Source organism: Lepisma saccharinum, unplaced genomic scaffold, assembly GCF_977018435.1.
Source record: "Lepisma saccharinum unplaced genomic scaffold, izLepSacc3.1 HAP1_SCAFFOLD_891, whole genome shotgun sequence".
Lineage (NCBI taxonomy): Eukaryota > Metazoa > Arthropoda > Insecta > Zygentoma > Lepismatidae > Lepisma > Lepisma saccharinum.
This window is the reverse complement of record NW_028143547.1, coordinates 1-72,039: the sequence shown is the minus strand read 5'-3', so window position 1 is coordinate 72,039 and position 72,039 is coordinate 1. Positions and strand designations below refer to the sequence as shown.

At 38.5% G+C, this 72,039-nt stretch overlaps 1 long non-coding RNA gene across 1 annotated transcript; it reads left to right on the top strand.

Moving 5' to 3' along the window:
- Nucleotides 1–49,068: 49,068 nt before the first annotated feature.
- On the top strand, nt 49,069–60,915 carry LOC145983416 (uncharacterized). The gene is made up of 3 exons (XR_014441249.1): nt 49,069–49,323; nt 54,158–54,250; nt 60,757–60,915. It is a non-coding gene; the product is annotated as an uncharacterized LOC145983416 (long non-coding RNA).
- Nucleotides 60,916–72,039: the final 11,124 nt, after the last annotated feature.

The window sequence follows — 72,039 nt, the reverse complement described above, 5'->3', positions numbered from 1 at the left end:
CGTTTGCAATATGCAAGAGTGATGCAGAATGTATGATTTATTTATATGTTCAGGAAATACCTTCCGATATAATTTCTGTGAGAATATCGCTTCGAAGTGTCTACATTTTCAACGCAGCACGCATTTTTTCCTTACAAAGGAAGTTCATAATTCTTTGCAATTGTAAAATCAGAAGAAAATGTTATTTTAAATTAGGCATAATGCAGATATTACAGTTTTGTGATTATTACTAGAGCATTAAATACCTTGATATAGATTATATTCTGGCATTAAATCGATATTGCACAAAATGCTCTACTATCGTTCCTGTGAGATGAGATTATTTTCGTATTTCACTGGTGCTATTGAAAAGTACGTACTCACATCGGAATTTGTATTACAAATCAGTCATTCATTATAGTTTCACTTTGCCTTGTACATGTTTGGAACGAGTCGTTTCTGGCCTGTTTTGATTTTTCTCCTTTATATATATATATATATATATATATATATATATATATATATATATATATATATATATATATATAGCTCGCAAGTGTTAAATGCATTAAGTAGGTTAAGCTAAGTTAGGTTGGATTGGAATAAATTTAATGTGAGATCCCCGAATTTTGTGCAAGTTCTGGACAACGTTCTGTTATCTTCTTTCACAGAATCAGGTCAGAAAACCGGTTTCGTAAGTTGTATAAAACTCTTCGGTTTTCTCGTACTTTCATAATTTTGAACGCCTTGTAATAGTAGTGCAGCATTTCCAATAAATTCAAGCTTCATGTATTTAAAGTGTAAAGTCCTAACAGTCTACCAAACAATAGTTTGCGTGTTTACTGAGAATGTACAAATTTGTATAGATTAGGAAAGTTTACTAGTTTGCATATTTTACAAGTGCAAAGCCAATCATTTATTTGTGGGTAAGATTGATTGATTTTCAGAGAAATCATAATCTGTCCGGATAATGTTACGAATATTTGATTCAATAACCTACTGAAGTCCAAATCATATTTAACATGCACTGTAAAGATAGATCTGAATCTGAGCTGATTTAGTGAATCAAACCTTTAATAATTCTGTTATAACAGGACCACTACGTTAACAATGATGGTGTAGTTTAGATTAATTATATTCACATCCACTTACACAACATCTCTAAGTTGTTTTCATTTTATTATTAACTCAACTTGTCTCAGGTTGTATCAATGTAATGAATTTTTTTTTTTCATCTTTGTTAAGTTCATAGTCTCATACAACCATATTAACAATATTTTTATTTGCTCATTTTGCAGATGAACATTTGAGAATCCATTTGATATGTCTTCTAAGAATACCTTGAAATTTGTAAAAAGGACAACAGATTTCACAAACAATGGCAACCCAATACCGTGGAAGTTTGTGGATATGCTTCTATGGAATGAAAATCGTCTTTGTGGATTGTTTGACCTATACGCAATTTGGAGAATGGTGATGGTTTCCAAGATATCAAGAGTCCGAAATATACTCAAGAAATTATGTTGCAAGACTTCTTAATATCAGGTTGCAAGTAGTCAGCAATTGGGAACGGTATATTAGAGAAACTGAAATAATGGGAATGGTATAACGTGCTTGTCTTGTCTGTCAAGTTATAGCACACATTCCTTGAAATTTTTGCTAGTTCCAATTTTTAAGGGTATTTGCCCATCATTGCTTTCTGAATGGGATGATGATTACAAGACAGCAAGAAGCATACGTATCTATTAAAGAACGACATAATGTTTTGCAGGATGAGCAAAAAGGAGAATGAAGTTACATTGAAACAAAAATGTTAATGTGAATTTATACGTATATCCCGAATATATAGTTTTTGTAGTCCTTTCATGCAATGATTTTTGAATGATTTGAATTTTATTCTAACGGTAATTATTACCATATTGTATCTTAGAAAACTTCTCTTACAATTCTTATCTGAGTAATGCTGAACTCTAAGATATCAACAGTGTTTGGAAAGTTACTTTTCAAAAGTAATTCAAAGTTAATCACTTGAGAAATTAATTCAGTTATAATTACTGTTGCTTTAAAAAGTATCTAATTTAGTTACTATTATAATACAATAATTGTAATTATTACTTTATTCTAGATTAGTTGTATATTTTAAGACATGGTTCAGAACGTGAAATGCAAGCGCACTATTAATTTCATCACAGATGATCACCAACAACTTGGCATTAAGTTTCATATATAATTATAACTGCTGATCTCCGTGTTGGAGTGGTTAGAACAGCGAGTTACGACGCTAGGAGTCTCTGGTTTGAATCCCGGCATGGATATTCTTTGTATGTGATCCTTCATAAGTTTCATCATATTATCACTCGTTCTCATCTTTGCGATTAGACAAAAATGGCAGAAAAGCGCAGTAAAATAAACTAAATCAATCAACCATATAATTATAACTAAGTTAATATATTTTATATGTAAATGCAGAGGAAATAAAATCCACATATTTTACTTAAAGATGAAAAAATAATATTTTGTTGTATTTTTGTTGAGCAAACAATATATTATTCAGAATTACTGTTGAACTGTGCTATACCAAGGGGGATTGTTGGAGATTATATAGTCTTTTGTCGAAATTATTCTAATTAAAATACGCTTGGAAGAGATACATTCTGGTCCTTGGCAATAATTAAGATTGTGATCATTGTCTCAGGATTTCAATCCATTGTTTCAGGCGAGGATATGATTCAACAAATTGTAAAAATGGAACAAAGGAAAATTCCTTTCTATGCGAAAAAAGTAGTAATTGTACACTTCTGTTCAGATCAATTGGTACATACTTCAACTGTTCGACCCTATAAAGAGTGACACTTTATGTGAACAGGAGTGTACAACTAACTTTCAATTTAGTTACTATTTAGGTGGAAAAATAACTGAATTTCAGGTACTAATTTCATAAAGTAAGTAGTTTACAGTTACTGTTATACGAAAATGTTACTGTTACTTCTAAAGACAGCTGCAGAACAAACCAGTATAATTCGTGAAGAACTGTGAAACAGGACTTTGGACATTGTGCGGAGACAACCTGTGTAAAATTGTACTTAAGTATTATGAAACGAACAAATAATCACTCTGCTTCTCGTTTACCTTTATTCCCGGTTTTCAAATAAAAGCCTCCCCGATGGCGTAGTGGCAACGTCGTCGCCTTGTACTCAAGAGGTTCGATACATGGTGGAGGTGCATTACACAGTGGTTCGGATCCCACTTTAAACTGTAGGTCCAGTCCTGATTAGCCTATATGTGCATAAAAAGGACTTAAAACATCAATTCAAGGTTTTCAAATAAATAATTTTCTTATAGTATAGTAATTTGAGCTTTAATTTCCATTGTAACACTGTTAAGCCTTGTTTCCATGTTAATATAACATTAAAATGCTGACCAAGGAAAACTTTTATAGTATAAAAAAATATGCATAAAAACGTAACGTTACCGCCCTCAATTGTGAATATTCGTCTGAAGAAGACCCTGTTAGAGGATGGAAACGTTACGTTTTTATGTATATATTTTTTTATACTATAAAAGTATAAAAAGTCATGATTTTAATGTTTTTTGAATTTTCATCTTCAGTTTTCTTACAATATTGCGAATAAGTACTTTTGCAGGTTTTAATATATTATAAAATATTATAAACTAAAAGATTGTTTGGTCTTATCGTCATCCTTAGAAAATGGAACACTTTTTTGTATCAATTGGAATTCTTCAAGGAAAATACATTAAGAAACTGAAATTTACGGCCTTATGGAAAAATTAACATTACTACTTTTAAGCATTTTTCAACAATATTTATAATTGAAAAAATTGAAAATGTGCTTTACATTTAATTTTATTTTACTAATACAGGGTGCAGAAAATGACGTTTCAACAATGAAAGCATGGTGCGTTGCGTTGCGTTCTACCCAAGAATATTTTGAACGGTCACTCCATACACAAGAAAGGAACTTCGCTGGAGGAAACGAACGAAAACAAGTCTCTGCGCAAGTAGTGACGCGAGACGGCTCTACCAATGAACACGTGAGAGGGAACGGGATTGCGTGGAACGGGTGAAAGCGGCTGTAGTTACTTTACTAGCTTTCGCAGCATCGTGCACTGCTTCGCTCTGCCCACTCGACCCCCCCCCCCTTCTGCCGCTATGTGCAGCCTTGCTGCAGCAGAGATAGTCGGGACAGAGTATAAAGTCTCCAATCAATGGAAGAAAGTACTGTAATACAAAATGAAGTGTACAGTCAACGCAGGCACGTATCCAGAAATTCCTTTCGAGGTAGGCTGAACAATATATTTTTAAGGGGTATAGATATAAACTCACAAGTGTATGTTTAAGGCCAGCGGTGCCCTTTGGTGGCAAAACGGGGGGGGGGGGGGGAGGGCAAGGAAAGTTTACTTTCTCTCGGCAGACAAGGCCTAGCATTAAGAGGCCATAGTGTGGAGGCAAATAAATGGGAAGCAACTGTCCCCTAAATAGTAGCCACCGTTTAAGGCTGCCATTTTTATCACAACGTGTTTGTCCGTTTCTTCTCATCAGGCATCAAAACATCTTTGTTGTCTGAGTGTTTTCACGAAGCTGTTACACAATGGATGGACAATCCACTCGACAATGCGAGATTCAAACCGTGGGCTGCGAACTGGACGCAGACAGTTTTCGAATATTTCTCCCTGATTCGAGCCTGAACACCACTATTGTGTCTTGTCTTCCCATGTTTGCAGCTCTTATACAAGCTGAAACCCACCAAATTGTGCATATTCAGGCCTAAGCACTCGTAAGTGTTCGAAATTGTCCGTCACAGCTTCCGCAGTCTTGTCATATATCGGCACGAAACAAAGGAAGTCTTCTCGAATACAGCTGGATCGAGAAACAATTAATGCACAGTGAAAACCCTTCCGTTCCCAACACATCTTATCTTCCAATATGATAAAATGCTCACTCATTTATCTCCAGTGGCGTGCCCAAGGGATTGAGTGTTGGTGGGGGTCATAACCCTCCTTTGGCCAAGTATTTCTAAAAAAATGAAGGTATAAAGCAGAGAAAGATGGTAAAATGAGGACTGACTAACGAAAAGAGTATACGTACTCCCCCTCCGTTCGAAAATCCTGGGTATGCCAGTATAGCAACGGCACGATATACCAGAGACCCTAGTTCGGGTCCTGGCAGAGCCTGAAAATTCCGCTAAAATATCTACATATGCAACATCTTCCTGCTTTCTCTTCTTGACATTAATAAAATTTTCGGCTGTCCCTTTGTAGTAGTTAAGTGTTTGAGTGTGTGTCAAACCCAGTTGGCTTAAATAAAAGTCCTTTTTATCCCATGAAAGTCTTGGACTGCATACACGAAATTTGGCCCGGGCACAAATAAAATTACAGTTGATCTGTGCAACTTATTTATGTCTTAATAAACCGTTCCAATATCCGGTACTCGTGAAATGTTCACTTTAGAGACCTTCGATCTCTTAGGCTCATGCCCCGAACTAGCACTACACTGAGGCTCCTAGTCGGCAATATCTTCAACTTTGGACAATATCTTCAAATTTTTTGGGTCAGGACGGGATCGGGACGGGAATTTTTTTTTAAATCCCGACATTCGGGACGGGAAATGTTCGAAATTTCCCGAAGCTCTGGAAATCTCGAATTCTACACGTCATTTTCACTTTAAGTGATTGTTTTTTCATTTCTAGAACTAACAATTTCCGATGAGTTTCAGAAACTTACAATGTAGAAAACGTCGAGAATTAACGACTCTTTAAAATAACGATTCGGTATTTACCGACTGCTCGGGATCCCGAAAAGTCAGGAAGTCATTTCCCGAAGTCGGGATCGGAACGGGAATTTTTTTTTCCGATCCCGGTCCCGATTTTTCTGGATCCCCCACACCTCTAGGGGTAAAGAATCAGCTGGGTTTTCTCCGCCGATGACGTCACACCCACGCCAGTCGCGAAAAGAGGCGTGTCTCACCCCAGCCTTTCCTTCTAGTAGTCTTGTGAGTCTCCCCCCAGAAATAAAATTCTGGCTACATGCATCATATGTGTATGTGCCATACCCTCCTTTCGCTCCTTTTTTGCAAAGGGGAACGTTAGATACATTAAGAAAATAGGAACACCACTAATTACACTACTGAATACTAAAAACAAGTCATAGCACTCTCTCATCGCCGTATCTTCCTCTTTGCAGTGTAACGAGACTCTGCCGCCTGGACCTGCAGGCAAGCTAATCTTCTGTAGGACTTGTGTCGTCCATTTGTGTTTGTGATTGTCTCTTCATCTATCTTATCGTATCACCTTTCATCCTCAGCTTGAGTAGATAAAAAATGTGCATCCCACGACAACTTTGATTTCTTGACCAAACGACCACAAAAAGTTGAAAAACTCACTTTCTCTCCCCGTTCCGCGCCTCATTTATTGCGCTAACGATGTTTCACGGGCGCAAAAAGGCAGTGATGAGTGAAAGATGAGCTCTCATCCTCTCATCCTTCTCATCCCTCTTATTCCTCTCATTCTTCTCTCATCTTCTCATCCTTCTCTCATTTTTTTTATCCTCCTCTTATTCTCTTATTTTTCTCTCATCCTCTTATTTTTTTATTTTCTCATCTTCTTATTTTTGAAAGATGAGTGTACCTTATTGTAATTTTCCAAGTCTGGGGCCAAAATGTTTATATATCGTGATCTTCGTAAACCTCTCCTCTTATTCTCTTATTCTCTTATTCTCTTATTTTCTTATTTTTGAAGGATGAGCGCATCTTATTGTAATTTTCCAAGTCCGGGACCAAATGTTTATATATCGTGATCTTCGTAAACCTCTTCTCTTATTTTCTCATCTTCTTATTCTCTTATTCTCTTATTCTCTTATCCTCTCATCTTTTGAAAGATGAGTGCACCTTATTGTAATTTTCCAAGTCCGGGACCAAATGTTTATATATCGTGACCTACGTAAACCTCTCCTCTCATCTTCTTATTTTTTGAAGGATGAGTGCACCTTATCGTAATTTTCCAAGTCTGGGACCAAATGTTTATATATATCGTGACCTTCGTAAACCTCTCTCTCGGGGAGGGAACGATGTACCACACACACACACACACACACACACACGCGCGCGCGCGCGCGTATGTATTGTGACGCAAACAAACAAACAAAATAATAATTGTTGTTTTTTAGGATACCTGGCCCCTATAACCTCGCCAGGGTGCGTGGTGCCCAGCCAAAAAGTAAAGGTTTTCTAATGGCTGCGGTTATAGATTACCGCACCTCTGTAGGGTTTCACGTGTTTTTTTTTTTCCCCCAAACTTCCATGAAACCCTACAGAGGACCTCCGTAATGCATGCAACGTGTACTAACGACTCTAGTGTTATTTGATGTTGTGATATTTTGGATATAGAGTTTTATTGTGAGATATAGATAAAAATAATTATGTTTATTATAATATTTTCTTGATGAAGATGGAGAATATGTGTGTGTTACAAATAAAGTTGCATGCTTTTTTTTTAGTGTGTGTGTATGTGTTTTTGATGTTTCGACAGCATCTGAAACGATAAAAAAAAGAAATTTTATTGTTAATTTTCACGTGTAAAAAACAACAACAAATTTTGTGCAAATTCTGATTGTCTCGTGCTATAGTGCAAAAAAAGATATTGTAACTGATAACTAATGAAATTGACATTTGTAACTGATCTGAACTAGTGAAATTCGTATTGTGCTATTGTAACTGATTGTGCTAGTACAAAAAATTTCTTATTTGTGCAAGAAAAGATGTTAAAAACTTGTTAAAACTGCTCTGTGACCCTCTCGTTCTTCACGTCGTAGGCGAAGGACTTCTCTGCAATCAGGATGACACTGCATAGGGTATCCTCGGGCAAGGCATCGTGGAACTCGCAGACGACCTTGATGTTGGTTCGATCGTTGACCACAACCTTCTTTCTCTTAGATGTGTTGATGACGGTCATGGGTCTCCGTGCTTTGAACTCGCTGGGCGTGTTGTACATGTCCACGCTTCCCTCGGTCACGCGTTTGTAAGCCGAAAACGCTTCGTAAAGTTTGAGGTAATCGTTTTTGGTCACGTCGAGGTTGTAATTCTCGCGCGGGAACACTTCGTTCCTGCCGTTCTTCAGATAAACGTTCTTGATCTTGCAGTCGTCGAACTTGCTGGAATCTTTTTCCTGATTCTTGTCCCTCCCGGTCTGAAAGAGCACTACGACGAAATCTGGCATGTCGAACTGTATGTTGTTGAACTGCGTCGTCACGTCGAATTCCATGTGACTTCCCGATGCCACCTTCTGTACGCACTGGTAACCGTGAAAGTGAATCGGTACCTGTGGACTTTTCAAGATCTCCGCTTTGTACTTGAGGGCGTAATTTGTTTCGTATTCCACCACCGGCATTCTCAATTCCATGCTCCGGATGACGCACTTGGCTGCTTCGGGTAAAGTGTTGGCTATCGGCGTGGTGCCGTCCGGACCCAAAGTAGCGTATCGCATGAGTGCGTCGTTGTCGTTGGCCGCTCTTCGAAACGTGACTCTCAGTCCTCCCTTCCACATGATCTCCTTGTAGTCCGAGAAGAAACCAGGCAGCAGACGCATGGGAAAGAGCACCGTGTGACTCCTCCTCGATATTTTGGTCCCCGCTTCGAATCCCCCGGCCTGGTAGTACGCTGCGTCCGTTTTGGATAATTTCAAAGTTCCCACTGCCGTCGACGTGATGCCTGGATAATCTATTCTGTCGATGACGGTGTTATGTTTCCTCACCTCCACCTGCGAGAACAGGTGAGGCACGAAGTTGTCCACGAGTATCAAGTTTGCTGCTGCGGGAAACGCGTCTCCGCTTTCTTTCTTCACCACGTCGAATTGAAGGTAGAGGTCCGCTCTGTGAGGATGAATGAACCCGTCGCCTACGTCCACGTCGTATTCGATCTCCCTGTTCGCTTCGTTCAGATTGGCGAACGTGCGACGGTTGGGAGGGAAAGATTGCAATTCGTAACTTTCGATTTGCTCCATTTTACATGTATGGTTATTTATTATACGTTGATCTCCACGATGGCCGTCGTAGTGGCACCTGCGAAATCCACCACGTCTCCTTTCTCGTTCGTCACCACCAACTCTATGTCGTCTATGCGGTTGCGACATACTGGAAAATAGATCGGCGAAGAGGGCGTGTAGATGATCGGTTCCATGAACTCGGAACTTGGTTTGAAAGTGGCTATGATTCCCGTCTGCTTGTGACTTCCTAATAATCCGTCCGAAGATTTCGTGATCATACCTTCCGCCACGTTGCAGTGTACGTTCAGAGTCTCTATGGCCAAGAATTTAGGAATGTTGGTTGCTACGTGCTTGATGCCAGCTTCGAGTTTGGTGTCGTTCTCGAAACCTAAAAGTTCTCCCATGGTGCCCAGGTCCACGGTCTCCGTCGCGGATAGGATTTCCACTCTGTGAGTGACCGAATTTTGAGAAAGGTATGTGCCTTTGGGTAACTGAGCTTGCAAAGTGGAAAGATTGTATTGGCCTGGCGTGACGACGATGTGTTCGCTTCCGACGCTAATTTTGTTGTTGTGCTGCGTGACGTTAGGTATGAGGTACATGCTGTAGAATGCACGCAGAGCCACGGATTTAGGATAGACGATGTCGTCGTGCAGCGTGAGTTTCAAGATTGAAGATTCGCTCGTGAGATGGAACACGCCCATCCTAGTGATGCTGTTTCAGGTTCCACAGTGCTTTCTGGAAATCCTCGATCGTAGGGTTATTTATTTTAGAGAGAAACGCGAGCACGGAGAGGCAGAGATGACCGCAGTTCACGTCTCCGAAATCTTGAATGCGTTCGTCGTTGTAGTATATAGAGGTTTTGTTTGTTTTCAGATAATGAATTAAATTTGTAGGTGGAACACCTCCGAAAGAATCGAAAACGAATGCTTTATCATCATTTTTGTGGTAACATATCCAATGCGTGCCTGGATTTTCTTGACCGTCCAAGTTGACTACTCCGCATTCTCTTCTTTTCACGCTTGAAGGTAACGAGTCGGACATGAAAACTCCTCTGAAGTGTTTGATTTGTAACGGTCCGATCAGAGATTCAATGTCTCGGTTGGTGAGTGCCGTTGTTTCTTTTTTTTAAACTTTCTCATCACGCCCTTCCCCCCTTTCTTCTCCATGGCCAGGTTGTGACGTTTCTGTTCTTCCAATTCCGCTTTGTTCTTCTTCGAGTCGATGACGGTTTTCGCGATGGCGGCACTTCCGCCAGCCAAACTTCCAACGGCCCCCAATGCTGCTAGGATGGCCGGGATGCTGAATATGAAACCTCCGATCTTTTGCTGTTTCCGCGAACGCTGCAACCGTCTCAATTGAGGTGTGCTGAGCAGCAATTTCATTCCATGTCCTTTTGACAAGCAAGAACGTTTCTTCTCGCGTTGTTTCTTGGTGAGTAACCCATCGAGGGCACCTAGATTTTTCAGATTGGAGTATGGTATCTGGTACACGACACCCTTGGGCTTCATGTTGATGCTCTATGGGTTATTTTTGCGGTATGTTATTTATATATATTCTGATATTTTTTCTTGTGTAGTTTTTTACGGTATGTTATTTATATATAAATATTCTGAGATTTTTTTTTCACGGCCCCGCAGTCGCTACACAAATTCTATTACGTGCTTTGTTTTCTTGCCAAAAAGTTCCTTTGTCCCCTTGTACACGATTCGAGTTTTGTTCTCGATTAAAATAGATAGCTTCTCGTCCGATAACATGTTAGCGTATCGATCTGGTAAAAATAGACTGTATTGTGCGTTGAGCAACAGGCGTACCTTGGGACCATACTGGGTAGAAACGATTGAACCGGAAGTTATCGTGTAAGATTTGTCGACTTCCAATTCCCGAATTTTTACATACTCGACTGACAAATTTAGCATTTGTTTTAATGCTTGGAGCTCACTCATTTTTTCAGTTGTCATATCGAAGAAGAGAAATTTTCAGTGTGTGTGTTAGAGAAATTTAATTTTTTTTCACGATGTGTGTTATTTATATATACCGAAGATTATTTTTTTTCACGATGTGTGTTATTTATATATTTTTTTTCATGATTTGTATCGAAGATTTTTTTAACAGAGGAAGAAAGTTCGTGCTTCGGAGAACGCGATGATTTGCGTGATGATTTCTTCAGTTTCCTGTTTGGACTTACGCCAATCATCAGTATATCGTCTTCTTCCCTGCCTCGCCTCGTGCAGTTCGTCCAACCTTTCGTTCAATTTCTCCCCCGCGGCCGACAGAAGAGTGTCGAGATCACCGCACCTCATTCCACTGATCTCCCGAAGACGGTCCTTGAGAACTATTTCGCATCCCATGTGAAATGCCGGCGTCGTTTTAGCTACGATCACAAGTTTATTAACATCTCCGTTAACTACCTTTTTGAATATTTTAGATAGTAGTTCGTGCGGCAAATCAGTTATGCAAGCCATGTTTTTTTTTTTTACTGGATGTTATTTATGTACCCCACCCCAATTTTTGTTTTGTGTTCATGGCGATGGTGGTACCCAGTGCGGCGACCCGTTCACCCAACGATGCGTCTCTGCTCACGAATCTTTCGAAAGCTGCGTGCTCTAACTTTCTGTCTGCTTCGTGACGTGCATCCAGATCCGTCTGCGTAGTGTTGTAAGCGATGTCGTGATCTTTGCATGCCGCGTCCAACGGATTCACACCCTTGTCTCCTCTCTCCAATCTTTTCTCGAGTTTGGTACCCGGTCCGCAGTACTGGTAGCCAGGTAGATGCATCTCGAAAGGTAACTTGTTGATGATGTCGTTCACAAGGCCCTTTCCTTCGGCCACGTTCCAAAATTTAGGAGGCAGCGTGTTGATGATTTTGATGAGGTAACCTATGCCCTTGTCGTTGTTCACGATGAAGTTGGAAAGTTTCGTGCTGATCATGTCCACGATGCCAACCTTCCCGTTGTAGAAATTACGGTTGCCTGCATTCTCTTCGCCGGCTATCACCAACAATCGGTCCACGAGCTTCCTCACGTCGTCCACCCAAACGAATTCTTTGGGTAACGTGTTGTAGCGTTTGACGCCGCTGCCTGTTTTGACCTGGTTCCAAATCGGTTTGATGAGATTCTTGTACTTCTCGCCGCTGCTCGATTTCACCCTATTCTGCGAGGCGTCGTTGTTCTGGTACAAGGCATCCGTCATGATCAGAATTTCCTTGTAACTTTGGTAATCTTCGTCGGTGTAATCTTTCGGCTGCTTTTTGGCGACGAGTTCCCACAGTCCCACCGTACCCGGATACCTGTTCCAACTATCCTTGTCGCCTAAATTGACTTTAATGTCGTTGCCTTCGAAGGTCACCTTCGATTTCCCAATCTTCCACACCACACCGCCGCCTTCGCTGGTTTCCATGCTGGGATACAATCCGAACACTTCATCCTTGTCGAATTTCCCCGTACTCAGGTAGTCTCGTGCCAAAGGTCCCAACTCGATTTTATCCGAAGACGTGCTGCCTATGGCTCGACGTCGTGCCGGTGCATCCTTCAGTTCGAACGGCGTCGAAGGAATGCTCGAAATAGGCGTGGGTACGGCGTAACTTTTAGCTGCGAGCGGCACTAGTTCGTTGATCAAATTTTTATTTTGTTCCGTGACACTTTTAATTTCTTTACCTAGACCGCTGATGGCATCGATCACAGGTTGATCCTGACGTTTTTTCTCTTCGTAGAATCCGCGATTCTCGGATTTCCAACCTTTGAAGCGTTTCGCGAGGTAATCGCGAAGCTTGAGATTTTCGTCTTCGATTTTTCGTTTCGTCATGACGTTATTTATACACGTTGTTTCTCACAACGTTGCAACGTTTAGAAAGTTGTTGATTTTGTTTCTGTATTTTCCGTTGTTGGGCTTCCTCGTCATGTCGATCGTAGCGAATCCGAAATCGTCACCGTTCCAGCAAGAAGAGCAGCGTTCCGAAAATTGATTGTAGTTCATGTCTCCGCCTACGTAGTCATCGTACGCGTGCTTGAGGTTGGTGTGATCTTGACGAAACAAACATATGAAATTAGCGTTGTCGCGTAGTAACTGTTTTGGAATTTTGGAAAACGTTTGAGCTAGGTAAAAGCAATCCATTTCTTTGTGACGACCTTGCGTGAAAAAGTTGCGAATTTCATTTTGATTTTCCAGGATGGCGTCGTCGAACACAACAACTGAATTTTCACGACAATCGTCGAGTGGTTTTATTTCCGAGGCGAACATTGCAATGTCCAGACCATCGTACAGTTTCATCAGTTGCTGGTATTTGGATTGCTCTAAACTTTTGGAGAACACGTACAGGTGCCTGTTCTTCCAATCTAACCAATTCGGTGCGAGGAGAAAATTGTCCACGAGCAGTGTCGTTTTTCCACACCCCGAAGGTCCTACGATCAGACAGCGGATGCTGTCGGGGAGCAACTTGCCGTTCTTTTTCTTCGTTCCACTTTCCGAATTAGGTAAACGTTTCACAACATTCCACGTACTCATAGAATCACTTCGTTTGAATCGATCCAACTTGTTTCCGGAAGTCCCAGCCATTTCACCAAAAGTTTGTTGCCTCTCTTGCGCAAAACTTTTTCGATAAGGTACGTGTCGGGGTATTTAGTTTTAGAGAGTTCCTCCTCGTAGAAGCGCCCCAATAAAATTTCACCGCCACTGTCTTTTATTATATACGTGTGACGGTTCCCGGGTAGAACTCGAACCACGGTAAAAAGTTCAGTGCTCCAGTTTCGTGTGAAACCCCTGTCGAACGTTCGCTTCAATTTACTGACCCTCACCTGTTCTCCAATTTTGTATTTAGCTTTTTTTGTCGTGGGCGTGTACTTTGGACAGTAAACGCTAGAAATTAAACGTTGCTCGTCAGACTTGGTAACGTCAGCTGGCTTCATGCCTATCGTTCCGTGCTGTGTGTGATTATAGTCGTTAACAAGTTCCGGAAGAATGGTGACCCACTTGTAGCTTCCCTGAAGCGTGAAGCGTGACCACATGCGCGATTTCAGAGTGCGATTGAATCTTTCCACGATGCTGGCCTTGACGTCACTGAAGGTCGAGTAATGTTGAACGCTGTGTTTCCGAATAAACTTTTGGAATATGGCATTGTAAAATTCCTTCCCTTTGTCCGTGTGCAGAAACCGAGGTCGTCTGCCGCCGCTTTCGCGAAAAATTGTCTTGAATGCTTCCGTAACGCACGTTCCTGTTTTCGCCTTCAAAGGTAGAGCCCATGCGAATTTCGAAAATGTGTCTATGACGGTGAGGAGGTACTTGTTGCCCTTGTTCAATTTATGTACGTTTTTTAACTTGCCGCTACTCATTTCGACGAGGTCGCTTTCCCAGAGGTCGTCGATTCCCTTGGTTACCACAGCCAAACGTTTGTAGTTGCGGCGTGCAGGTTTATGCAATTCTTCGACGATGGCTTGCCTTGACATTTTTTTAGAGATTACGTTTCAAGAGAAGCACAAGCGTGATGGGATTCAAAGAGGGTGGCACTTCGCTCGTGTTTTGAATGATCAGCTTATCGCCGGCACTCACGTCGAAAACGGTAAGATCTTCGTCTTCCTGTATTTCATATATGTTGCGCGTTTCGTTCCAACGCGCCAGAGGAATGTTTCCTGCTTTCTGGACACCACGATTCGATATCAAAGTCATGGTGGGAACGCTAGCTTTTCTGCCGTGAGACCAGTACGAAAATTCGTTTACCTGAATCGTGCCATCGAGGAGAAACTTGTAGTACGGATGATAAGGATGCAGCATGTACAGTTTGTTACCTTCGACGAAGGTGGAGATTCTCTGTTGATTGGGTACGCTGTTGATTTCGATGGCTTGCAGAGAATGCAGTTTAGCGAATTTAGTATCGACGCTAACGAGGTTGCTGTGAAGCTGACCCAGTGTGTTTTGTACGGGCACCAAATGCTCGACTATGGTATCTGTTACGGTAGAAAATGACGGTTTGATTTTCACTTCCACGTTCAACTGCTTGTAGCTTTCGTTGAGTTCTTGCAACTTGGCACCGAAAGAGGCCAGCGTCGATTCCTGCGTTGATTCCAGCACTCCAACTTGATCTCTGATGTTGACCACAATGTTCTGAAGGTTCTCGATTTGATTCAATTTCGAGCTCTTCTCGGTAAGATCATTCACGATGATTCGCATGTCTGTAAACTGCGTGTGAAGGTCGGCGACGCTCTGCGAAGTGGGCAGCGTCGACACCAGCGAAGCAAGTTCGTCTCGAATCTGTTCCACGTTCGCCGTTTCCGTTTCCAGTCGTTTCAGCATACGTGATATGTTCTTTTTCAAAGCGTGTAATTCTTTGGAGGTGGGGAGATTGGCCACCCTACTCTCGAGATCGCTCAACGAACTTTTGATGTCACTCGAATCGGATAGTGCCGTCACCGCCGTTTTCAATTTTTCCAAATCTTCGCTCGAAGGCACGCTCGTTCGTAACGATTCCAAGTCACCCTGTATGTTGTCCAGTACGTGATGAAAATGAGTAAGATTGGATTCGACGTTCAAATTTTCCAAATATTGGATCTTCTGCTGAACCGTGCTTAACGTGTCCTGAATACTCGTCAACACACTTGCTTCAGCGTGAATATTTTTAATTTCTTCGTTGATCAACTCCAGAGACGCCTGAAGCGTAGCGATGGTGGTTTGAATGTGTTCAAAATCTTGATAAGCCTCCAGTTGAATTTTTATGTTCGCGACGCTTTTACCGATGACCTGCAGTTCGTCCGACGATGGTAGGTTCGTCATTGTATCTTCCAAAGTCTGCAACTTGGATTTGATTTCTTCCAACGTGCCGGTGAATTCTTCTTGTAATTTGGAAACAACAACCTGCAAGCGTTCTACATCAATATCATTCACGACGGTTTGAAGTTCAGAGAAATTCTTTTCTATTGCGGAAGTTCGCTCTTCGATTTCGAGTTTCAATTTTTCCAAATCTTCATTTTTCGATTGAAATTGCTGTAATTTGGCCAAATCATTTTGAAGCGAATCCATGCTCAACTGTATATTTTGAACGCTGTCGTAAGAAGGCACGTCGACATAATTTTTTATCAGCGTCTTCAGTTCGGAATCGATTTTCAGAATGGGATCGAGACATTGCGTTTGCAGCGTAGCGATCTCAGACTCTAAACTTTTGTTTAAGGTCTCCTGCAAAGTGATCAAATCGGTCCTCAACTTCTTAACACGAACGTCCAACATGAGAATCTCTTCTGCATGGTCTACACGCTTGGTGTTGCCGAAAATGTCGTTAGGCATTTTTGGTTAACGGTTATTTATAATAGGATAGACGATTCGTAATTCTACGAAGAGAGGAATAAGTTTGTCGTAATCTCCGAGGAGTTCCACGTACAGGTAATCTCCTGCAGACACATCGTACGTAATGTTAGAAAGCATCTTGTCGTGCTTGATTCGAAAAATGTTCTTGCCGGTAGAAATTTTGATTTCGCCTGTGTTCTCCGGATTCACGGTGATTTGAAGTTTCCCGTCGATCGGAATTTCATAGAAATGTAAATTGTTATTAAAAACATAAAACATCTTGCCCACATCGTCATTTATTTTTGTCCATATACTATTAAGATGTACAATTAGTAGACCATTGAGTTTAGATAACACGGAAGGTAAGAGGTTATTGGAATTTGGTGATGCAGTGTCCATGTTGTTTTGTTTGCGGAAACCAAAGAGATTCATTGTCCTTGTTAGTTATTTAACACGTTGTGCCTTTGCCATTCTTCAAAACAGACGGAGGAAAAGAGGGGCCCTCGGGCGATGAAAAATAAGAGTTGAATTTAATGAGCCTCGGTTTGGAGCGGGCTTAACAACATAATAACAGCTTGCAAGTTTTCATCGCCCGAGGGCCCCTCTTTTCCTCCGTCTGTTTTTTTGAAGAATAGCAAAGACACCGCGGACTTTATGGCTATGGGGTTACAGTTAACACACGTCACATTTATCGCTTTTATTGTAGTGGCCCCACTCTCTCGTGTGGATTTTACAATCGAGAACACGTAACTTGTTGTCTGTTGCATCCAATGCTACTTTGGTTACGCGCGTCGTGTACAAATCATGCAATTTACTTGTAATGCGATGATCGGCGCTGAGTTGCCTTTTACTATGAAAAAGGCATTCCTTGTAGTCTTGCATGCTAAATTTGCTGGTACTTATTTTTCCCACACCCTTCGCTTTCTTGATCTCTTTTTTCTTCTGCAATCTTTACACAGTACATTTTGGCACGAAGCCCCGCAAATTCGCTGATGTACTTCCCGCCAACTTCATCTTTGTATTTTCCAATCGTCATTTTGTTTTCTGCCGAATGCAAGTGATGGCCTGATGGTAAGTTGCTAAAATCAAACAGATGCTTCATCTTAGTCAGATCATGTTCGAGGCTTGGTGTTTGGATTAGAAAAATGAAGCTATCCGTATCAATGTAACATATTTGGATGTTATCTCCATAAAAGGGTTGAAACTGATCGTAGTACGATTGGTACATGTGCAATTTTGATAGTTCAAGGACGGTGGCACCTATGGCAATCGGCTTGTTGAGCATCACTTGCTTCTTGTTCTTCTCGACGAATACTAGATTCTCGTCGAAAATGGTGAAGTTTTTGAAGTAGGGGGACGCGACGATCTTCTCAAATTTCTTTTCGCCCGTGACCAACGTTGCGTCGATGTAATTACGTACGTTCTCCATCGTCTTGCCGTAGATGGCGTTATTGAACAGTTTGTACAGATCCTTGTCTGCAGGCGATGTCGATTGCGCTCTGCGGCGCGTGTTCTCGGTTATGTAGGGTTCCAGCCACTTGCTCTGTCGGAACTTCAATCCTCTATGAACTTTCTTCAACTGCAAGCCGTGACTTATGTAAAATTGGAGGAGTCGGTAGTGCAGAATGTAATTCCGCTTGTTCTCCATGCTTAGTATGAGTTTTGGCTCCGATGATTCTCCAGGTAGCTTCTTTCTGGTGGGGGCCAGGGCCAATCCGTGATGTTTCTCGTGAAGCGTTTCGGGATAATCGAGATCCACTTCTAAGAAACAGCCCCATTCATTATCTTCGCTCCAGTTGAGAAAATCTTCGCAGGAGAGTTCCTCTTCGGTCATCCACGCGTAGTCGCTGATGGGAAGACACTGGGACATGGAGTGGCCGTACAGGTTGTTGACATCCCAGTAGACAATATAGGTGTTGGGCTTCGATGCATCGTAACCAGGCGTATGAGGATTGTTTGCCTGAGCATGGCGTCGGGGACATTGGACGATGCCACCGCGTATCGCACTCTCCATGAAAGCATACTGTTCCTTCTCTGCGATGAGGCCCAGTTCCACGTTGGTGTATTTCATCATCGATTCCCAAGTCAATCCCGGCGTGGTGAAGAAATACGCAGGATCCAACTTGTATATCGCGATGCATCTCTTACGAAACAATTCGAAAATATCCATCAGAAGTGTCACGTCCAATTTCAGATAAAGATCGTGATAATCGCGAAAAGTTTGGCAATTGAATGCCGTCCACACACTACGAGCGTGTTCGTAGTCCTCTTCGGAACAGACGTCCTCCGTGAGATGAGAATAAAATGCCTCCCGGGGTGGAAGTTCCGTCTCGTCAAATTTCTCGAAATTGTTGACGTACTCGTAGGGGTAGACGCCCTTGCGACGCAACAGATTCAAATTCTCATCTCTCCCCGAAAAACACATTTGCTTGGTGGCCACAAGATCTTCGTCGCCAAGTTGAGATGCAAGGCTTGCGAGGCTGGAGGACAGGAAATTGTAAGAGTCCAGGATTCGCACTTCCACACTTCCTCCTTCTTGGAGAGGGATCCAAATTCTTACCGCAATATACTTCTCACTCGTTCTCGGAATGATGCTGATTCGAGAAGTTATGTTGTACAACTCTTTGACGAACAGATGCGTGTCGTATTTTTCCGTGTAGTGCAGAAACACGACAACGAAATGCGACTCCTTAATCTTGAGATTGCACGAATTACAGATGGTGTTTAGGAATAATCCATTCTGATGGTTATGGTGGACGACCTTGTGATTTTCGGCGGTAAAAAGCTGGTTACACTCCTCGCATCTTGTCGCCGCGTCATGTCTCTGTTGTTGTTCCGTCGTGAGAGCAGGTGGAGAAACGTAAGAGCCTTTCAGGCTGGGTGCAAGTTCTCTCGCGCATTCCGCTATCTTCTTAACAAAATGTTTTGCCGCATCGGGTCCGCAATACAAGATGACATCATTTAATTTTTCTCCGTAGATGGAGAAACTGCAAGGCTCGTGGTGAAAAATTTGGATCGTGCTTGAGGTAGAGGGATCAGGGTCGCAAGACGTCATGGGAACTTGGAAGCTTTCAAAGTCGGCATAAAGGACGACGGGATGGTGGAGAAGAGCCTGGTGTTTCTGAAATTTCATCTTGGTTCCGGGTTCCGGCATGACATCTTCGGGTTCTGCATTCACAGAGCCAAAACACTTGTGCTGTTCTCTCATCTTCTTACCCCCGCGAAAAATTCTCAAACACCGATCGCAAATTTCGATCTTATCGTGATTCTTGCTGATCTGTCTTCCTACTAATCCTGAGAAATTCCGTATCAAACTGTAACGGCCATCTACAAGCAAGAGTCGAATTACATTATTCTGCCTTCTCGCAGGTCTAAACACACGAATATTGCCGGAATCGTCAACCCCAAAAACAGAAATATCGATATCTTCTCCTTTTTCCTCTCTATAGTTTTTTAAAATTTGATTGATCTTATTCAGGGGCACAGGATAGGAAATTCCTCTCATCATATTCTCGTATCTTCCCTCGTATCCTCTGTAATTGGACAGGCGTTCGGGGTGAACATTATTAGCTGGGTGTAATGCGGCGATGACAGACCATAGGAAACTCTTCTGATCATTACTTTGTATGTTCAACACTGCATTTTGTTTTTTTTGTTTTTTTGTTTTTTTTTAGCGCTGCGTAATGGTTTGAAATTGCAGACTCGAAGTTCTAACATGTGGCTGCGACCGCAAAGACTCCATCCACTTCCTCTACCTTCAAACTCTTCTTGTTTTTGTGTCAAGTGCTCAAATAGCCGTGTCACTATCTCGTCAAGATCCTCGTTATTGTCATCGTGTAAGCTTTCACACCCTACGTAAAAGCTGAAAGTGCTTGACTCGGACGAGACAACTTTCTCATACAGCAGGGTCAAGACGAGATGAATTTTAATTGCAACATTGACGAGGCAATCACGTAATTTATCGACTACCAGAGATTTCACATTGTTGAGGAAGATGCTCGAGTCACACTTTTCATCGCTTCCAGATTTATACGTTATGATGCGTGCACTTTTATTCAAAGCACCCTCCTCATGCGCATCAATGCGAGATTTCTTTGCCGGGGGGGCGTCATCATGTTCCGGTAGACGACATTTTTTCAAATGCCTAGCAATATTAGGTTTCGAAATCAACTTTCCACAGTTGCGACATGCCACTTTCCCGCAAAAACCGGAGGGACCTGGTTGCGGTTCCATTTTTTCTCTCTGTTATTTATATATATATATACAGAGAAATTTTTTTGGGGGGTTGTGGTGGTGGTAGTGGAAAGCGCACTGAAACAGAAGGAAAAAAAATTGAAAAAATGCTAGACATTTTTTCCTTCCACATATATATATTAGACGCGAACAGTATGTATGTATGTATGTGTGTGTGCACTGTTGTAGGAGGTTAAAAATATACGACATGTAAGTGTGTGTCAATTTTTTATGACTCCTCTGAATATGTGTGTGTCAGACGTAAAACAAAAAATATTAATATATCATGAAAAAATAAAAAACTTACCTTTCAAGAGAGATAGAGAGAAACTTCAAAATAAAAACTTGTAGCTCACTAAAACTTCCACGATGATATATATATATACTGCCAGACAAACAATTAAGAATACTGAACTGCCACGATTGACGTTCACCTTTCAAGAGAGATAGAGAGACTTCAAAATAAAACTTGTAGCTCACTAAAACTTCCACGATGATATATATGTATACTGCCAGATAAACAAATTAAAAAATACTGAACTGCCACGATTGACGTTCACTATGATAATAATGTACAAAGAAGAAACTAGTACGTTATATAGGAACTCCTCTCCTTTTTTCTCCTTCTCTCCTTCCTACTCCACGCGACTCTCTTTGGTGAAAACACAATAAGCAAATAAAACCCTTGTTGACTGATTCATTCATGCTATATTTTTTTCAACAAAAAAACTTTTGTGATACGTACAATATCCTGTGGGGGACAAATAACAATAAACGGGACGTTGACAGTTCTACCCATGCATGTATTGTCGATCATTTCCCCTCGGCCTCTATTCCACGCCCCGTCAGGGTGTGGTGTGTGAAACAGACGATCCCCAGCACAAACTCAAAAAGCGGAAGATGCTGCTGTGTTTGCTTCCGCCGCATCCGCTTCTGATTCTATTGTTATCGGGGATGTGATGGGTTTTTTATTCAGGACCGTGGGAAAGCTGAAAAAAATAGAATCTCTTCGGGCGGAAGAGGATGCAAGGTGAATGGGTTCGGGGAGGGGTTGCTGTGGATAGTTTGGTCTGTGATGAAAATGTTACATTGAGCGACGAAACACAATTTCTCCACAGGGACAGGAAAAATTCTACCGAGCGTCGCTATCCACGCGAACATTAGAAATTGCTTGAATGCCTTGGGGGGCTTGGCATAGGATTATCGATTTTCGTTTTTAGAGAATAATCTATGTAAGATTCTAGCATCGAGAATAAACAACATTGATTAAATTTTTGACAACATTCGCAGTACAAATCTAAACTCGTGATGATTTCGCCGCCACCACGCACCCCTGGCGAGGTTATAGGGGCCAGGTATCCTAAAAAACAACAATTATTATTTGTTTGCTTGCGTCACAATACGGAAAATAATAAGAGGCATACGCGCGCGCGCGCGCGCGCGCGTGTGTGTGTGTGTGTGTGTGTGTGTGGTACATCGTTCCCTCCCCGAGAGAGAGGTTTACGAAGGTCACGATATATATATAAACATTTGGTCCCGGACTTGGAAAATTACGATAAGGTGCACTCATCCTTCAAAAAATAAGAAGATGAGAGGAGAGGTTTACGTAGGTCACGATATATAAACATTTGGTCCCGGACTTGGAAAATTACAATAAGGTGCACTCATCTTTCAAAAGATGAGAGGATAAGAGAATAAGAGAATAAGAGAATAAGAGAATAAGAAGATGAGAAAATAAGAGAAGAGGTTTACGAAGATCACGATATATAAACATTTGGTCCCGGACTTGGAAAATTACAATAAGATGCGCTCATCCTTCAAAAATAAGAAAATAAGAGAATAAGAGAATAAGAGAATAAGAGGAGAGGTTTACGAAGATCACGATATATAAACATTTTGGCCCCAGACTTGGAAAATTACAATAAGGTACACTCATCTTTCAAAAATAATAAGATGAGAAAATAAAAAAATAAGAGGATGAGAGAAAAATAAGAGAATAAGAGGAGGATAAAAAAAAATGAGAGAAGGATGAGAAGATGAGAGAAGAATGAGAGGAATAAGAGGGATGAGAAGGATGAGAGGATGAGAGCTCATCTTTCACTCATCACTGCCTTTTTGCGCCCGTGAAACATCGTTAGCGCAATAAATGAGGCGCGGAACGGGGAGAGAAAGTGAGTTTTTCAACTTTTTGTGGTCGTTTGGTCAAGAAATCAAAGTTGTCGTGGGATGCACATTTTTTATCTACTAGCTTGCGATTAACCCAAAGTCTGCAAAAAATGCGAAGTAAAATACGTAAATCGAATCAGTCAATCTGATATCTTCCTCTTACGACTTTGCTATTGGACACATTTATTCGTTTATTTATTAGTTTGCTTCCAACAGAGAGAATCTCCAATTCCAGGAACGCTGACTTATATTATATGCAAATAATAAACATATAACAGTGTAGAGTACATATAAACACACACACACACACACAAACGCATTTATACACACAAGATAATAAGTGAAGTACTGCAGGAAAGGAACATATATCCATCCATATACACATACCGTGCGTTCATTTCGATCTTCAGCCGAGAGATCGGGAGAAGCGTGGCGGGCGGCGCTGACGGAGATGCCGACATTCGCGGCCTGTAATGCCCGCTTATTTTTATGGACATGTGCAGACATTTATATAAATATTGCAAAACGAGCACTAAACTGTGTTATAAGAGTACGGTTTTAATTTTAGTAGCTTAGTGGCTGTATGTGCTGATGATTTTGACACGCCCATCTCCTGGTAAACACGGCGTAGATGTTTGATTGGAGAACGTTCTAACGCTGTACCAATTTCATCGAGTTTTGCTTCGGTTAGAATCCGTCGTTTTTGCTTAGGTGTTTTAAAATTTAACGACCCAGTTTCTCGTAATTTAAGGACAAGATGTCTAACCGTATCTCTATGTGGAGGTGAAACGCTTGGGAATTGCTGTACAAATTGCCCACACACATCTCGACACGAGTCTGTTTTCACGTAAGTGTCATACATAAAAATTCCTTGTTCTAACGTGAACCTTGCGGGTGGCATTCCAATCGTCTCACTGACACAACACACATACACACTGCAATAACACAAACAAGTAACGGCAAGTAACCAAGAATAACACTCTTGCGCACAGTACGAAATTAACACGCTCTTGGTTTACATCTGCTCGCCACTATATTCACAGCTCTTGTCTTCCGAAGGAACAAAGAACTCGAGCTCGGAGATTTCGGATTGCAAGGAAGCTCACAAAAACCATCGACATTTAACGGTTTCGTCTGCAGCGTAATCTTGATACAGTGTTGCACATTTGAAACCTCCAAACGATCCCCATCGACACAAAACTCTTTCAAGGATATAACCTTAAGGAGGACGTTACTGGTCAAAACTCTGATTAAAATGTTTTATTATCTGTGGCTCTTAACATTGTTTCTAAAGCGTATTTATTTGTGTATATAAGGGCAGAACTTGGATGAATTACAGAATAACTTTTGCGTGTTATAACACAGGTTGGTGCTCGTTTTACAATATTTATATAAATGTCTGCATATGTCCATAAAAATAAGCGGGCATTACAGGCCGCAAATGTCGGCATCTCCGCCAGCGCCGCCCGCCACGCTTCTCCCGATCTCTCGGCTGCAGATCGAAATGAACGCACGGTATATTCATTGTTCAGAACATAGCCTTCACATAGTATTGAACGAAAAAAATAAAAAAAATATTTAGCATATATATGACATACATAGTCACCATAATATATACAAGAGAAGAGTAAGGAAAATAGAAGGTAAACTAATTTCAGAGTAATGAAAAATAATGCACAGTAGAATGGATTCACATATATCACATATGTATATCTAGTCTGTTTCAAAAATTGGTTTTAATGTTTTTAGATACAAGGAAAGTGGCAGACTGAAATCCAGATTTTCATGCGTTGTAGAAATATTGTTATATGTAGAACAGAGTCTGAATAAAGGTGATGATTTGTATTTTTCTGTTCTCGGGATATCACAGAGTAAAAGGTGTCGCATCCGAAGATTAGATTTTCTAGCATTAAATTTAAACTGATGAAGAAAATTACTATTATCCAAAATTCCATTTACTGTTTTGTAAAGAAATATTTGTTGTGCTAATTCCCTCCTATTACTGAGGTTTACATAACAAAACTCTTTCAATAAATACTTACAAGATAATTTCATCTCGTAAGCAGATACTTGATTCTTCTTATAGTATAAGTACCGTAGAAATCTTATTTTAAAATTTGCTGTATTCTATTTGTATTCTATTGCCCGGGTATTTATTTATCCCAATCTTGTATTAGACAGGAAAATAATGAATTCTAAATATAGTGTAAAATGTAACTAATTTTAAATGTGATCGTGAATGTCACCAACTCCGAAAACTATGGATTCGACACTAATCTAGGTCATTTGTGGCATTTTATTTTTCACCTCCTCTCACCCCCCATTGCTATTGGTAATGAACTTGGAGTTGAACCGCATTGGGAATGTCACAAAAACTATGGATTCCATTCGCAACACAGCCTGAATGTTAGACAACTCGAGATACACTATCGTTGTGCGGATTGCATAGAGTCACGGATGTCTGTCTGTGCGTTTTTTTATATCGGTGGTTCTAGATTATTTTTACATGTCACCCCTTCCCACCGCACCCCTAGAGGTGCCAGGGGTGTCTTACCCCCACAGTATCTATTTCTAGATTGCAAGTGAAACGTGTACCAAGTTTGGTTGAAATTGCTCCAGGCGTTCGAGAGTTATTGCTGAATAAACAAACACACACATATACAAATATACACATATACATTGATTGATTGATTGATTTAGTTTATTTTACTTCGCGTTTTGTGCCTCTTGGCTAATTTGCGAAGATGGGGATGAGTGATGAAATGATGAAATTGATGAATGGACATTCACAAACAACCAAGCCCGACCGGGATTCGAACCCGGGACCCTTGGCGTCGCAGCGCGATGTGCTAACCACTCGGCCACAGGGTCGGGCATACACATATACATATATACACACATACATCCATTTTTATAAATATAGAGATAAACCCAGGAGACCATACAACCGACGCATATTCGAGTTTATTTCTTATCGTACTGTTATACAATAGCATAATGACATTTAAATTATTTAGGCTCTTTGAGCTTCTTATGAGAAATCCTAGCCGTCGATATGCATCTTTAACAATATTCGAGATATGTTACTCAAAGGATAAATTAAAATCATCAACAACACCAAGATCTTTGACAGAGTACACTTTTTCCAGATTTTCATTACTAATTCTGTATGAATACTCATATGGGTGTTTATTGATCGAAAATACTATAAAGCTATATTTTTCAATATTAAACCTTAGATCGTTATCCATACTCCAATCATAAAGTACATTTATATCATTCTGAAGATCTAACATATCTTGAGTGCAATTAATTTATCTATACAGATTAACATCGTCTGCGTACGTGAGAAGTTTTGAATGCTGAAGTTTATGTGGGAAATCATTTATAAATATAATAAACAGAAGTGAACCAAGGTTCGAACCTTGGGGGGACTCCAGAATTTACAATGTATTGATGTGAATCTCATTGTTTGTAAGTCACATATTGTTTCCTATTGTGAAGATACAAAATAATAAGTGATAACATGTCACTAGTAAAACCAAAATTTGCAAGTTCACATAGTAATACATCGTGATTTAATTTATCAAAGGCTTTGGAGAAATCCATGTAAATAGTGTGAACAATTGACCGAATATTAATTGCATTATTGAATGCAATTTACTAAATTTGTTACAGTGGATTTATGAGGAAAGAATCCATGTTGGTTACTATTTATGTAACTTTTTACATGATTAAAAATTCTAGTATATAGAATTTGTTCTAGTACTTTGACTGGAGCACTGAGGATTGCAACTGGTCTATAATATTCCATGTTACTACTATCTCCAGATTTCAAAATTGTGCACACGCGTGTTAATTTCCACATATTTGGAAAGGTCTGTAATTCCAATATTAAATTAAATATCACCAGTAAAGGTTTTTTCAAGACCTCAGCACATCCCTTTAAAACGTAAGGCGGTATGTCATCTGGACCTGCTGCTTTTTTGCATTATCTAACGAAAGGCGCGTCGTCGCCTTGTAATGAAGGGATCATGGGTTCGATACCCGGTGGAGGCACTTGGCACAGTGGTTCGGATCCCACTTTAAACTGTAGGTCCAGTCCCAATTAGCCTTACTGTGCATAAAGTGGACTTAAAACACCAAATCAATAACAATAACGAAAGGCTCCAAAGCATCTCGTAACACGAGAACTGCTAATCAGATAAATATTCTTCAGTTTTAGAAGAAATTTGAACTGTGTTAATCATACGGAATTTTTGGCAGTGATGTACGGGACATTGCCCAGGATTGCTCTATGTCAGCACAGCACATCTGTGATAATACGGTAAATATAAATTTAACCTCCAACTTGTTAAAATATCTACCTATGTTATCAGGCAATCTTTCATGTAAGCTAACCGAGTGTGGTTACTCTTTCTCAATGGAGTGCTCACTCCGAATACAATGGATTTTCTGATTTTTTCTCCCTTAAATTAAAATAATTCATATTATCAACAAAGTACGTTTGAATACAGAACTAACGTGTTCATTCGGGGAAAAAATATTAAAAGTGTTTAAAGAACTAAAGAAAGAACATGTTCAAAACATGGTATTGAATATTTCTTATTGCACGACGCTCTTCTCCACATTTAGGTTAATCGCAACGATGAATGATGATTAGATGTAATTGGTGAAGGGACACCCATGCGCAGACCGACACACGAACCCGGAACTTTCAGTGACGAAGTAGAGTCGATCTCTGACACCAAGGTGGCTTTAAATAATTGCTTAAAGATGTTTAACACAATTGTTAAGATAAGATACCTACGTTTAAATATTACGTCTTATGCACTTCCGTTTTAAATACGCTCAACGTTACAACGCAAATAGGGGAGAGTTGCCGAAATTGGACCATTTGGTACTAATTGTAGGTATGAGAAACACAAAGTATTAGCTTTCACTTCATATATGTATTTCAACAAAAAATGCAGGAACCAATATAATAGGGTACATAAACGAAAGTAGTGACATCGGTCCATTATAGGCAACTGGTTTCGTAACTTGGGCCACAGGTTGCTTAGGTTGGACCGCTCACAAAAGGCATGTACGTATGTATGTGTACGGTATCTAGACACCTGCAGCACTCACTGCAAACACCATTGTGGTATTTACTCCACGTTCGCTGCTTGTAACAGCACCTATCTGTGATTTTCCTTTCTTTGCTACAATTTTTTTGTAGACGTTTCTGGACTGTGGTGAAACCTGACTCATCCATGTTGAATATTCGGTCAGCTGTAAAACCAAACAAACCATAACTTCTACTACACTCGTTCAAGCCATAGTTCCCATTATTGAATGCTGCTATAGCCTTTTGCAATTCCATCTCTGTCCACAGCCCATACTTTCCCCGGTCCAATTTGGGAAACACGTGGTGGTCCAACTTAGGCAATTATACCCCGTTAATAAAAATATGACGCTACACGAACATACGCAACTAAACCATAGTTTTACCACATGTAGTTAGTGGTTAATGAATGACACTTTTATAATATACTACAGGACATTTGATTACTTACCCCAAGTCTACACAAGAGCTTATGATCCGAAGCACAATAATTGCAACACGAACAATGGAAACACAATAACAGCACTCTTACTTCGTCGGTCGAACGTCTCTAGTTGACTGAACATTCAATCATTTGTACATGACACTGACGCCAACCAGTAGTGCCAACTCACTTGTTTCAAATACTCGTCTATAGGCAAAAACAAAGGTGGTCCAACTTAAGCAAAGGTCTAATTTCGGAAACTCTCCCCTACTTAAACAAAATTTCGGTCTCGTCTCGAATTTTTGGTAAATTAAAAATTTTGATTTTTGATAGTTTTACCTGAACCAAAGTTAGTTTACTATGGAACTTATCCAGACCTTCCTCCCCCATAACCAGTCATACCAAGCGGGCATCTACATGGATAGGTCATATCCTACCTGTGAGAACCTGTGAAACGTGGTTACATACATTCTGGATAAATTAAAAAAAAAAAAAAAATGTTTTTCGAGTTAGACCGAGACGACACCTAGACTTGCCTTCGAGACCGAGACTTGCTCCTCGAGACTCAGAACGAGACAGGCATTTACAACTCGAGACGAGACTGAAAACTTGCGTCGAGTTTTAAATACCTGTCTCATTAGATTAATGCGGAAAATGAGGATGAATGGAGATCACAAGATTTAACACACAAACCTAAGTTCTGGTTCCACTCGGAGTTCGTGAGTCGACCGCTCAACATGCTGAACTACCGAATGAACAATCATTATTTTACTTGTGTCTGAGTTTCTGTTTAATTTTACGACTATTTTATATCTCTTTAGGTTAATTGTGATGTGACGAGCCATGAACGTTCAAAAGGAAAGGGGCACGCCCCTCCTGGAAAATGAATGCCCACTTAAAAGATATGTATATCACATATAATTTCATTTCAGTCACAGTAATTTATGTTATTATATGGGCGTTGAAGGAACATGATAATTTCAGACTGAAACAGATTGTTTTTTGAGGGGACATCACTATTATGGGGAAAAGTATGCCCCCCAAGGAAAAATTACCTTGCTTGCACCTCCCTGGAAAAAATCTTGCGGGCGTCCATGATGAGTAGCTGAAATTGACGCTAGTCAAACGTAATGATGCATGCATACTTTCAGGATTAGAACCCATGGCTTCGTTGTACTTTACACTAATCACTCCGCCACAGAAACCAGTGATTCTAATATTCCTGTGAACTAGCAATGCAGTTAATAGAAGGTTACTGTGAAAGTGCGCAGGAAATCATTAAGGAGACTAAACGAGCTGCTTCTGCAACTGAACGGGTTCAGTGGAAGACCCGGAACATCGCTACTGCATGTTCCAGCCAAGCCTTAGTATAGGCGTTTTTGCGAATAGCATGTGATTAACATTTCACCCTCGTCTTCGTGATTAGTCAAAAGTGTCAGAAATGCGGTGTAAAATGAAAAGTACAAGTACGAGAGGAGACTCTGAAATGTCTCGTCTCGTTTGGTATGTGTACCATCCGTAATGAAGAATTTAGCAGACGACATCATCCTAAGGATTTCAGTTGCATCTGTCATTGCAGGATGGAAGGATCAACGGCCTTTCCTTTAACGAGGACTTTAGCATCTCGAATGTTTGCCGAAAACATGATAATCTGGCCAGAGGGAGGGTCAAAGAAGTCGCTTGACCTCCTCACCGATATTTTTGAAGAATTGCCTATTTATAATACTTACATTCATTTACCCCATTTCAGTTTTTCTGTCTTGCTTTCACGATTTTTCACCTTCGTTCATGTAGCCTATCATACAATCTCTTTATTTTTATCTACTCCAGTTCGTACTACCTTCCTTCTTCTGTGCCTCGTTCTCTCCTGTACGCTCTCTCTCTCTTTGGCTATATCTCTTTGTCTCTCCCTCCCTCCTTTCTTTTCTTTCTTACCCCCCCCCCCTCTCTCTCACACACACACATACCCATACCCTTTCTCTCACCCATGTCTCTCTCTCTCTCAAAACATTTATACTACGATGACCCGCAAACAAGATGTCACATCGATTTTCAATCATGGAAAAACGCTATTGGGAACATTGTGAGTGAGCACTCCGCTGAGAAAGCGTAAGCACACTCAGCTTACATGAAAGATTGCCAAAAAACATAAGTATATATTTTAACAATATAGAGAGACTACACTTCACAACACAACTTGGTAAAAGTTTCAATACCGTTAAGGAGATTTCACATCGAAGCAACGAGTGACAGCTGATATTTGTATTGTATTGTATTGATTTAGTTTATTTTACTTCGCGTTTTGTGCCTCTTGGCTAATTTGCGAAGATGGGGATGAGTGATGAAATGATGAAATTTATGAATGGACATTCACAAACAACCAAGCCCGACCGGGATTCGAACCCGGGACCCTTGGCGTCGCAGCGCGATGTGCTAACCACTCGGCCACAGGGTCGGGCAGCTGACATTTGATTAGGGTGACCATACGTCCCGTTTTGACCGGGACAGTCCCGTTTCGGAGGCGTGTCCCGGTCGTCCGGTCGATACTATTTAGAAACCACTACTTGCCCCGTTTTATAAAAGTTTAGGAGTTAGCTTGAAAACCAAGTCTAAATTTGAAAAAATAAATAAATAAATACAATTTTTAAACTAGCGTCATAGCAACATGAGTTTCAAGCAATTCAAAACAATTGTATTGTTTTGTATTGGTACGTTCCGTTATTTGTAGAACAATGAAGCAGCATGGTTAAGAAGCGTACATGTAGTTTCAATACGGACGTACAACAATAATTTAAATTCCTACATCTTGACACAAACTCAAAACACAAATCTCGTGTTGTGTCTCAGATATGTGGGGTAAGTATTTGGGGAAGTTTCATAAACGGCTGTTGAAGAATAAAGCTGTTCTCAAGAAGATTGGTCCTTCAGATAAATACGTCTGGCATTCCTCAACTTCAGCGTAGGACTATTATCGAAGGTTCAGGTTGATCAGAAGGGACCAGGAAGAATGTCATGCCAAGATCATAATTATTAATATCTATCGACAACGGGGGATCATATTTCATTTATCGTTTATTATGCATCATTTATGTGATGCATACTTTAAGGAATAATAAAAACACGTTAATAACAACAGTAATTTTGTAATTAGGCCTAACCTATTTTTTCAGGAGGAGGGTAAACTGACCTCCTTGGGATGTCCCGTTTTTGTGTCAAAATATTATGGTCACCCTACATTTGAGGGCATTTAAGGACTTCACCAATCGACTACATGCAGGGTGTGCCCAAGGAGGAGTTGGTGGGGATCATACCTCTCCCCCTTCGGTACAGCATTCCTAAAAAAGGAACGTCGATGGCAGGAAAAGCTGGCAAAATGAGAACTGATTAGTAAAAAAGTACGCGTAACTCCCTTTTGGAAATCCTGGACACGCCACTGACTACACGCTTATGCAACTTCCCGCTACGGTGTTTAACGTTGCTACTGATTAGTTCATACCCAAATGGCATGTGTCGCGTGCCGCTTGTCACTTCGGTGGGAAACCTCCCTTAGAAAATTTTCTACGAGTCCCATCCCTGAGGGACTGTAGATCAGAGTATTTTTTAAAAAATATGTAAGTGTGCCTGTAAAATTACAAAATTATTGCTTGCCATCACAATGAATCTGATTATTCGACTTCATTTGAGTGTTATTGGAACTTCTTTTGAATACTCAGAAATTAGAAAGGAGGGGGAGGATATTTCTAACAGGCCCGTAGTCAGAATTTTATTTCGGGGCGGGGGCCTCATCCCTTATCAGCACGGGCGTCGCCAGAAATATTTGTAGAAAGGGTCAGGCCATAGATAAAACTTGATTAGTACAAATAATAATGACAATAATAATTATTATTATTTTACAATAATAACTATTATAAGGTGTTAAAAAGATACCAATTTCAATCGAAATTTAGTGATATTACTTATAACATAAATTGAGAGACTTTGCTACTAGATCCAGCGTATCAGTGAATATTTAACACAATTGTTGTTAATTATTTTTCTTATATTTTGTACAGTTAGTGTACTGAAATTATAGTTATTGTGCTTTGCTATTAACTTCTACACAATCCTTCCAAAGAGGCTTTAACAGTTAGTGGTAAATTGTACTTATAAAGTTTATATTCTGTGACCTTTCACAAAGAAAACTATACGTTTTCGCAGCTGTGGATCCATTTATGCTTTGGATTAAATGGTAGAATATAAAAATATAACCTTGGTCCTACACTAAACTCTTTTCGATGTAATGCAGTTATTATTGTGGTTATAACTTTATTTCTGTTATTAACAATAAAAATAACATTTAAATTAGATATTTGTAAGATTTCGGGGGGGGGGGGTAGCCCCGTTAGCCCTCCCTCTGGCTACGTGCCTGATTTCTAATCACTGTCTACTCTACATTCTTCAGTTTCACTGGCTAGATTGGCAACCGCAGGACCAGGCACCTTGACCGGGGCCTCCGAGATACTTAAAGTACAGGGTGCGGCACTTAAAACCAGCCCGTCCCTTTATAAGATATCATTAGATGAACAATTTAAATGATTAAGTGAAATTAAAACAAAATCAAACAAAAGCAATACACCAAATGAAATTTAATGTTGTGTGTTAAGATTTCTCACCTTCACAATAGATGCTGAAAGTGTCCTCCACCCACTTCAGCACACGTCTGAGCACGTTTCAGGAGATTCATGTACACCTTTGTTAATTCTTGAGTGGTGATGCTGTTCATGATATTCTGGATGGAGGTCTTGAATTCTTCAATTGTGTGTGGATTTGTTTCGAATACTTTCCCCTTTAACATTCCCCACAAGTAAAAGTCACAAGTTGACAAGTCGGGTGACCGAGGAGGCCACAGGCCTCTGCTAATTGTCCTCTCTGGAGTAAACATTTCATGCATACGGGATAGTGAAGCATTTGATGTGTGGCTTGTTGATCCGTCCTGCTGAAAGTAACAGAACTGACGCTCCTCTTCTGTCAATTGTTCATAAAACTCTTCCAGAATTCCCAAATACACGTTACTGTCTACTGTGGTTTCAAAAAATATGGGCCCCATAACGCGTTGTGCGGAAATGGCACACCAAACACCAATCTTTTCGTCATGCAATGGCTGCTCGTGGATTACGTGTGGATTCTGTGACGACCAATAGCGATTGTTTTGGGAATTTACGTATCCCGACAGGTGAAACCACGCCTCGTCACTCATGATGAGCATCAATGGATCCAATGGATCCAAAACACCACTGACAACATTCGTCAATAGCCATGAACAAAAATCCACCCTCTTCCCCGGGTCAAGCTCCCTCAGTTGTTGCACTACACTTATCCGGTAAGGTTTTAACTTCAGCGCCCTTAACACACGTCTACAACTTCGCTCACTAGCTGGAACCTGTTGACTTAATTTCCTCGTTGATTTACGAGGACTGCTCGCCATTATGATCTGCACCTGCCTCCGTAATTCAGGTGTGCAGACAGATGGTCGTCTGTCCCTGGGAGCATTTGCAACAGATCCTGTACGCCTCCATTTCCCAATCAAATCCTGTATTGTGCGTTTTGCTGGGACAGGACGTCCTGGAAATTTCTCCTGAAACAACTTCCTTGTTTGCACAAAGGATCCGGTGCGCACAAAAGCTTCAACAATTGCAACACGCTCAGGAATCAAATACGGCATTATCACGGCTTCACCCAACAAGGCCTGATTCTCAACTGCTTTCACTCGACCACGGGTTCACAAGCCACCTGTTGGTGAGAAACAGAATTAGTAACTCATGCAACGCCATCTTCTGTTGACATGTTCATTTAGATGATTTACATGTTCATTAGCAAAGCAATTACATCGGGATTACAGCGGGCTGGTTTTACGTGCCGCACCCTGTATATTCCGACCTCACACCAGTTTCCGTGACGTCACAGGATTAGTCAAGTATTGTCCATTTACAACATTTAACAAAGTGCATTATAATTGTAAAATATTTATTTTTCTGACTGAATTGTCCTTTCGTATTCGTTCAGAACTTCTTTTCATCTGAAGAACATTTCAAATGTTATATGGCATTAGAAAATATGTACATAATATTGATAAGAGCAAAATCCAATATTTACCGTTCTGCATAATGTACCTTTATTATTCAAATTATTAAAAAGGGAAAAAAGGCGATAGAGATCAAATGTTATCCTACATTTGAAACTTACTCTAAAATTGTAAAGAATTATCATCTTAAGTAGTATATAATTGTTATTGAATTGCTGTGGAATATACACTTACGATTCAAGTTATGCATGCAAGATAATTTTATAAACGTTTACGTACATATGGTTGAGGAAAGAGCTTGTAAGATTGGAATTTCATTTTAATAAACTTTCGAACTTTCGAAACTCAATTCCCGTGTGTAATTTGAATTCATTTTTAGTTTTCTAGAAATCCAGTAAATATTCGGCTGCACAAGTTTGACTGGTTTGGATGTAGGTTACAATTTTTTTTTAAAATCATTTTTCGTATTAAATATTTTACATCAAGCAAAGAGAGAAAGTGTACACATATTAATGCAACAAACTCTCACGACTCTCCCGACTCTCGTCTCAGCTTGTAACCTAAATTAATGTTCCACTTTTATAAATTTTTGTAAAAGTAATCCTATGTTCAATTGCATTGATTCACTTCAGTTCACCATATTTTGAGAAATCTTACGTGCCAGTGTAATGCAAACTGTCTGTAATAAGTAAGCCGTGACAGAGCACGTTGAATAGTAGACTCAAGGATTTTTTCTACAGAATGCTTGACGATCAATTAGTTGGCTTATGAACAAGTCCACACATATATACAAACCAATAATAATAATAATCTCTTGATTTAGTAGGCGACGTGCGCGTGGAATACAAGGAAGAGGAGTTCTTTATAGGGGTGGTCAGGCCAACAATAAAATTTAAACAGTAATATTAATAACAATAATAATTATCATGCTTATGATTATTATTGCTATAAACTAATTGAAATAAACCAACTTTATTCCAAAAGTATTATCATTACTATTATTATTATTATATCCTCCTTGGGGAGAATTTTCTTCTCGATCCACTTGATAAATGAATTTCCAGCGCAACAGTAACTTGACTGAAATGCATATAGTAATTAAATGTTGTTATTAACTTCTATAATAATAATAACTCGTGACTCTACAGCCCTCGAAGGGCCTTGACCTATCTCCCGGCTGCCAGTCTCCATCCCACAATCCTACCTAGAGGTGTGGAGATCTTCAACCAGTAATGGGGTGACGTGGGGTCAGCACGTCGAACCCCCAGCCGTTATAGGAGATATCCGTGACCGGGTTACACTACTCACTCGTAGCTCCCGAATTTCCTCACGATGGTGGGTTGCTACCGGTCCTATGCACAGGCCGAGAACCCAGAGACTGGACCCAGGCGGACTCGAACCCATGCCGTCGGAGCCCAAAGCACAGCGCCTTAGACCGCACTGCCACGGACGAGGACAATTAACTTTTGTACAATTTGTTCAAGAAAAAGCTTTCAAAGCTAGTTAGAAATTTTAATCACAGCGTTTATCAGCGGAATATAATCGTGTCCCCGAAATAAAACACTGCTTCGATTTGTAATGTCATTTCCAGGGAAGACTTCAGGTTTGGTGCATTGACGCGTGACGCGCACAGCAAGGGGTTGCTCGTTACAAAGGAGAGAAAGTCCAGAAACGGAACTTTGGAGGATATTCACGTGTGGTATTCAACACGTCGTTGCAAAATTTATTTGTTGCCACATCTATTTGAAGACAGTGGCTGAGAAAGGGAACCAACTTGCCTCATTCAATGTAGCGTATATTTGGAAATGAAACAAGAATAACAAATTGGAACTGCGTTTATGGTATTATGTGCTCATTGAAATTAATTAGCCTAACCAAAATTTCTTTTGAATATTTAGAAAAGCGGACTAATTTAGAAGCTTTTATGATTTTTGTTTGTGCTGCTCTAAAGATTTCAAAGATATGGATAAGCATTTTAGGTTGTACATTGACTGTGATGTAGGGGGTGGGGGAAAAATAATGAAAGTTGAATGTCTTCTGGAGTTGCGGTCCCTTGCAAGGATAAAACGCAAAGTGGGATGAAACATTTCCTACTAGACTATTTTTTGTTGGCGTTACCGCACTTAGGCATACCTTTTGAATAAATGCAAAAGATAGTCGTTGGTGTAGTAAACTACGAAGCAGAGGGTTCTAGGTTCAAATTTTGGGTAAAGGTTGAATATGTCCTTTTCTTTGTCTCATCAGTGTTATCCTCATCATTACAATTAAACCATTCGTCAAATTGCAAATTGAAGTATTCGTCACATGTCATATTGGTGGCGTACATAAGTTGTTTGGCAGAAAACTTTAAAAAAAGAATTTCAAATTAAGGAAGGATGGGAATTCTAGGAACATGACTATAACACAGGCCCATAGCCAGGATTTTATTTCGGGGGGGGCTTATCTCTTATCAGCACAGGCGTCGCCAGAAATATTTGCAGAAAGGGGACAGGCCATTGATAAAACTTCATTGGTAGAAAGAATAATGACAACAATAATTATTACCAGTTTACTACGGTTATAATTATCATTTTACAATAACAAGTATTATAAGTTATTGAAAATCAATTAATTTTAATCCAAATTATTTGTTATTATTATTATTGTGTAAATGGAGAGAGACTGCTACTCGATCCACTGTGTATATCCAACACATTGTCCATTTTTTCTTACATTTTGTACAGTTAGTTTACTGAAATTCATAGTTATTGTATTTTGTTATTAACCGTTACACATTCCGTTAGAAAAAGGCTTTAAAAGTTTTTCCCAAATTTTACTCATAAAGTTTATATTGTATGGCTTGTCACAAAGAAAACTACAATTTTTGAGAGCTGGTGGATCAATTTATTCTTTGGATAAAATGATAGAATATAAAAATATAAACTGGTTCCTCTATTATACACTAAACTTTTTTCGATCTAATGTTTAATCCTGCTAAGTAAGAAAAATTAATTACCTCTATGCACTATTTAAATTAGATATTTGTAGGATTTCGGGTGGCTTCAGCCTCCTTAGCCCTCCCCCTGGCTACGTGCCTCATAACAAGAAGGCATAACCCTTCTCTTATTGTCATAATCCTTTATGATAATCCCAGTGACTTCGGAAATATTAAATTGTTAATTGTGGTGGGGTCACATTTGAAACATTAAGTTTATTTTACATCTCGGCACAGAGAATTGTCTTGACGCCTCTCGTTAAACTTACTGTAAAGTAGTAAGGTTAAACAAATTATTTAAACGTTAAAAAATAATTCCAATTACATTGAGTACTCAGGATGTGTACTCCTGGTGTTATATCTGTAATCTGTGTTTTGCATAAGAGCTTCCTAATAGCCGAAAAAAATAATGAAATAAGAAAAGGAAAAGTGTAATGCAGCCCGGCAGATAAGCGTCATGAATGAACACTAGAAATACCGACTCCAAATAACAAAATGTACTTCTCCAAGATAACACTGATAATGAAGGCACATTATATTTTCATGATAAAATAACTACAAAGATACAGTCATACCTTACTGAAGGTTCGAACAACAAAAAAGAAGAAATATTGTAAACAAAAACACACAGCTTTTTATGCCTTAATTTGTATGCACTTGCACAGTTGCATATGTCACACGTTCTTTCAGGCTATAAACAAGTATTTCCTTTCTTTAAGTGCAGTAAGAAATGTAGCAGCAAATCTAAACCTCAATATGAAATGTGAGCGGAAAAATCATATTTTTCTTTCGGCTCAAATTTTGTTAATTACTGACGTAAAGCAGTGAAATGGTACTTGAAAATATGAAATGACTATTCAAATAGATTATTCCTGAAATTTACATGTAACATACAGGTATTTATTTCGTACACTTTTTAATTATAAAAACATCACAGGGATCTCAAAACTGATAGGTTTATTCCAAGGCCGTCGACCGCTAGTATCTCCCGCAGGAACAACGTCGACGGACCTTGGGTTTTCGACCTATTTTGAAAGTATTTCATGAGTTGGTCACTCGAACCAGCGCCACTTGCAGTACAGCGCCTCTGTTGAATATTTAGAGAACTGCTACAGGGTGGTAATTTGTTGGGAAAAGGGTTCAGCAGGTAGACAAATTGCTCGGATAGCCTGGCAGGGGGTCCAGGACCACAAACGTTGTCATGCCGGCAAAATTCTTTCGCTATGACAAGGCCTGTGAGAGGATTTTCAGTGGGAAAGTTTGTACATGTGGCATCACGGTGCAGCCGAAACTCACCCAAAGAGGTGTATAGGGAAGGTTTTCACGACAGATCTGCACTCACCCTAGGGTAGGGAGGAGAAACTCATTCAAAAGGGTGAGGATTCCGAGTGTTCTGACCTTCGAAGCTTCCAAAGAGCGCTCACCCCAAACACACCTTTTTTTTTTGCAGTGTAGCCTAACCTATTCGAAATACCTGGATGCTAAGAACACTAACCTTAAATGATCTAACAGTAATTCAACCCTATGAAATGGGAAGTACGATCACAAGGAAAATGAGAATATTAATGCAAGCAACTTATGTACTTTAATTAAGAAATTTAAAGCAAAAAGCAGGAGAACACAATCTACCTCATATTCGATCAGGAGAATATTGTTAGAAGAATTTCGTATTCTAAAACCCTTATAATTATATCCCTTTTCTGTTGGCAAGCAAGCTATATATGGTAAAAATCAAGAGAAGTTGTTTTTCAGGATAAGGCGTAAGTTTTAATATGTGCATATCAGCGTGTATTTCATTCATCCCTAACAACAACAATTTACTTGTAACTGTACCTGGACATGTATTGAAATCGTACCATGCAAAATTCGTTGACATAAAAGTTGACTGATAATTATATTTTCCCCTTGTACTTGTGATATTTTAAACAGGTTGATATAAAATATCGTTCTCCTACTTTTACACAGAGCATAAATTTAAATAAAGCAAATAGGTTACATAAAATCACAATGACTGACTGAGCAAGTGTACGAAACGAATCGTTATTCTTTATATACTAGTAAATTTTCAATTTAGCAACTTTCTACAGATTTTCGTTCTACTTTCCCAATTACCTTAAATGCTGGTGACACAAGTACATATTTTTATATAGTTAGCTATCAGTAAGCATAAAGATTTCTTCCTGTCTTTGACAGAAATAATCGACAAAGGTAAAATATAACATCTATTACTGAGTACAAAGGTACAAAATTATCCACAATGTGTTTGTGAAATAGGTTATTAAAATTGAACAAAGTCGTAAAATTCCATCTACATATATTATATTTCTGATGTATATCATAATTCTAGTAAACCGGAACATAGCTTGAAGAAGTAAGTGAATATTCTCTACTATAGCTAGAAAGTAAATAAGATGTTTAAGACGTCACTTTTGAACTTTGAACTACACAATTTCAGACAACGTATGAGCAATAATACGGACATATGAATAACTAATATTTTTTTCATGTTAAATAAAGGAATATAATTAGTAGTTACAAGTTCGGCATCCGTGTAATTAATATTACCATACACAAATTCTTAAATGCGCTACTTCGCACTGGTTGAACATACTCTTTTTTACTAATATATATAATTAAATGTTGTGTTACATATAAACGCAAAAATTTACTTGTAACTGATCAGGCCATAACTATGTTTAATTTACGATAATAATTATTATTCTTACTCTGGAATAAATACATTTACAGGAACTCTTTTTCGAACAATCCGTTCATTCAAACGTATTTCCCCAAAACACATGACTAATCCTTTGACGTCATCAGTCCTTTTAACATCACAGGTTGCTTCCCGTATACAGAGTATACACGAAGCATACATATCTCGGAGGCCCCGCCTTGACTCGGCTCTGAGCAGTAGCGTAACTAACACGCTCTGCGCCCCCACCCCCGCAATTTTCAATTGTGCGCCCCTATTCAGTTAAGAAAAAAGCTTTCTTTTCTAAAACATTAATTCACGCCTACATTTATATTAGGTCTATATAAATATGAAAATATATACATGTAATTTTAGTCAATGTAAAAACTAGTACAAAAGGTTAAGACAACAGACAAACTGTAAAAAAAGTATATATTATAATTACACATGAAAATACACCGTTAGTACAAAAATTACGATATTGTTAAATGCGCATTACCAGTCCTCTGTTAGCCTTCTTGTACTAGTTTCGTCAAGTCCAATTTTCGAGCCCGATCGCTTTCTATGCACCAGTCCACTCAATCTCACTCGTCATTGTGCTTCTTAAGAATTTTTTGATCATTTCTAGCTTGGGAAACGACCTATCGGCTGAAGACGTCACAGGTAGGGTCAAATACAGCATATAAGCAGCGCATACGTCAGGAATTTCTTTTCTAGCAAGAGGAATTCTGCAAATTCGCTGATGTTCGACTTGATTCTCCTTTTGATTTCAATTGACACTACATCCCGAAAACAAACAATTTCTGTAGCTGTAGTGCAAGATACATCTTCTTCATATTTAACGCAGAAATTAGTATCTGTACGGGAGCAGCACAATTTCACCAAACCTTGCTGAAACGCGGGCGGTAACTAGGGGCGGGGAGGGGTGAAAGCGTTGTCAGCTCATTTTCCTGCCTGTCGTCTACCCTTCGGCCAGGCAATCAATGACTTGAACTATTCAGCTAATGAAGGTTCGCCTTCTACTTTTCTAGTGATTAACATTTTCTGTTTGAGTTTGATGGGACACGTAGGTTTGGTGGTTGAAAATATATTTGAACGCCGAAAGGAAAACTTTTGTGAACTATCGGTCTTTCCTAATTTATCATGGCAGTGTCTGCTGCCACGTTCTTATTCTGCTGGAACCTCAAAAAAGATGTGCGTGGCAGGAGACTCGGTCTTTGTCTTATCGTGATTTCATCATGCTATGTATGCAATTACGTCTGTAACACATACTGTGAAGTTGTAGCGATTACATCCACAATTTTTTTTAAGATTATGTCCCTTAACATTCTTCTAATAATAAACCTAAATGCTCTCGTAGTTAGGTTAGGTTCTGTTAGCATTAAAATAATATCTCTAAATGCTTTCTAAAGAAAAAGGTTCTAAAATACCTGTACAATCAACAGCAAATGAATTAGAAGAAAAAAGATTTTCTCGACGAAAAATGAGTTGGCAATGCTGCGAACACCGAGGCAATCTTGATAAGAGGCTTGAGGAGCGTCGAGCAAATTTTCCTGAAGAGCACAACTCAACTCCAGTATCGAAGGTCATGCTACACGTGGATTGGCAACTTTCGGGAGCATGCTGTCTGTCTACACAATTGCCTGTTTGAAGATGAACCTTCTGCTCGCATTTTATTTTTCAAATGTAGTTCTGACGTTGTAGTCATTTTACAATTATTTGTATTTGTTCTTATTTTGCTTTGCTTTTATGTCACCTTTACAATTAATCGAAACTATGAAGATGGATGATAATGAGATTAAATTGATGAAGAGACACTTAAAAAAGAGATTGCCAGACCAGGACTCGAACCCGGAACCTAAAGCGGATAAGGTGGGGTGACCGTCAATAACTCCCGGCCATGAACTGGAGTATAAAATTTGTAATTTCTCAGGAGTATCTTTTGTTCTGTTCATGACTAATACCTGCTTTCGGACACTTAATTTATAAGTGACGCACTTCGTTCGGTGGGGACAAGCCACGTATTGTTTGAGAGGAGGGACACATCTCGTTCATATACTAGATACAATCATGGACTATACTTGAAATGTGACGTGCTAAACAATACTTTCGGAGATCAGTTGGACATAACAATTTTATATACAAGTTGCATTTTCTCTACTTATTCATTATGCCTCATAGATAATCTCGCAACAACGCAAAATGTTTTAATTGACTCGAATTCACAAATGACTAATATATACTGGACCTACATATTTTAAATGCAAAATCTAGGTGACGAAAATATGCCTCAACACGAAATGAAAATACAATATTCATTCAATACACTAAAAAAGCTAACCAAAGCAGACTTTTAACAACATTACACACGTAACGTTTCCATCCTCTAACAGGGTTTTTGTTGGAGTAAGATTCACATGGCGTAATAGGATTATCATTCACTACAAAGCAATAGCTATAAACATGAGATAAACCTGAAATGAGGGGTTAGAATTCACCATAAGAGTAGTGCAGCAGGTAAAACAAAACACATATGTAAGGAAGAGGTGTGTAAGTTTCTATGTGAAAATTGACTGAGTGGTAGCACTAGACGGTTTTACGTCAAGGATCCTAGGTTCGAATACCGGTCTGGGCATTGGTGTTGTTTCTGAATGTTCTATTTATTTTATCTTCACTCATCTTCATCGTCGCGATTGCCCGAAAGTGGAAGAAAAGCGACGCTAAATAAAAATAAAAATATGTGAAAATTAGAAGGTTAATTAAGAGATGATAGGTAAAATATACTCTATGAGCGTTGTTCGATAGAAGTTCTGTTAAGATGTCAAACCTGTAAGAAGCAAATAGCGAAGTTGTGTGAAGGATTGAAGATAAGCTTCGATAAGATGGTCACCTGGATTGTCTCGAGCTGAACCAGTAAATGGGCGATGTTTAATCCCCAAGGCCATTCTGCAAAATGAATGCCAAAAGAGGTTCGTGTGTGGATTTGGTCAGCATAAAATTGTTGGGTGATGATAAGTGAATGGTATTTTTTCTGTTTTCGTTATTTTACGTTGCTTTTCTACCTCTGGATCTTGAATGACGAATAAATTAATTTGGTGAACTGATAAACACAAAAAAGCCAACCCCGTGGCTAATTGGTTAGCGCACGCGCTTCGAAGTAAGGTGAAGATGTGTCATTGTCTGCATCCCACTTCCATCTATCACATCTTCAACCTTCATCATTGCGATTATCCGAGACTGGTAGAACAGTGACGTGAAATAACAAAAATATCACCCTCGGTGTCGATTTCAAAGTTTGAAGTATTGCTGTTTTTGCATTCAATAGCGGCTCTAGATTGTGACAGTGATGTGAAATACTTCTGATTTTATAAGAAATAGTAAAACGGGAAGAGCGATAGATATTCCTCTATTTTCAATTTTCTCTAAAACTATTTTCCCCGACTGTGGTGATAATGAATTCTATGTAGTATGAGAAATATACTTTAATTTATACTAATTTATTCATATGCAACTGATTAAGAGAGCCTCCACGATAGCGCAAGGAAATCGTCGCCGCATTGTAATCAAGGAGTTCCCGGTTCGATGCCGGTGGGGGCACATAGTGATTCGGATTCTAGTTTAAACTGTAGATCTCGTCCCGGTTTGCCTATTTGTGCATAAAACTCAGACTCAGAATGATTAAAGACTTTTCGAAATATTCTGTCTGTATCGGAATGGCAACTTTCTTCAGAACGAAAATTAATTCGTAAAGCAATAATACGCACAGCACCTCTAATTACCCACTGCCATTCAACACGCTACTATTCGTAAATTCAGAATTATTATTTTAGGGTTCAAATTCTGGCATCTGAAAGCGGGACACTTGGCCCCAAAAGTTTCAGGTTTGTTAACATTTACTAGTTAAGGATATTTTTATTAAGCTCCTGGGACCTGAGGAACAAAAATATAGATCTCTTAAAATGATTTCTCAAATTAAATGTAGAAATTATGCAGCACACTAGCCCAGTGACGCTATAGCTTATTCATGGGATGGAAAAATTGTCATTTCCTGGTCTCAGAATGGAGTTCTATCTCTGCAGTGTTTCCTTATCAATTTAATGTAATTATCATCCATCCTCATAGTTGCGACAAAATTATAAATGTGTCATGGTAAAAACAAAGCAAAATAAGAAAAAAAATATTGTAACATTACTGCAATGTCAGAACTACGTTGGCAAAAAAAAGTGAACACCAGATCATTTTCAAACAGGCATTTGGGGAGAACTGTGTAGAGGTAGACAGACAACATACTCCCGAAAGTTGCCAATCGACATGACCTTCGGTACTGAAGTTGTGCGTTGAGAAAACTTTGCTTGAAGCTCCTCAAGCGTCTTATCGCAAATGCCTCGGTGTTCGCAGCATTGCCAACTCATTTTTCGTCGTGAAAATCTTTTTTCTCCTAATTCATTTGCTGTTGATTGTACATTCATTCCCACTAATCATAAACTTGCATTTCTCTCCGCTCAATTTGTTAAGATTTGTAACATCCTCTCAGCAGACGAATTACGTGGCAGGAGCAAATTTGAAGCTTATTCTTACTGCTGACACGTGCGTGGCAGCAGACTCGGCCATTTATCATGCTGGCTGCGCCGCGGGGACAGCGGGGGAGTTATTTACGCCACTGGCTCTGAGCTCGTTGCTTACGCCCACTGACGTCATCGTGGATGAAAAACGAACCGTGTGCAGAACGCCGGACGAAAAAACGCATGTGCGACACGGTACGCGATTTTGAACTTTAAAAGCAGGTTTGGATCCTAGGCGGCATTCCTGTGGTCGTTTGCAGGACTTTCAAAGCGGCTCGCCTTCCACCAGGGAAACATGAACGCTGCAGAGGTGGGCGGGCAGCTTCTTTGCCTTCCTTGCCAGCGTTGGAGAACTTGGCAGAGTTGCACACTCTACTTGCATAGCGCTAAAACTGAACATTTTGAATATGGAGTTCCACAAATATTTTTCAAGCAACTTTTCTTCCCCTCCTTTCCTCCCAAATATCTAGGTTAGTATTTATCTTATTTTACATAGTTTTTCTAGTTATTTAGGCTAATCACAACAATAAGGATGAATGATATTTAGGAGAAATGGACCTATATTACAGACTGTGTTACTGTGACGTCATGGAAGACTCACCGAGTCCACACAACGTTCGTGAAATGTTCTGGAACTTTCTTGGCCTATATTTACCACTGAAGTTGGATCGCAGGATCGCAAGGAGTATATTTTGACACTAAACACAGCACAGCACTCAGGGTGTTTTTTTTTTTTTTTTTGGCGTATCGTATAGCTACTACTTGAATGTAAAGACCAGATTCTTGAGAATACATGGATCTCATGCATATTACATATTCCTTATGAAGATTAAGGTAACAAATAAATGGCACATTTGCTGGACGAATTTGGTGGGGATAATATGCATATTTAATTAATTTAATTTTAATTTAAACAATTATTATTATTATTATTACTATGACACACTTGGTTCGGACCGCCCTCCCTTGATATATATTTCTAGAGTACAACACACATATCTTTGCCGTTGCGTAGATCCCAATTTTCGTTTTGTCTCACTCTCTCTTAGCATCACGTGTTCTACCCTGCTCGCCAACCTTCGCTATTGTTGTCATATTGTCATTCCATTCCTGGACACACTCGCACAAACATCATTGAAAAAATTGGAATAGCGCTTCAGCTCGCGGTTCACACCGTTCGGCAGGGACGGTATGTGGCAATATAGCACGGCGTAGTGGTTGCTTCTTTTATGCAGTGCATGTTCATTGGCTAGCTAGTAACTAGTGTTGACAACTGTAATAATGAAGCACTATTTCTGTCACGGAAAGGGAAAGGCAGGTAAAGTGACGGTGAGTTTTGTTGGATTGGAAGCACCATATTTTTATTTTATACTAAGTATTTGACCGGTTTGACGTTGTGTGCGAGTGCTTTTGAACTGTAGACAATTTACCGAACCCATAGCTGTGTTCAATGTTATCTACTGGTTATAATCAGGGCTAGGATTTATAGGTAAATACATACTTTTATTTTGACGAAATATCGCTGAAATTTTGTGATATCTTTGCGAATAGTAATGTTTGTAGTGATTTAAGGTACATTTTATTGTCAATATTTTTCTATATTTCGAACTTTAATAAATACTTACTTTTACATATTTAAGGAAAATATACTTAATTTTACATATTTCAACAGGTTTAATTCACAAATTGTTCATATTTCATAATTTTGGAATTGTTCAAAATAAATAAATGATGTGGCTCCAACAGCATTTCACTCCGGCACGTGTTCTTGTAGAAATTGCATAGAGGAGGCTGTCATTTTTGCTGCTTAATGCGATGCATATTGTTTTCTGTGTTAAAATTGCCATGCTTTGATGGGTGACCAAGTTCATAGCAGGGCCGGCGGAAGGGGAGGGCGAACCGTGCCACCGCCCAGAGCGGCAAATTTTCAGGGCGGCAAAATTTGAAGAGAAGAAAAAAATAAGCCTATTGAAAACTGTGGTCGAGCGAGATATTCTTTTGCGCTTAATAGTATTGAAATAGCATAAGTAGTCTCATTATTTATTTTATATTTTGATGTTTTACTTAGGAATATATTGATTTTCAATTTCCCGTTGCTGCATAATGACGGGGGGGTCGAAATGGAGCGGCATCTGCCGCCAACGCCAAGGGAGGCAAAATGACTAGCGCCGGCCCTGGTTCATAGCAAGAAAAACCGCGCAGCTTATCGTCTAGTGGCAGTATATGTACTTGTTATTGTTGTGGAAGCCGGCATCGTTTATAAATGTACAACAAAGGCAACCGACTGTCGCCGATTACAGAGAGGAAATAATAATACTGCTTGAGGAGGAGTGTTGTGGTCCAATTGTCGCGGTTAAACACGTTGGCATGTTATTATCTGCCGTTGCAGTTCCGTACCAGTGTATACGGGTTTTGGGAGTGAACAGTTAGAACGCCACCTGTGCATTAATGCAATGAAAAATAATATTTTTTAAATTTTGTTTGAAATCACTCAAATAAGGAATCGTATGATGAAGTCTTCTTTGCAGCATTTTTGGTAATTTTACGTATGTGTTAGTTCATATTTTGCGAATTTTTAGTCCATATGTATGTAGCTACATACAAAGCCACTTGTTAGTACATATTAATCCTAGTCCTGGTATAATGCATGACGTTTAAAACTGAACGTTAGATAGACCTGAATTCTCTAATTTCCTTGTTGTACGTAACAGCTGTGCATCGGCGCACTGCAGCGATTTTTCTATCTGTTCCATTAGCAACACTGCTTCTTGAGTTATGTCGCGCATCGCACGGCAGAAATATCTGTGTTGGACTCTACCGTAGATACGTGCCTGGGAATAGGATAATGTCTCCCGAGATTAACACGTTTAAAATGTCGTAGATGTTCTTGTCTTGCAGCGGGAACAGAGTCACCATTTTAATAGAACGCCCTCACAGCTTCAGCACGTTGAGTTCCGCTCCAGTGATCCATGTCTGTAAATGACGCACATTGGTCATGCAAATGACAATAAATAAGTGTTGCCAACACCATTACAGAAACTCTCCCAACGAAACAAAAACACCCATTTTATGCCACACCCTATATATAAATATGTATATACATACACACACACACACACACAGAGTGTGTGTGTGAGAGAGAGAGAGAGAGAGAGATGGCTCCCAGGGCCGACTCCCGCCGCTCCATAGCTATGGTTGAGTTGAGTTGGTGTTTTAAGTCCACTTTATGCACAGTAAGGCTAATCGGGACTGGACCTACAGCTTAAAGTGGGATCCGAACCACTTGTGCCTCCACCGGGTATCGAACCCGGGACCCCTTGATTACAAGGCGATAACGCTACCACTGCGCCATGGGGGAGGCCCCCATAGCTATGGCTGTGAACTTGGACTATAAGAATAGCAGATATTGCGAGCGAAGCGAGCAAGGACATTTTACGAAATGTATTGTTATTTGTATAAAATTTGAAATGGAGGGGGGCTATTGCCCCTTGCAAGTCCCCTTGGCCGTCTGTAAGAAAAATGCAAGGAACACGTAAAAACTAATTCCATCATGAGTATCCAATTGTCCTGCTATTCTTAGATTCTCCTAGTCTTTTTTTTTACTTCAATATTTGCTTCTCATAGAATGGACTTCCGTCCAAGGTGGAGGGGCAATGCCCCATGCCCCCCTATGGTTTCGGCACTGTTTGTGAGTTTCTCTTCATCAATTTCACGTCATCAGTCATTGTTGCCATTAGCTAGAAGTGGCAGAAATGCAACGATACGTAACAAAACTCAAATATCCACTCCCTCTCTCTATCACATGAAGCAAAAATTTAATACAAGACTACTCAAAATGTCACAACTCTTCTAGATACTGAAAATTGCGAAATCATTTTCCGAAGTCTGAATCTGGAAGGGAATTCCCCCCCTCCCCCCAATCATGATACGGAATCCCACACACCCTAATAAATCACAAAATCAATAAGTGTCTGTTATGTTGCTAGAGTAACACATGATATACAGTAATTGTAAAGATTATTGAGAATTTCAGGTAGGAATGTGTTCTGTATTTTTCACAGATGTGCCAAAGCAGGCTCTCAGGGAGGGGCAGTTGCCCACTGCCAACCCTCTAGCTACGGGCCTGTTTTGCCCCCGATCCCGGTCCCGACTTTTCGGGATCCCGCACAGCTCTACTGCAGGGACAAAGGTTGGGGGTAATAGCCCCCTTTTTCCGTCACTGTTGAAGTAGGTTAGGATTCATATTCATCTAAATTTCAAGAAACTAAATATTATTGAATTACTATCCTCGTCCTGGAAAAATCGAGGTGAAATATTTCCTGCTGCCTGAACAGTTTATATAGCAGAAAACAACGTGCAGTGTCATAATAAATTCTCCAGATCAATTTATCTTTCCAAGTACAAAATGATGTTACCAAAAGTAATCATCTGCGCTTCATTCAGTTATACAAACAAATTAATCGTATCGCAAGAGAAATAAAAAACACGTCATGATCAAAATCACGCATTGTGTATTCAGATATTAGTTTCCAGCTTCCACCTGTCTCAAACTTGGTAGTGATTGCTGCCACACCAGTTTTAAGCTATCCGATTGGTTGACGCGAACTCGTTGTTCATTGGTGGACACATTAATGACGTACTGGTTTGCATTAATGACGTACTGCCTTGCTGGAAGCGTAAATGAATCTTTGAACTTCACATGTGTTTTGTTTGAGGTAAAAGCCGGTAACAAGCAACAAGAAAGAAGTCTTTTTTTCGGAATTGGAGCTCCACGTTGATTAGAGAAGAGGAATTTACACGAAGAATCAACGATCGTTCAGGAAAAAATAACATAAAATACTTGCTGGACCTAAAATATAAGTGAGTACTACTATTCTTTTTTGCATTATATCAAAGTTTTATTTACTTTGCAGGTCCTCCAACATAAGTGAGTAATACTATTATTATTTTTGTATAATATCAACGTTTTATTTTCTAGTGTACATTGCAGTGCGGATATACTATTCCATCTATCCTAATCTGTTTGACTTATTCACTCACGCGTTTTCGAAGGCTAATTATATTTTGGTAACACTTTACTATACCTGAGACGGATTCCTTCAAATTTACAGGAGAAAGTACTTACGGAATTCATTTTCTGTAGCGTTGTTGATGTTCGGGAATGTAGTTTTGATCCATTTTAATGCGAATGCATGTGGTTTTCTACGAAAATCTATTTCCTACGCGCTATTGCTGCTGCCGTCATTTTTCTTTCTGCACGAGAGCACAATACGCGATATTGCTGCTGCTACAAGCCGATGTTGTCCGTATATGCTAAATTGAACGAAAGGAGTGCTAATGGAACCTAACCTAACAGGCCTAACCTAACCTAGTAGGCATACCTCGTCCCCGTAAGTAAGTAAAAAAGTTAATTTAAAATTCCTAAAGTGCTTTCAATTTTTTTAAAAAAAATTAAACTATGCTTGCCTTACCTAACCTAACATAACGTCAATGGTTTGTTCCTGAGGTTTTTTAAAATAATTTTGTAATTTTTTTTTATTTGAGCATACTTTGAAATCCGGCCCGAAAGTAGGTATTTTTCGGTAATGGAGCTTGCAACACTGCATGCACACTCCAAATCGACAAAACACTGGCACAACGAACAATCAAGGGTAAGCTATCGCTATGTTGTGTGTGGAAATAAACAAGAACAGTAAGTACTCGTAAATGTAAGAAATATACATTATTTTCATTACAAATTACATTATTTCACCTAAATAAGTGTTGCGGAATGCAGAATAGTACGTTAGCAATGTAAAAAAGTGCAAAAGAAATCATTCCCAGGTGTCTCAGGTATAGTAAAGTAGTACCGTACTTACTGTTGTTCCTTATTTCCCACAAACCATCCACGGGTAGCCCCAAAAACCATTGACGTTAGCCCAAAAATTCACGATAGCCCCACGAACCATCACGGGGACGAGGTATGCCTACTAGGTTAGGTTAGGCCTGTTAGGTTAGGTTCCATTAGCACTCCTTTCGTTCAATTTAGCATATACGGACAACATCATGGCGGCAGCAGCAATAGCGCATCGGAAATAGATTTTCGTAGAAAACCACATGCATTCGCATTAAAATGGATCAAAACTACATTCCCGAACATCAACAACACTACAGAAAATGATTTGCGTAAGTACTTTCTCCTGTAAATTTGAAGAAATCCGTCTCCGGTATAGTAAAGTGTTACCGGAAGTATTTACCGAAATAATTTTAATGCTAATAGCCATAAACCTAACCTGCCTAACCTAGCAATGAAAGCATTAAGAACATCATACCCTTTCATACTTATGTCATGTGACATAGTAGCAGCACCAGTCCACATGCGAACACCTTGCGGTAGTTTTCCAACTCCATGGCATGCAGAAAAAAGTACTTGTCTCCTGCACGAAAAGTAAGTACACACTGCCGTAAACTTCACACACATCAACAACTAAAGAATACACACTTATGTGCATTAGGCTAGGCCAGGTTGCAGATCATACACATGCAGCTTAAAGTCTGGTGAAAATAGGTCAAAAGCTAGCTTTTACCACCTGGTGAAAATACCAAAAACACCTGAAAAATATATTTATTTTGCTGTAATTGATATGCACCTTTCAAATTTTGGTATAATAATGAAGAGTAATGGCACAGAGAAATTAAATTTATAAATTTAATTTCTCTGTGGTAATAGTTCGATTATGTCTAGGATTGTTGACAAATAGAACAATTTAAACTAGTTGTCAACCACTGGATCTAAAGGGCCGGCTCCCATGGCTGAGTGATTAGCACATCGCACTACGATGCCAGGGGCTGAGTGTCCATTCATCAAATCATCAGTCATCCCCATCTTCACAAGTGACACAAGAAGTGAAGTAAAATATAGCAAATCAACTGGACCTAATGAACCTCTCAAGACCCTGAAACACTATCAGATTTTATTTTTAGGCATGATTTTTACCATGAGATATAATAGTTTTATGTTATTAGATATTTTATGTTAGCAAATTAATTTGATTTCATGGTGTTTCTAATTTTTAACTTGTTTATTTCATATTGTGGGTTCAGCTTGATGACAGTTACAATTCCATGCATATTTGGACTTCGTATGTGTTGATGTTTCATGAAAATATAGTGGTGAAACTATTCTTTGTGTTTGCCTACCTTAAGCCTTACTTATTGAAAATACAGTGGAACACACCTTAAATTGAATCAGAAGGGACCAGTATACTTATATATAAAAACTGAGATTACATTAAATAAGGGTCTCACTGCAGAACATGGGCTGCTTTTTTCCTCTAAATAGACAAACAAAATTTATATCCCCTGAAAGTACGTACCTTCTACTTCCATTTTCCGGTGTTCCTTTTACGATCACTATTATATTATTGCACATAAAAAATGTTTTTCCTGCTACTGAAATCAATGCATTTCTCCATTTGTTCACGTCTATATTGTTTACACGCTCAAGTGTTGTGCGATAAGTGAGACCCTTCGTTTCACGGCATTCGAGTTGATTTGTCGCTCCGGATTCCACCCACAGACGCACAGTTTCTTTCATTATTTCAGACGAGGAATGCTTACAAGGTTAGGTTAGGCCTGTTAGGTTGGGTTCCAATAGCATAAATACAATGAAAAATGATTTTCCTGCTACTAAAAGCAATGCATATCTCCATTCGTTCGTGTCCATATTGCTTACGCACAGTTTCTTTCATTATTTCTTCGAGGAATGCGTACAAGGTTAGGTTAGGTTTCATTAGCATAAATACAACGACTAATTATTATTTAGGCTAAGAGAACTAAACCTAGCTACCTAACAACATAGGCATTTTTTGCTTTCACTAGATTTGTGCAGGAATATGCATTTTCCTTCGTTGCTACGATTTCAATACCACCCAACGTGGACACGTTTTTCTGTTGTTTTTTTTTTAAAGAAAAAAAATTTCCGCACCTTAAAACTTCCTTTTCCCGATTACTAACTACAAAACGTTACCAAAAAATTATGAACCGTGTTCCTCCTAAGCAGCCCATATTCTGCAGTCTTACCTTAAGTAAGTGCTATATTCCCATACAGTATTTATTCGCAAATGCTAACATTGCACTGAATAGCACACAACAATTTTTTTTACCAGTAGCGAAACAGGATTTTCTGCACACATTTTAGATTCTTGGCTGCTTGACTTTCCGCAAATGCTTTTAGCCTGAGAAACCACACTAAGCATATCCAAATCATTCTGCTGTAAGGCAAATTAATGCTGATCAATAATGGTCTATTTTTGCAAAACATGTCCAACCATCCATTACATGCTTTGAATTCAGTCTTACCCATTTTTTGAGTGGCATTTTTAGCATATTACTGTAACATGGGACCCAGTATGTGGTGATTTTTTTTCCTCTGGCAGAGACAAACCACTCTCACACTATTTCATTATGTTTGTCTTTTTTTCTTAGGTTTTATTTTTAATTTTCCGTTAGCACAGTTTTCCCACAGCTTCATAATGAAAGTTTTTTTTCTGTACAGTATTGTACACTTGAGTTTTTATCTGCCTAACAGACAATTTGCTTCGCTCAATTCTGTAGCTATGATAACAACTGCAAGACTAAACTAGCTATACAGAAAGTGTAGGCCTCGACTCGCCCATGAGTAAAATTTCTGGGAGGAGGAAATAAGTGAATTTAAACACAGCTGGGTGCTCAATATAGAAATGTTCAGCATTATTTTCTGTGAATTGTGTGTGCAACTTCAATAATTTCTACTAAATTTTAATTAATCATTAATGTAATTCAAAACTGTCTCATGGAGGATTTGTCAGTCTCACTGAAGGGGAGTTTGTCTTGGTTGTTATTGTTGAGAGAAAAATTAGTTAAAGCTTTGATTGCTTGTTTCTATGTTCCTTCAAATTTTATTTTGTCCCATATCTAGTCTACTTGTAAGAAGCAATGGTATAACAATTAACTGATTCAGGTAAATGCTTTGAAATAGTGATCTGTTGCCTTATATGACAGTTTGATTGATTGATTTGGTGTTTTAAGTCCACTTTAAGTACAGTAAGGCTAATCGGGACTTGACCTACAGTTTAAAGTGGGATCCGAACCACTATGTGCCTCCACCGGGTATTGAACCCTTTGATTATAAAGCGACACCGCTACCACTGTGCCATCGGGAAGGCCCTATATTCAGTTCAGAAAATAAATTTTGTATAAACTAATGTACTTATCTTTTTTAATTATGTAGAATTTGCTTTGAGTATTTTTTTCTTTTAGACACTATATGAACCATTGTCAGTTTGTGAATGTACAATGGCTGTAAGTACAAGGTTCTACTTTATAGAAATTAGGTTTTTTTATTGTGGAATGAGATGTATGTAGTTGCTATTGCAAATTATTCCATGTGAAGAAATTTTTCTAAATCCCAATAAAGCAATAAATTACTTAATATTTTCCAGAATTTTACAATTTTCTGCATTATGAGTTTTTCTTCATAAAATGCTGTTAGTGTGTAATCCAGCATATAATTTGTATGTTGGAATAATTTTTGCCATGATTGTTAAATTTTCATCTTTCGTTTATTACACACAAAGCTTGCCAAGATGGATGAAAATTGTCATACAAATCTGTTTGTCTTACCACTCAAATAAATCTATGTCAACAATGCTTATGCAAATTTCATAATTTACAGGTGTTCTCCCACATGTAGTAGACAACTTTAAGTTGGAATATGGTATTTCCATCTTCACAGAACATTACCGTGTGTCAAGAATAAACTCGTATGGTAAGTCTCAACATTCATAGTTTGAATTTTATATATTTTTTTGAATTTTCTGCTCTTCGTATTCAGATCACTTTGCACAACTTCCATACTAGTTGCATGTGTGACCAAAAGTCTACAGTATTCTATATTTTACTCCATATATACCTTTTGGGTCCATCCGGAAATCCTGCACCCTCGATTTCGGTAGTGAAATATTTTTAGCAAGATTGTGTGTTGCATATTGTTGAAAAGAAAATTCTGTAGCGTGGAAACAAATATTTACGAGTATAAAGCCGTTTAAAGTGGAGATACAGCCGTTTAAAGTTGCAAGCTGGAAGTCTACTTGCGGCCATGTCAGTTTCGTAGCAGCCTCCCGCACCCGTACCGATAGATATATAACAGTCGCTTTTTCAGGCCTAAACCATAAAAATTGGCCACAGATTCCAGGCTCCGTCCCTGGGCTAATCAACCTACCACCCCCTACTACTTCCGCAGCCCCACCTTTTTCTATAGCATCCCTTTAAAGGCATGTTAGAACCTGCCCAACACTATTTTTCGACAATTCACTCAAGGTACCAAAAAATTAAATATCGCAAATTATACCATTCCACAAGTCAGTCATAGGAAGAAAAAGAAATGTGACTGAATCCATGATGGAAGCCCTGAAAAACCATAATGACGTTATGTATGTAAGGAATTTTAATATTAAAAAAATGCAAGTTTCGTAGCACGTAGATCTTGAAAAATTTCCTTCCGCGCTAGTTAAAAACACCCTTTCTTAAGAAACTACATTTTGGACAAAAATATTTGAAATGTGGTAGAATTCGAGGGTGGAGGATTTCCGGATGGAGCCTACCTTTTTACCAGTGTCACCAATCTAAACAACTATAGCTAAGTAATAAGTAGGGCTGAGCCAATCCCAATGCTAATGTATCGGTATCATAAAGTATTTTATTCACTAATACTGGCCGATACTTTTCCAACATTTGGTCTTGCATGGTTTTCTGCAAGAATGCCATGTAACACTTATGGCATTATCTAATTATCTTGAAAATTATTTAAATTATGAACTTTATACTTCACCAATAATCTGTGTGAAAACTGTGATTACTTGAAAGCCTGATGTAATTCTTCAATAATTTTAGACAAAACTCTGATAAACTGGTGCTTGTAATTGGAGTGGAGAACTAACCCACTAATATTGATCAACATTTTGAACAGCCTTTAATTGCTACAATTTTAAAGCATTGGTATCTTGGGAATCAGTAAGAGCTTTGGCATCGATGTGGATGTCTAGGAATTGTAGCTTTCCTGGCGACGTGATTCAAACAAGTGTTCTTGGATTACCCTACACTGGCCTCCATTTCTATATTCCCTAATGATGAGAGCAATGTATACGCTTGAAACGTTGGAAGCCAACATCAGCTTAACCTAGCTGGTAACCGGAGAACTTTTGTTTGGATGCGGATATCTGTTCAAAGTGGTATTGGCTCAGCTCTATTAGTCATACTCATGTGAAAAATTACTTAAGATAGCTTTTGACAGATTGTGTAGTATGCATACAGTCAACTCTCGATTCAACGACCTTTCACAGTTCCCGGGAAAAGGGTCGTTATTTCGAAGGGGTCGTTATTGGAATTTGCACCAATTTTCAGCTTAAAGGGAGCTCAAACGGACACAAAGATGCCTAGGAGATGGTAACACCATTTATCCTGGTAGTTATACAACCTGTTATGCACAGGATGCGTGTTGTGAGAAGGAAAATAGAACATGAAAAAGTTTTCACAAAAGAGAATTTAAAATAATGTTACTTTGTTTCAATTGTGCACAGTCGTTGCTTTTCCAGGAAATTCTTACAATTCTAGTTAATGAGAAACCCGTTTCCACTGAGACCTATTGAAAGGAAAACAATCTCTCGCTTATTGCAAGCGAAACCCGAAGAATCTTGACACCAGTCAGACTGGTGCCAGCAAAAGTCGGGAGATAATCGGGCAGAATGAATGTTGGATTTTATACGGGTTTACTGGAGCATTGTCTGTTACAAGATTAACTGGTAAGATTAGATCTCTCGGGAGAAACAACACAACCTCTCTAGGTACCAGACAAAAAAAATAAAGGCAGGGCTGTAATTTTCATTCTGGTTCGGCTGTGTAAAATACATCGTAAAAAAAAGTCACTTTTCTTTGCTTTAACCAACTTCATTCACCCTCCTTCCCCATTCAAGGGAGCAGTCCAAACTCCTTCCTTGACTTGCATTGTAATCCAGCGTGAAAAAGGAAATGCGCAACTTGCGATCTATTTTCACCCAAAGCGTATTGTAGGACAGGTCATTAAACAACGTGGCAGTTGATAATCATTCGGGTTTAGAATTGAATTTCACTTTTAACTGTATATTTAGTCCCGATTAGCCCATCAGCATAAAATGAACTGAAAACATGCTTTATGAAACTGCGCATTTTCACATATCAAAATGGTAGATCGTTATTTACTCTCACGTTAATCGACGATTTAATGTTGGATTTAGGAGTATTCTCGATGTTAAACACCCACCCCTCCAAACGTTTTCCCCTTGAATAATGTCTTTTTAATCAGTCTCAGCGACCATCCTACATTGAACACACTTTTTTTTTTCCTACACATGAATGGTTCTCAAGAAAGGTAAATTAAATTTACAGTTGTGCTTATCAGAAGGCGCAGAACATGAAGTTATTTTAACTCTTGTTTTGCTTTCTGGAGATCGAATTTCGTTATCGTCAAATCAAAACAGCTTTGCGTGTTTCTTCGCGCTGGATGAGTCATCGCTGTTATCTTCAAGCAAAAGATTAGCAGACGCTAGACAAAACACTGGCGCCAGCTGCATCGTAAAAACAAAGAGACCGGCTGGAGGTTCGAGCAACAGGTGGCGGAAGAGAAAAGTCCCAGCATTTTAAAGATAACGCAACTGTCGAAGACGGAACTTTTAACAGCAGTGTAAAGAAGAAAGAAATGACCCTTGCTTTACGTTTTACCGTTTTACCACGCAACAGACAATAATACGGGCAATATTTCCTATGCAGACAACAGCATTAAAAAAAATATATAATAAATAAATTTTAAAAAAACAACTGAATTCTGCAATTATCAACATTGCCGTGCACACCAGTGGCGGAGAATGAGCTGGGGAAAGGGGGGGTCCCTTTTTGTTTTCCTTGTTCTGTGGTTTTTGTTCATTTTCAAGAATATATCCAGAACTGGTTGCCCCATTTTAGACGTCAAAGGAAAGGAAGAGGGATGGGTCCTTTTCCACCCTCGCCTGTAATCAGCCCGCATCAGCAAGAAAATCGTGGCTGAAACAATCTGCATCGCAACCCCCCCCCCCCTACGTTTCCTGACAGGAAAGGAGGGAGAAGTCAGTAAGCCAACGGAACACTTTTTTACCAGACATTATGACATCGACACAATTAGGAAAACATATGAAGTGGGAAACGGGAGTTATGATGCACGTAAGATCGAAATTAACTTCTGTGGAAACCTGGATGACAACGCATTAAGCGGGTTGACGATCTTTAGTTCACCGATGTGGTTTTGATTATCTCTAACAGTTTCGCTTTTTTATGAAGTGTTGCAGGGAACAAAGAACACATTTTGAATGAAAGCGGTTACCGGAAGTTGTCAGCTACAAGGTCGAGAGTTGCTCACTCACGGGAACCTGCTGAACTGGACAGATGGGCCAGACTTACAGGTGCCACACATCTGTATTTTCGAACATTCCTGCGATCTTATCTCTCAAGGTGGTGTATTTATCGATGAAAGAGCTTGACCTGCCATACACATTGGCAAAGACTGCAAGTCCAGCAGTCATTTCGGGCTGCTCCCACCCTCCCCCGCGAGTTTTCAGCAGCTCTTAGGACAAGGAAACAAAAGGTCGATTTAAAATAACATCCAAGCACATTCGATCTTCTCTTCTCGCGTATCCAAGAGAAAGCGTGGCAAAACAAGCCTGGCGCGTTGGGTAGCGGCCGTCGGGTGCGGGGTAACATTGGTGCACTTGAGGGAGGGGAGGGCAGAGGTCAAGTGCTATTGGATATCACTCAAGCATGGTGTGGTGGTGATTTTTAGTTCAAACCCAATTGTGAGCGGTAGAGCGCTCGTGAAGGAAATGAGTGGGGAAAAAAACAACGCATTTTTCGGCCGATTTCCTTCAATTTTTCAACTTTTTTTTTCAAACTTATTTTTCTAAATTTTTCACGGTTCCCGGGAAAAGGGTCGTTACTTCGAGAGGGTCGTTATACCCGGGGTCGTAGAATCGAGAGTTGACTGTACATTCCATAGATTACATAGCAATCATGTGACGTGAGAAGTTTGTGTCGCATTGGTATTCAATGTCAAATTAGTAAATTGTAGATACATGACTACTGATAAGTGGAAGAGATGGAGGTGTTGATCTCACTCCAAATAGATCTTTTCAGAGGAGATCAATTAAACAAAACCTAAAAATTCATTTTTGGAGTTAAGTGTTCCTCTGGCTATCATGAAACGATTTGTGGTCACTTCTAACAAAACAAAGTTCATGTGCAAATGTTGCTACAACTAGAATAAATGCATTGCACGACAAAGACAGCAATACTGAGAAACTCGTATGAATCATTTTCATTGTAAATCATTTGCTGTTCATTGAAATCCTTGAGCCCTGATGTATGATGTTCTCATATTTTCTAGTGCAAAGCAGATGAATATAGCTTCCCTAGGTGCCCTCATTACCTGTTTGAACTATTCCAATGATTCATTCGACACAAATGATACTGAATTCTATTACTTCCCAGTTAACCCTCACACAATAAATTTTATGACTAAGTTAGTGTTTCAAAGCCTTAGCTGCCTCCGCATATCTCAAGAATTGGATTTCATCTCTTCATATATGTATCCCATATATAGGATTAACAAAGGTGAAGATCTGTTATTAGCAGTGTTGTTTGGTCAATTATTCCTGTGGCTATATGCAGCATTTGGTTTTTCTTGTGTTTCTTTAGCCTGTCTTCCTTTTCTGTGTAACATTTCTTGCTTCCTTCTGTTATTTCTGGAAGTCTTTATGTTTAATGAAATTGATGTCTTCCTTCCATATTTGCTGCAAGCTGTATTTCTACATGGCTCTAAATTCTGTGTTAAAGCTACCTGCAAGGATATTAAAAATAATGAAAGAACTCTCTGACATGTTTCTTTGTAGCAGGCAGTTTAAAGTAAAGATCTACAAGCCGAATTTGGGTCTTTTGAAGAATTTGTAAAAGATCTCAAAGCATGGTGTGATGGCAATTTCCAACCAATGTCATCCACCTTTGATGTGTGAAAAATATGTCAAAAGTGCTCTGATATTTCATTTGTTGATGGCATTTATCAAGTAATATGCAGTTTTATGTGAGGATGGGCAAAGTAATGGCAGGCCATTTAGATTCTTTTTTTGTATAAAATTAAATGAGACTCAGTTTGTGTTGAAGAGGGCTTTCTCAACATTTGTAGAAGCTAATCCCATTCTGTTTTTGTAGACAAAGATTTAAATGGAATTTATATTTTTATATTCAATCCATATCCGTTAAGCTTACATTTAATCAATGTATATTGTTATATTACATTTTTGCATTGTAATAATCACCCAGACAAGGAAACATGCCTGCTCTACTAGATATGTTTTTATTATTGTGCATAAGTATTACCAAAAGTATTACTGCTGGACCCTGTGGCCGAGTGGTTAGCTGCGATGCCAAGGGTCCCGGGTTCGAATCCCGCTCGGGCTTGGTTGTTTGTGAATATCCATTTCATCACTCATCCACCTCTTCGCAAATTAGCCAAGAGGCACAAAACACGAAGTAAAATAAACTAAATCAATCAATCAACCAAAAGTATTACTTTCATTTTAGTGTATTTCTTGCCATGATGATGATATTGCGTTTTTATGTTCAGGTTTTAGTGGGACTTGCAGCATGCCAGTGAAGCAGCATGTACAATTGGCAACACTGCCTCAAGACACTCATTCGGCTGCAGTCAAACATTCAACTAAGACGTGCATGTGTGTTGCGCGAACACAATTTAGTTGTATTTGTTATTGTGTGTATACAATCATGTGTATTCGTCAAATATAAGGATTCACAAGAAATAACGTCTACTGCATTCGTACAGTATCAGTATGATGAAGCAGTTACGGCAATCGCAAACATATGCTGTTCTTGATTTCACCATACCTCCTGTATTGTTTCTTTCCCTCTGCTGTATATTTCACTCTAAAGACAAGTAACTCAAGCTCTGAATCTAAGGTCAACAAAATTATTTGTACATACTGATTCATTGAATAGATAATAGACTGTATAGAACCTTCAAGTGTTTGTACAGTCATGGACACTTCTGGGTTGTAACAATTCCATTGAAAGTTAATGGAATTGTTATAACCCAGAAGTGTCAGTGACTGTACATGCCATAAGGTGACGTGTTCTAAGAAAAATTACATGTAATGTATTTATGTGGTTTGGATTTTAAAGTTTTTTAACTTTTTATTTCAGTATTGGATTAATGAAGAATTGCACTCACACCAAACCATACTCCTGGTACAACTCGACAAAGATATCTTTGGAAGAGGAATACATTTTTATCATGTTTTAAAATTGCTTGTAGTATTTTTTTAAAAAAATGTAATAAATGTTAATATTTCTTGATTTGAAGGATTTATTTGATTGTTCTTAAGAGCAGAATGACATGTATAAGTGCAGACCTGGAATCCCTAAGGAAATGTACACATGAGGTACTCAGGTATCTTCTCCTAAGAGACACCTTTGTGTTCCACAAACTTGGTGGTAGTGTTAATCTTATTAATATTGTTTATTTATAAACCTTATTCAATTGATATTCATATTCACATACTTTGAGAGATGAAACCTATAGCACCTACTGTATGTTTGAAACAAACTTGTTTTTAAGAAGAAAATACTGTCATACAGCATGAAAGTAAGTTGTTGAAATAATTCCATTCAATATTGTATCGTCTCATTTGCTTGCCATTACAGTTTCTCACAAATGAATGAGTAAATAAATATTTAATCTAAAAGTGGTTATCAGAGCTCGGGGAATCATTTTGTGGTTAAGATATAAGTGGTGTTGCAATATACATGTTTCTGGACTAATCAGATTTCTGAATACAAGGGCTATGTATTGGGCAAAGAATTGAAGCTGATTTTTCATGTGAATGACATGGAATTTGAAATTAGTTGTCAACTACTGGATCTAATGAACCACTTAGATCCCTTTGTAATTGATGCCAGGGTGAGGAACGCGAGAGAAAGACTGACATCATCAATTCTTTCTCATTCAATGTGAAACAAATCGTAGGGCATTGGTATTACCAATAGTCCAAAATATGGTTGCAATGCCCATAAATTATGAATTTCTCTTATTAGAAATAGAACAATGTTAGATGTATTGCTTGGAAAGACTGTTCTTTGGAGATACCTCAGAACTTCTCTAATACCTTTTATGAATTTGAAAACTACTTCATTTTTACACAACTAGAATTTTTAGCATTTTCAATGCTGTCATTGTAATACACGACTTTGAATTTTGGTAATGAACATTGGATTTCTTATCATTCAAATGTTTCTTCTTAAGTTATTCATCACTGTGGCTCTTCAAACATTTTGTATGTACGGTGGAATCTAGATTTTACATTTTTCAGGGGACAGAAGTGAAAGGAGACAAAATATGGAAAAATGTAAAATTGAAATTCCACAATTTTTTTTCACAAATGAAATTCAAAAAGTGCAGGACATAGTAAGATGCTATGAAAATCTTTATCAAGTGTCTATTCTGCAACAAATGTGTTGCCTCAGTATTTCCCATGTATTTATTCTCAAATCGAGCCATAGTGGTCCAGTTAGGGTGTCTGGCTGCCAAACAGGAGTCCAAGGAACAGAGATATAAAGTCTGTATTTTTCCAGCCTTGTTGCTGCATGAAGTAGCTCTGTGGTTCATCCAAATCCAAATAAATGTGTATTTTGGGGTCTAAATGTGACCAGCATATAACTCTTCTGCATCCAACTATGTGTGTTCATGACACACAAGGTGCAAGGGTAACTCTGCTTATTGTTATATTTGTGCAGTAACTTGATTGAATATTAGTGACTGAGCGGTGAAAGTGTGCAACAAGTGTCACATGAAAGCATGGTTGTTATGGAGTTCGTAAGCTGCATGCTGCATATGTACCAGCTGAAACAGATTATGATATAATTAAAATTGAGCTACAATTGCAATGCTTGTTTTGCAAATTGTTCACATTAATTCACACACTATCACAATTTATCCTTGATATACTATATGATTGGATAAAAGTAATTTTTTGTCACCATTTCTAAAATGTATGTTAAAATAAAGCTGCTCAGTAAGGTGTGCAATAATTCCATTCATTTGACAAGCAGTGATTTCTTATGGAACATATACCCTTTTCCATAAAAGTTCCAGGACTGATTTTATAAAGTAATTATACATATAATGAACTCTCCAATTAATGATCCTTTGGTCCTGTCAAAGTAATCCCTTCTGATATCTATACTCAACTACGAGCATTTCTGGAGGTTTCAGAAGCAATACGTGCTTCTCAGCATGTATGATGACACAGCCATCTTTTGGATTGATGGAATATCTTGATGAATACTAATCAGCTTTTATTTTTAAAAAGTTATACTTGTGAGCAGAGAAACTCTCTTAACTTGATCAAATCAAAATGTAATATCATGAATTTTACAGAGACATTGTGTTGATATTTTTATACAAGCAACACCAATTCTTATATACAAATATGGAATTTGAAGTCATTAAAGCCAAACTCATCAAAGGCATTGTAAATGCAGAGCCACTTCCAAGCTCATTTATATTCACAACACCTATAAGGTGACTAAATAACATCCATTGTGCATCTTTCAGTATCATAGTTTGAAAAAAAAAATCACTCCTGTTACTTTTCTGACAAAGGCTAATCTTTGTGAAGGTCTCTGCAGGGAAATACTTGGTCACAGGAGCTTGTTTGTGTAACTTGACAAGTGGCACACTTCAGTCATGTATGTAAGTACTTAATTAATATTTTTTTAAATAGTGACAAATGCACATATTTTCAACAAATATCTCAATTACATACTGTTTCATGCACAAGTTTACTGCACATTATTAACAATGAATGACAGCACAGTAGATTATAATTTATGTTAAAGGGAAAAGAATGATGCGCACCTCTTACAAAAGTTCAATTATAAACATCATTAAATTTTCTGTCATATAAGAATATAATTGCCAAGAAACCTTAGTGGTTCTGTACATTCATCAAGATTAAGTGAGAGGGGGTGTAACTGGATAATTTAACGGAGTTTACATTTCATGTGCTACCTAGGTATGTCCACAAGAAGTTCTATGTTTGTGTTTGGCTGCCTTGGTGCCATTATAGATTGGGTTGTTAAAACTGCGGGGGTCACTGTGAGCGGTATTACAATGTTACATGTACAGTCACGGATACTGCTGGCTTGTAATGAATACATAGACTTTCAATGGAATCGTTACAAGCCGGCAGTGTCCGTGACTACATCTTGAATTAAAATTACGTAGATTTTTCAGTGAAAAAGGCAGGACTCAAAGAACCCTGTCTCCGGCATACCATGCAATTGCTCTACCGGCCTGGCATCACCTGATTTTTTGCTGTTTTACCTGTGTGTATTCGTGTTTGCAAGAGCTACTGCAATGGGATCTGTTGCCTTTGAAACACTGTACACAGGCAAAACAGCAACAGCGATAACTCAGGCGATGCCAGGCTGGCTTGGTAGCTCAGTTGTAGAGCAATGGCACAGTATGCCAGAGACCCAGGTTTGAGTCCTGGTCAAGCATGCATCTTTTGCTCAAAAATCTATGTAGTACATCTCCTGTGTGTGCCTAATTTAATGAATAAAAACTGTATAAAATCAGTTTCGCAGTGTCAATTGACAATGATAATGGATTTTAAAAACAGATGTTAACAACTTCAAACAAGATCAATATTGTATTTGTACAACCACCCAATACTAAGAAAAAGTTGTTTCGCAAAACTGATAAGAACATTATTTTTACAAACTTTGGAAATCTGATAATTAAGAATTTGTTTAAAACCTTTCTGCCTACACCGTACAAAAATTTCATCACGATTGAATGAATGGTTTGCAAAACAAAAAAATGCACTTTATTTGTTCTCACGACGATTAAGAATGTAAGGCATACTTGAAAAAAAAAATGTGGTTACCATATATTAACAGAATTGAATAAGCTAAATTTTGATGTAACTCATTTATATGTAGGTCTACTGGATAATTTTTAATTGGAGTCGAAACTTGAGTATCTATAATTTTTAATCCGACAGTACTTGCACACATCAGTCCAAATTAAATTAACATGTCCAAAATTTTAGTACCTGTTCACACGGATTAAGAATTGACAGTGATAAGTAAAATATTTCATGACTGAATATGCGCACTACATTAACTTCATGAATGAAATTGGCTAATATGCCGGTTGTTACAGTTTTTTGCTTCAAATCTATGGCGGTTGTTACAGTTTTTTGCTTCAAATCTTGCCCTGAGTATAGACTTTAGTTTCACGACTAGCTAACAGTGTCAAGAAGCAATACAAAATATGCTAGATTTTTTTTTTAGGCTGCTCATTCTAATATCTATTAAAATAGTTGTTGCTCATATTTGAAAGAAGACACTCTTTAAAAACATTAATTACTCAATAAAATAATGACAGAATCTTTTGTAATGATAGAAATTACATTTCGATGAGGCTTTGTAGAATTTCAGCAATGGGAATGGTAAGACATAGTTATAAACTGCTGACACAACACTTTGTTGCTGGAGTGGTTTCAAGAAAGGTGCTTCTTAACATCTATTCATTATTCCATGAGAATAATGACAGAATTCTTTGTGAAAATGCTTAGAAAGCATAGAAATGACAATTAAATTAGAGGTTTCTTCACATACGGCAAGCATGCAGTGGGAAAGATAAGTGACAAATATGCACCTGCTGCCACAACACTTCGGGTTGAAGGAAGCTTTATAAAATTTACCATTATTACACAAAATAGTTATGGATTTCCTTGAGGAATCCCTTAGGAGATGTAGAAATGAAGTTTAAATAAAATATTTCTGCCCATGTGACATGCATTTAGTAGAAAAGCTAAGAAACGGATATGTATTGCTGCCACAACAGTTTGTTGCTGGAGTGGTTTGAAAAAATATGCTCTTTAAAAATTATCTAATTTTCCGGGGCTTGGCCCCTAAAGAAAAACGGACGTATTTACGTAATTATCAATCACCATAACGCATAACTATCACACAGTCTTTTAAAAGGTGATTTTTACCCCAAAAAAGTCATCGTCTGTTGCAATGGATACGACAGCGCTCCTAGCGGCATTGATGTCAATTATCGTTTTCCGGGGCACGTCGCAAAGAAAGGTGTGGCCTACACCCACCTATGCTACAGTGAAGGTCACATGCTAGCAGAGAGGAGGGAAGAGTGCAATGGATTTGAGTGCTGATTCAGGGCTAGCTCTGTTGCGTCGCGTTCGATCTTGCGTGTTGTTCTGTAGTGTTTTGGTGGCTTTCATTCGCTATGTTTGAGTGAGTTTGGCAGGGTTGATGTTCGAACACAAATTGATGAAGGACATAGGCTGTCAATTACAAGACACAATGAATTTGTCCGGAAAAATAGGCATATATTAAATAGAATTATGGATTGCTTAAAATTCTGTGGTCGACATGAACTTGCTCTACGAGGACATAATGAAAGAGAACAATCTTTAAACAGAGGCATCTTCCCAGATTTATTATCCCTTCATAGAAGAGGGAAAACTAAAGAGGGAACTTCGTGTTCTTTATTGTAGTGAAGAGTTGAAAAACATAAACTCTTATCAGTAGATTGCATTCCTTTTTTATTTAAAATTATTTAGAGGGTACCTTTTCAGAAACAGTAAAAATGACAAACATAGTTTTAATAACTCCAGTGGCAACAGCTGCATCTGAACGATGTTTCAGCACATTGAAGCGTATTAAAACCTGCTTAATAAAATGCAATGGGACAAGACAGACAAATGCCTTGGCACTTGCTTACAATAGAGATAGAATACATTTCAAAAAAAGAAGGCTTCAACGAAAAAGTCATAACAAAATTTGCTGAGCAGAAGAACAGAAGTCAACGTTCATAGAAAGGTATGTTTCACAACAATACCCCTGTTTCTTTTGTAATCATGTGAATTGTCATTATATTTTAAATTCTTCAAAAAAATATGCCCTGGCCAAATTTGAGGCCACGAGACGCCACTGTAATTTTCCACAACAAGATGGATTAATTACTTGAGAAAATGCTTAAGAGGAATAGAAATTATGTTTAGACGAGATATTTCAGACCATATGGCATTTGTTGTGGGAAAGACAAGAAACAAATATATTTTGCTGCCACAACACTCCGGTTGAAGGCAGATGCTTTATAAGAATTTATACGATTCTTTCACAAAATAATATCAGAATTCCTTAAAAAATGTAGAAATAAAGTTTAAATAAATTATTTGTCCACACATGGCATACATTTAGTGGGAAAGATATGAAACGGATATGTATTGCTGCCACAGCACTTCGTTGCAGGAGAGGTTTGAATGTATTGCTGCCACAACAGTTTGTTGCTGAAGTGGTCTGAAGGAAACCACTCTTTGTAAATATTCGTTAATTCCACAAATCGATGGCATAATTCCTTGAGAAAATACATTTAAACACAGAAATTACGTTTAAATAAAATATATTCTTCATGTGCCATGCATTTAGTTTTGAAAAATACGAAACGTATAGGGTAATGCTGCCACAACACTTCATTGTAGGAGCAGGTTGAAGGGAGACTTTTTAAAAATTAAATTTTATCTGACAAAAAAAAAAAAGGAAATGACGGAAATCATTAAAGGGTGTAGATATGAAATTTAAACCAGATATTTCAAAACATATGGCATGTATGTCGTGGAAAATATAAGAAACGAGTATGCATTGCTGCCACAACACTCTGCGTTGAAGGGAGACGCTCTTTAAAAATTAACCATTATTTCACAAAATAATATCAGAACTCCTTAAAAAATGTAGAAATAAAGTTCAAATAAATTATTTGTCCACACATGGCATACATTTAGTGGGAAAGATATGAAACTGATATGTATTGCTGCCACAGCACTTTGTTGCAGGAGAGGTTTGAATGTATTGCTGCCACAACAGTTTGTTGCTGAAGTTGTCTGAAGGAAGCCGCTCTTTGTAAATATTCGTTAATTCCACAAATTGATGGCATAATTCCTTGAGAAAATACATTTAAAAGCAGAAATTACGTTTAAATAAAATATATTCTTCATGTGGCATGCATTTAGTTTTGAAAGATACGAAACGGATAGGGTAATGCTGCCACAACACTTCATTGTAGGAGCGGGTTGAAGGGAGACGTTTTAAAAATTAAATTTTATCTGACAAAAAAAAAATGACGGAAATCATTAAAGAGTGTAGATATGAAATTTAAAAAAGATATTTCAAAACATATGGCATGTATGTTGTGGAAAATATAAGAAACGAGTATGAATTGCTGCCACAACACTCTGGGTTGAAGGGTGACGCTCTTTAAAAATTAACCGAACTCCTTGAAAATATGTAGAAATAAAGTTTAAAATGATATATTTCTCCACATGTGGCAGGCATTTAGTGGGAATGATACGAAACGGATATGTATTGCTACCACAACACTTTGTTGCAGGAGAGGATTGAATGTATTGCTGCCACAACACTTTGTTGCAGGAGAGGTTTGAATGTATTGCTGCCACAACACTTCGTTGCAGGAGAGGTTTGAATGTATTGCTGCCACAACAGTTTGTTGCTGAAGTGGTCTGAAGGAAGCCGCTCTTTGTAAATATTCGTTAATTCCACAAATTGATGGCATAATTCCTTGAGAAAATACATTTAAAAGCAGGAATTACGTTTAAATAAAATATATTCTTCATGTGGCATGCATTTAGTTTTGAAAGAAACGAAACGGATAGGGTAATGCTGCCACAACTCTTCATTGTAGGAGCGGGTTGAAGGGAGACGTTTTAAAAATTAAATTTTATCTGACAAAAAAGAAAAAAAGGAAATGACGGAAATCATTAAAGAGTGTAGATATGAAATTTAGACCAGATATTTCAAAACATATGGCATGTATGTCGTGGAAAATATAAGAAACGAGTATGCATTGCTGCCACAACACTCTGCGTTGAAGGGAGACACTCCTTAAAATTAACCATTATTTCACAAAATAATGTCAGAACTCCTTGAAAATATGTAGAAATAAAGTTTAAAATGATATATTTCTCCACATGTGGCAGGCATTTAGTGTGAATGATACGAAACGGATATGTATTGCTGCCACAACACTTCGTTGCAGGAGAGGTTTGAATGTATTGCTGCCACAACACTTTGTTGCAGGAGAGGTTTGAATGTATTGCTGCCACAACAGTTTTTTTTTGCTGAAGTGGTCTGAAGGAAGCCGCTCTATGTAAATATTCGTTAATTCCACAAATTGATGGCATAATTCCTTGAGAAAATATATTTAAAAGCAGAAATTACGTTTAAATAAAATATATTCTTCATGTGGCATGCATTTAGTTTTGAAAGATACGAAACGGATAGGGTAATGCTGCCACAACACTTCATTGTAGGAGCGGGTTGAAGGGAGACGTTTTAAAAATTAAATTTTATCTGACAAAAAAAAAATGACGGAAATCATTAAAGAGTGTAGATATGAAATTTAAAAAAGATATTTCAAAACATATGGCATGTAAGTTGTGGAAAATATAAGAAACGAGTATGAATTGCTGCCACAACACTCTGGGTTGAAGGGTGACGCTCTTTAAAAATTAACCATTATTTCACAAAATAATGGCAGAACTCCTTGAAAATATGTAGAAATAAAGTTTAAAATGATATATTTCTCCACAAGTGGCAGGCATTTAGTGGGAATGATACGAAACGGATATGTATTGCTGCCACAACACTTTGTTGCAGGAGAGGTTTGAATGTATTGCTGCCACAACACTTTGTTGCAGGAGAGGTTTGAATGTATTGCTGCCACAACACTTCGTTGCAGGAGAGGTTTGAATGTATTGCTGCCACAACAGTTTGTTGCTGAAGTGGTCTGAAGGAAGCCGCTCTTTGTAAATATTCGTTAATTCCACAAATTGATGGCATAATTCCTTGAGAAAATACATTTAAAAGCAGGAATTACGTTTAAATAAAATATATTCTTCATGTGGCATGCATTTCGTTTTGAAAGAAACGAAACGGATAGGGTAATGCTGCCACAACACTTCATTGTAGGAGCGGGTTGAAGGGAGACGTTTTAAAAATTAAATTTTATCTGACAAAAAAAAAAGAAATGACGGAAATCATTAAATAGTGTAGATATGAAATTTAAACCAGACATTTCATGTTGTGGAAAATATAAGAAACGAGTATGAATTGCTGCCACAACACTCTGCGTTGAAGGGAGACACTCCTTAAAAATTAACCATTATTTCACAAAATAATGGTAGAACTCCTTGAAAATATGTAGAAATAAAGTTTAAAATGATATATTTCTCCACATGTGGCAGGCATTTAGTGGGAATGATACGAAACGGATATGTATTGCTGCCACAACACTTCGTTGCAGGAGAGGTTTGAATGTATTGCTGCCACAACACTTTGTTGCAGGAGAGGTTTTAATGTATTGCTGCCACAACACTTTGTTGCAGGAGAGGTTTGAATGTATTGCTGCCACAACACTTCGTTGCAGGAGAGGTTTGAATGTATTGCTGCCACAACAGTTTGTTGCTGAAGTGGTCTGAAGGAAGCCGCTGTTTGTAAATATTCTTTAATTCCACAAATTGATGGCATAATTCCTTGAGAAAATACATTTAAAAGCAGAAATTACGTTTAAATAAAATATATTCTTCATGTGGCATGCATTTAGTTTTGAAAAATACGAAACGTATAGGCTAATGCTGCCACAACACTTCATTGTAGGAGCGGGTTGAAGGGAGACGTTTTAAAAATTAAATTTTATCTGACAAAAAAGAAAAAAAGGAAATGACGGAAATCATTAAAGAGTGTAGATATGAAATTTAGACTAGATATTTCAAAACATATGGCATGTATGTCGTGGAAAATATAAGAAACGAGTATGCATTGCTGCCACAACACTCTGGGTTGAAGGGAGACGCTCTTCAAAAATTAACCATTATTTCACAAAATAATGGCAGAACTCCTTGAAAATATGTAGAAATAAAGTTTAAAATGAATATTTTTCCACACGTGGCAAGCATTTAGTGGGAATGATACGAAACGGATGTGTATTGCTGGCACAACACTTCGTTGCAGGAGAGGTTTGAATGTATTGCTGCCACAACACTTCGTTGCAGGATAGGTTTGAATGTATTGCTGCCACAACAGTTTGTTGCTCAAGTGTGTTGATTAATCTGTCACCTTAGAATTCTGATACAATTTTAAAATGTACCGAATGTGAGGCAATCTTTTGTTTTAAATTAATTATTTCCAATTTCATTGTGCCTATTTTTGAGGGCAGTCTTTCACAATAAATGACTTCTTTCTTCTTTCAAGTTTTTAAGTAATGATGTTGCTACGCCGCCATTTAAAACAAAAGCTCCAGAATCGTGTTGTTTGGACCTTAAGATTCAAGATCCACATTTAAGTTCAAGTCTGACGTCATTGTTATGACGTTGCACTAGCACATGCGCATGCCTACCTTTTACGCTACGTATTAGAAGAAGACAAGGAAAAAGTGTTGTGGTACTAATTCCAACCCTCAAACTTACAGGACGGTAGGAAACAAAGAACTGAGAAGTTTCGATTTCTACAGTAAAGCACGGGTCTTTCTTGTCACACAACAGTTTTGCTACCTTGTGCATACAACGTAGGCATGTGCCCTAAAATTAAAACGCTTTCTCCCGTGACGTCAGAACAAAAGGTTGGTCAAGTGTTGTGCGATAAGTGAGACCCATAAAGCACGGATTAATTGACACAGATTCAATGAAAAAACAGGGTTGCCAAACAAAAAAAATATCATAGATTATAAAATATCAAGTACCAAAATGTGTTTTAAACACTTCTAAAAAAAAACATGTTTAAAACACATTGTTTTAAACGTTTAAAACATTTGTAAAAAAACAAAGCCGTGTGTTTTAAACGTTTAAAACAAAGTGTTTTAAACACTTTTGTTTTAAACATGCCAATCCTGACTGTAGCGTAGGTGGGTGTATGCCACGCCTTCCTTTGCGACGTGCCCCGGAAAACGATAATTGACATAAATGCCGCTCGGAGCGCTGTCGTATCCATTGCAACAGACGATGAATTTAAGTGGGTAAAAATCGCCTTTTAAAAGACCATAATTAATTAATAATACTTATAATTAATTAATTAGCTTCTAATAATAGCCTACTACTAATACCTATGCTAATACATCTACTATTATTAATTAGTAGAGATCTACATAAATATAGTATTTATGAAAGCAATAGAACGAAATTACTTTCTAATCATTCGATTTTTATCAAATTCTGGGAGCATTTTCTTGATTCTTTGTTACGAAATAATTGTCTGGTCAACGACGTGAGACATTTTAAGTGTGAAGAAAATCCATAAAAACAAGAAAATGTATTAAAATAATTGAAATAATCAAAGTATGGAGCTCATCCAAGGAGCTGCAGGGGTCTGACCATAGAAACGTTA